The sequence below is a fragment of the Phaseolus vulgaris genome, chromosome 8 (assembly GCF_000499845.2).
Source record: "Phaseolus vulgaris cultivar G19833 chromosome 8, P. vulgaris v2.0, whole genome shotgun sequence".
Classification (NCBI taxonomy): Eukaryota; Viridiplantae; Streptophyta; class Magnoliopsida; order Fabales; family Fabaceae; genus Phaseolus; species Phaseolus vulgaris.
This window is the reverse complement of record NC_023752.2, coordinates 48846807-48918895: the sequence shown is the minus strand read 5'-3', so window position 1 is coordinate 48918895 and position 72089 is coordinate 48846807. Positions and strand designations below refer to the sequence as shown.

The 72089-nt window shown below is 40.1% G+C and overlaps 4 protein-coding genes across 8 annotated transcripts; 3 read left to right on the top strand and 1 right to left on the bottom strand.

Annotated features, from left to right (window-relative positions):
- The first annotated feature begins 13109 nt into the window (after window positions 1-13109).
- Window positions 13110-14341, top strand: LOC137825282 (receptor-like protein 9DC1). Its single transcript, XM_068630955.1, has 2 exons — window positions 13110-14001; window positions 14338-14341. Exons 1-2 carry the CDS (start codon window positions 13160-13162, stop codon window positions 14339-14341), a joined length of 846 nt encoding a protein of 281 aa, XP_068487056.1. The 5' UTR covers window positions 13110-13159.
- On the top strand, window positions 14268-17051 carry LOC137826908 (receptor-like protein 53). The gene is made up of 2 exons (XM_068633065.1): window positions 14268-16658; window positions 16825-17051. The coding sequence occupies exon 1, from the start codon at window positions 14370-14372 to the stop codon at window positions 16632-16634; it is 2265 nt and encodes a 754-aa protein (XP_068489166.1). The 5' UTR covers window positions 14268-14369; the 3' UTR covers window positions 16635-16658; window positions 16825-17051.
- A 26055-nt stretch (window positions 17052-43106) lies between these two features.
- Window positions 43107-53384, top strand: LOC137826562 (synaptonemal complex protein 1-like). 5 transcript variants are annotated; one of them, XM_068632567.1, is made up of 19 exons: window positions 43107-43374; window positions 43502-43551; window positions 43689-43896; window positions 43987-44112; window positions 44210-44308; window positions 46671-47347; window positions 47430-47678; window positions 47762-47890; window positions 47976-48044; window positions 48118-48228; window positions 48797-48904; window positions 48980-49090; window positions 49166-49252; window positions 50139-50207; window positions 50321-50428; window positions 50599-50685; window positions 50814-50873; window positions 52259-52322; window positions 53161-53384. In XM_068632567.1, exons 1-19 carry the CDS (start codon window positions 43221-43223, stop codon window positions 53205-53207), a joined length of 2613 nt encoding a protein of 870 aa, XP_068488668.1. In that variant the 5' UTR covers window positions 43107-43220; the 3' UTR covers window positions 53208-53384. The 5 variants fall into 5 exon arrangements, with proteins under 5 accessions (XP_068488668.1, XP_068488670.1, XP_068488667.1 ...); XM_068632569.1 differs by having other exon boundaries at window positions 52219-52322; XM_068632566.1 differs by having other exon boundaries at window positions 50596-50685.
- A 13944-nt stretch (window positions 53385-67328) lies between these two features.
- On the bottom strand, window positions 67329-68635 carry LOC137826342 (uncharacterized). Its single transcript, XM_068632275.1, has 2 exons — window positions 68141-68635; window positions 67329-67884 (listed from the first exon to the last, which is right to left on the bottom strand). Exons 1-2 carry the CDS (start codon window positions 68363-68365, stop codon window positions 67444-67446), a joined length of 666 nt encoding a protein of 221 aa, XP_068488376.1. The 5' UTR covers window positions 68366-68635; the 3' UTR covers window positions 67329-67443.
- Between the last annotated feature and the right edge of the window lie 3454 nt (window positions 68636-72089).

Here is a 72089-nt window from a genome sequence, read left to right as displayed (position 1 = left end):
GTGATCAGAGATCGCCGAAACGAGGACATCGCCGAAGATGAAGTCGTCAGATAGTCATTTCCTTGCTGGCCAGAGGTTGAGGTCGGGGAACAGCTTACCTGGATATGCACGGTGAAGCAAGTGAAGTAGATCATGAAGGCGGCCGGCGAGACCACAGGGAAGGTGTGTATGAAGGCACCCGTACTCGCCACGCATAAGAGATCACGCTCCAAGACAACTATGCGCTGAGTTGTTTCATGCGTAAGTAACTTAGCCAAAAGCCTGAAGAGTAAGAAGTGGCGCCCAAGTCAAGGATGCTCCAGATGGTGACACGTGTACAGCTGGATGCGAGCCACGTGTCCAGATGTGTAACTGTCAGGAGAGAGAAAGTGCGCAGGTATATAAGAGATTCTAACGAACTTCTGAGGTACGCACATTTAGATTACTTCTTTACGCTTGCGAGAACTTGAGTACGCTGAGAGAGAATTTTGCACGGTTCCTTAGAGTTCTTGGATTTCTCTTAGTATTTGGTGGTTCAGTCGCTGACTTGGGCGTCGGAGCGTGATCGGTCGCAACAGCGTCGTTCTGTCTTTTGCAGGTTCTTGAGGTGAATCAAAGCGAAGGACCGAAGCTAACACGGCGCAGAAGTCGATCCAGATTTGACGAGGCAAGGCTCCAGCGTCTTGGTCAACAGGCAGGATCATCAAGCGCCCACCGTGGGGCCGTGTAAAACTTGTTCCCATCCACAGCGTGAGTTCTTGGAGGTTTCTGCGGTTGTGTGCTGGTGCAACCATTTTCCGCCGTTCATTCAAGCTTTGTTCGGTAAATTCGCGTTTTCCACCGTTCGTCTGAGGTTCTTGTTCGGTGAGAAGAGGTTTATCGCTGCTTACGCGAGTTTTAATCGGTGAGATCTGAGCTTCGCCGCTCGTTTGGGTTTTCGTGGAAGAAGCGGTGGTTTGTGGTGAAGCTGTAAGTTTCTGCGAAGGTTTCTGCTGATTGAGATTGTGTTCTAGAAGTTCTCTGGAGTTTGCGAGGTTCTGACCGATTGATTGCTGGATCGATCGTTGCTGAAGGAGATTTTGTTCGTCGCTCCTTGTGATCTGTTAAGTTTTCATGAGAAAGATGAGAAGCAACCGTTCAAGTCCAGTTGCGCCCGTTGCTGCTGAAGGCGCCATGACTATGGCTCAGATGGTGGAGATTATGCGTGCGTTGCAGGCGAATGTGGAAGCCTCGCGCATAGAGCAGGCAAGGATGCATGAGGACCTGGTCGCCTCTCAGGCCAGGAATGAAGAGCTCAGCAAAGTGACTGAGCAATTGCGCCAAGCTCTTCAGGAGCAGAGAGGGCGCCCAGTCGTTGAAGAGGTCGTCGCCGCCTCGCGGTTTCCCCATGCCTTTTGCTCAGGCGATTACAGACACGCCTATCCCTGCGAGTATGGTACCCGTGAAGGCTGTTTTCACCGGCGTGGAGGATCCTGAGGCACATCTCACCACGTTCCACACGCAGATGATGCTGTCAGGAGGTTCGGATGCTGTGTATTGCAAGATGTTTGTGAGCACGCTCCAGGGAACAGCGCTGGAATGGTTTGTGAGCCTGCCTACTGGCCACATAACCAATTTCCAGCAGTTTTCGAAGCTTTTCGTCGAGCAGTACATAGTGAACAAGGCGCCGCCTCGGGTGTCTTATGACCTGTTCGACATAAGGCAGTACCAGGGAGAGTCCCTCAGGGACTACTTAAACCGTTTTGGGGCGCAGATGGTCCGCTCGCTAACCAAGGACGAAGAGATGTTGGTCTACGCCTTCAAAAAGGGCGTGCTGCCGGGACCTTTCTGCGAGGCACTGATCAGGGCTCACCCCGCCACGTTTGCTGAGGTTAGGCGACTTGCGGTGGCCCACATCGCCGATAGAGCGAGGTCGCCGAGAAGAGAGGGAGCGTGGCCCCGGCTAGGCCACGCGCCCAGACCAGGATCCAGCCACAGAAGGTGCTGGAGACAGCGGCGGCCAAGAGGGATCAAAGGGCCCGCCATCCTTACGATCCAAGAAAAAACAAGGGCAGGGGCCCAGGGCGCCCCAGGGAGTACAATCGCCCGCCAAAGCATAAGTTTGTCATGGGGCTGGCGGACCTGATCGCCATCCCCAACATAGCAGCCAGGCTAAAGGCGCCCGAGAAGGTGGGTGACAAGGTGTTGGGACCAAAGCCAGACGCCTGGTGCGAATTCCACCAGGGCTTTGGCCACACCGTGGACTCATGTTTGGCGTTAGGATACCAGCTCGACGACCTGGTCAAGAGCGGGTTCCTAAATGACTACCTGTTGGACAGAAGGACGGGGGGCGCGTCGAGCTCCCAGCCGGTGGGTGGTGAGGCTCAGCAGCACGAGATGCCCACTCACGGAGAGATCCACACCATCGCGGGAGGTTTCTCGGGTGGTGGATGCACTGCGTCGCAGAGGAAGAAATATGCGAGGTCCGTGATGACAGTGGACATGTTCGAGGACCACTCGCCAGATGTGGACATCACGTTCACAAGGGAAGATCTCAGGGACGTTGTGCCTCATGACAACGATCCAATAGTCATCTCGCTTGTTACGGCGGGAAATAAGGTCCACAGGGTTTTGGTGGACCAAGGAAGCTCGGCAGATGTGATGTTCTGGCCGACTTTCACACAGTTGCAGTTGCCCCTTGACCAGCTGAGGCCCTATGGAGGGTGCTTGTATGGTTTCGCTGGCGATCAGGTGGAGGTCAGGGGGTATATAGAGTTAAGAACTACATTCACGGATGAGGCGGGCTCGAGGACGGAGAAAATCAAGTACCTCGTCGTGAATGCTCCCTCAGCATATAACATTCTGTTGGGAAGGCCAACACTCAACAGAATAGGAGCTGTGCCTTCGACCAGGCATATGAAGGTGAAGTTGCCATCGATGGAAGGGGTGGTGATCACCATCAAATCTGACCAGAAGGAAGCGAAGAAGTGCTATGAGAATAGCCTGAAAAACAAGAGGTAAGTAAGTTACATCACAACGACGCCGCCTCCCGGTGTGAAGCCCAAGCCAACAGAGTGGCGAGTTGTTGGTGCGGCGATGGAGGTGGTCGCCGGGAGCGACGTCGCAATGATGGATGTTGAGGCTGTGGGAGAGAACGTCGAGCGGGAAGAAGAGGCGAGGAACCGCCCAGAGGAAGCGAGGGAGCTGGGAATCGCCAGGGAAGCTAGACCCAAACCCGTCAAGGAATGGCTCGAGAGGGAGATCGGGGGAAAGGTCTTCAAGTTGGGAAGATCCTTGGAGGCTGAGCTCCAAGACCAGATCGGCAAGGTGATAGAACGGCATCTGGATGCTTTCGCATGGTCTGCTTCAGACATGCCCGGAATTGACCCCGATTTCTTGTGCCACCATCTAGCAATGGACAACCAGGTCAGACCAGTGCGAAAGAGAAGAAGGAAGTTCAACGAAGAGAGAAGACAGGCGATCAGGGATGAAACCCAGAAGCTCCTCGCTGCAGGCCATATCAGGGAAGTCCAGTACCCTGAGTGGCTGGCCAATGTCGTGCTGGTGAAGAAAAGCAATGGGAAGTGGCGCATGTGCGTCGATTTCACTGACCTGAACAAGGCTTGCCCAAAGGATTCGTATCCTTTGCCAAGCATAGACGCCCTGGTGGACAGTGCTGCAGGGTGTAAGTTGTTGAGTTTCTTGGATGCCTTCTCGGGGTACAACCAGATAAAGATGCATCCCATGGATGAAGAGAAGACCGCCTTCATGACCGAGAGATCGTGCTACTGCTACAAGGTGATGCCCTTTGGGCTGAAGAACGTGGGGGCCACGTACCAGAGGTTGATGGATCAGGTACTTGCACCGATGCTGGGGAGGAATGTGCAAGTGTACGTAGATGACATGGTCGTGACCTCGCCGGAGAAGAGCAAGCACGTCACGGACTTGGAGGAGTTGTTCACCACAATCGCCAAGTTCAGATTAAAGCTGAACCCCGAGAAGTGCATTTTTGGCGTAGAGGCGTGGAAGTTCCTGGGATTTCTCTTAACTGAAAGAGGAATAGAAGCCAATCCTGATAAGTGTGCTGCCATCTTGGCGATGAGGAGCCCGGCTACCGTGAAGGAAGTGCAGCAACTTACAGGTCGGATGGCCGCCCTGTCTCGTTTCGTATCAGCTAGTGGGGAGAAGGGCCATCCGTACTTTCAATGTTTAAGGCGAAACAACAAGTTTGCCTGGACGAAGGAGTGTGAAGAGGCCTTCGTCAAGCTTAAAGAGTACCTGGCGAGCCCGTCGGTTTTGTGCAAACCATTGGTGGGGACCCCTCTCAGGTTGTATTTTGCTGTGACTGAGAGGGCGGTGAGTGCGGTGCTCGCCCAAGACCAGGACCAGGCTCAAAAGTCTATTTATTTCGTCAGCAAAGTGATGCAGGGCCCGAAGGTGAGGTATCAGGCCTTGGAGAAAGCCGCGCTGGCTGTGGTATTTTCGGCGAGGAGGTTACGCCACTATTTTCACAGTTTTACAATACTGGTGATGACCGACTTGCCCATCCAGAAGGTTCTGAAGAAGCCCGATGTAGCTGGGAGGATGGTGAAGTGGGCGGTGGAGCTGTCGGAGTTCGATATCTAGTATGAGCCCCGAGGTCCGATCAAGGGGCAGATTTTCGCTGATTTCGTGGTCGAACTCTCTTCAGAAGCAGCACGAGTTGAGGGGGATGATTTCCGTTGGGTGCTCTCGGTGACGGATCATCGAACCAGCAGGGTAGCGGTGCTGGAGTCATCTTGGAAGGGCCCAACGGTGTGCTGATCGAGCAATCCCTGAGGTTTGCCTTCAAAGCCAGCAACAATCAAGCAGAGTATGAGGCGCTGATCGCCGGAATCTTGCTGGCCAAGGAGATGGGAGCTAGGGTGCTGATGGCTAAAAGTGACTCACTGCTGGTCACGGGACAAGTAACAGGCGAGTTCCAGGCCAAGGATCTACAAATGGCGGCTTACCTGGAGTATGTGCAGGAGTTGAAGAGTTCCTTTGTCTCCTTTGAAGTGGTGCATGTGCCCAGAGAGCAGAATGCCCGAGCTGACTTGCTAGCTAAGCTCGCCAGTTCGGGCAAGGGGGTAGGCAGAGGACGGTGATCCAAGAAACTCTGAAGACGCCTAGAGCATTTGTGGAAGATCACCTGGTTCTTCAAATAAGCAAGTCGACGGAGAAAGCGGCGAGGAGTCACAGGTCTCTGATTCAGGAGACCTTGAGATCGCCGAGAATAAGAGCATGTCGGGGAGAGAGGGTGAACATGACGCAGGTCTGCGCTACGCATGAGCCAGACACGTGGATAACACAGTACCAGCGATGCCTGGCAGATGGCCTTCTCCCGCTAGATCCGACGGAGGCTAGGAAGATAAAGAAGAATTCTAGCAAGTTCACAATGATTGATGGCGAGTTGTATAGGTTTGGGTTCACACACCCACTCCTGGAATGTGTGCACGGAGAGAAATGTACTAGAATCATGGCCGAGCTCCATGAAGGGATATGTGGAAGCCACGTCAGGGGTCGAGCTCTGGTCGCAAGAACCCTCCGTGCAGGTTACTATTGGCCTACAATGAGAGAGGACTGCAAGAAGTACGCACAGTGTTGCAAGCAATGTCAGCAGCACGCCGATTGGCACAAGGCGCCTCCCGAGGAGTTGAAGTCGATTTACAGCCCTTGGCCGTTTCATACATGGGGGATCGACATTCTGGGACCTTTTCCATTGGCGATCAGGCAGATGAAGTACTTGGTGGTGGCAATTGAATATTTCACCAAGTGGATCGAAGCAGAACCAGTGGCCCAGATCACCGCACACAAGATCGAGAGCTTCGTGTGGAAGAACATCGTGTGCCGGTTTGGTGTGCCTAAGCGCCTGGTGTCGGACAACGGGACTCAGTTTGCAAGTCACCTGTTGAAGAAGCTGTGCGAAGGGGTGGGAATTCAACAAGTATTTGCATCCGTCGAGCACCCTCAGACAAATGGCCAAGTAGAGTCCGCCAATCGGGTATTGCTAAGAGGCTTGAAGAGAAGGCTAGAGAAAGCCAAGGGATCGTGGGCTGAGGAAGTACCCCGTATAGTTTGGGCGTACCACACCACCGAGCAGTCAGGAACCCATGAGACCCCGTTTAGCTTGGTCTATGAATGCGACGCAATGATTCCAGTAGAAATCCAGGAGAGCTCGCCGAGATTCCAGAACTTTGTAACGGAAGACTCGAATGAGGAAAGAAGGCTGAATCTGGATTTGCTGGATGAGGTCAGGGAGGAGGCGAGAGTAAAAGCTGAGGCAGTGAAAAGAAGGATTGAACGAAGGTATAACTCGAAGGTGATGCCAAGGCAGTTTAAAGAAGGCGACCTGGTGATGAGGAAGGCCCACCAGTACGAGATGGAGAACAAGTTGTCGCCTAAGTGGACGGGACCGTTCAGGATAACCGAGGCGCTCGGGAACGGCGCCTACCGCTTAGAAACGTTGGAAAGAGGGGCGATTCCTCGCACTTGGAACACCACGCACCTCAAGTTATATTACAGTTAAAAGCTTTGTAAGTGAAAACAAATACGAAGAGTTAGCAAGCTTTCTGTTAAAACAGTTTGAAGGGGGCACTCTTTTTTCCCTAAGGAGGGTTTTTAATGAGGTCACCCAATAAAGAAGAGTTTTTCAAAGTTCAAAGTGTTTTAGATTGCATGCTTATCGTTATTACGAAAGTTTTTAGAAAAAAGACCTTGTCACTCGTATGTGATTTAAGGCGAGTTGAAGTTATGTTGCATGCTTTCTAAAAGTTAAAAGACCCCATCGCTTTTCGGTGATTGGCGACATCAGTTAAAGTTAAAAGTCCTCATCGTCTTTCGGCGATCGGAGGCACCAGCAACGTTTTAAAGACCTCAACGCCCTCGCGCGTCTTGAGGCGAGAAAGAGAAAAAGTCTTCAGTGCCTCCAGGGGAGAGAAGATGTAGCCCCTGGGGCAATGTAGAGGCACCAGTAAAAAGTCCTCAGTGCCTCCAGGGGAGAGAAGATGTAGCCCCTGGGGTAATGTAGAGGCACCAGTAAAAAGTCCTCAGTGCCTCCAGGGGAGAGAAGATGTAGCCTCTGGGGCAATGTAGAGGCACGAGATAAAAGACCTTCTCGCCGTTGAGCGAGTTCAGGCGAGTTAAAGACCTTCTCGCCGTCGAGCGAGTTCAGGCGAGTTAAAGACCTTCTCGCCGTCGAGCGAGTTCAGGTACGGTGTGAAGGGTGGAAGAAGTTTAAAGGATAGCTAAGGTAGGTTCGAAGAGAACGCCTAGCAATCCGGCTTACTGTTCTGAAACTTAGGGAAGGTAGAGAAGGATCCGAAAGGCGCCTCTACCCCCAGATGAGGGAACAATGGCCAAGTCATGAAGGCAAGAGGAAGCTAGTATCGCCAAGACTCTTTGCCGATCAGAAGAAATTCAAGCGATGGCAAGAGTAAGGGCCCGATTTGATGGAGCAGATCAGGTGAACTATGTCTTAAACTATCAGTTGGATTGAAGCTTGCTGTTTAGTAAGTAGTTTCACGTTGAAGTTCATTGCCTTAAGTTCACAAGTTATTAGAATGCTATCGTTCGAAAGTTGATAGTTTGAAGCAGTAAGTGAACTGTTGCGCTCGCAGAATTGCTAAGTCAATTTCGTTAAGCGATTTTTACAAGAAAAAGCAAGGCAAACAGAGAGATCATATGAAGAAGTAGAAAGATTTATGATAAAGTTGCATCAGTTCAAATATAAAGAAAGGAAGATTACAAGTAAAGTTTGTGCAAAGAAAATAGACAAATAAGTGATGGAGGGAAGCAGCTAATCTTCAGAAGGAACGATCTTCCCATCTACCACTTCGTTGCATATTGATATCATGGAGAGGTCGAGCTTGGGGTATTGGCAGGCAAATTGCTCCAGGGCGGCGTCAAACCCAGCAGCGAGGACTTGGGCGGAGCTCAGCTCAAGATCTTCATTTTGTTGCTTGAGCCCCTCGGTTTGCTGCTTCAGCTCGCCAGCTCGCTTCTTTAATTCTTCAGCTTCCCTGCGAGTCTAAGCAAGGTCTTCAGCAACCTTCTTGTTTTCCTCCCGCGCCTGGGCCAGCTCTGCAGCGATCTTTGCATTCTCCTCCCTGGCTTCGACGAGCTCAGCCACAGCGTCATCCCTCTCCTTCTTAACTTTTCCTAAGAGAACCTCCCGATCAACCGACCTCTTCTCAAGGTTCTCTACCTTGGCTGCATCCGCTTTGATTGATGCCTCCAGGTCAGCCACCTTGAGACGGTAGGGAACCATCTTGCTCTCGGTGCAACTTCTGGTGCAGATCGGTGGCCTCCTTACGCGCCACCCTCAGCTCGGTGCTCATGGCGTCCTCCACCCTTGAGTGTTCGATTTCCGCCATTATAAGGTTGCAAGACAACTTCTTCGCCTTGATTCTTATCAGGCGATTCTCCTTTTCGAGTGTGGAGATATCGTCCTGAAGTTTCTTGCTGGAGCTATCCACAGCCTTTGATATGATAGAGGGGAGGTCCTCTGCCATCATTTTAAGCCTAGCTGTGAAGGGCCCCCAAATACCTTTGACTGCGAGGGGAAGGTTCGCAACCACTGTTGGTGGAGGCGCTGAAGGAGCCTGGTGTTGTTCTCACCGCCGCCCTCTTGGATTGGTTGTTGAGTTTGGGCTTCTTGGCGTGGTGGTGACGTGGGGGACTCGGTGATGATTATTGGCGAGTTATGAGCACCTTCATCCCCACCTGGCGCAACTTCGGCGATTGAGGCAGTTGAAGGAGGACCCTCTCCAGCGGATACGAACGGCGTGGAGGCGCTCGGAGGGTTCTCCATGAAGTTGGGCTCGTTAGCCTCAACCGCAGGAAGTGCAGCCGCCAAAGCTACTGCTTGGACTGGCGGTGTTGGGGCTGGGGGAGAAGGCGGTGTTGGTGTTGGAACTGGGGGAGAAGGCGGTGTTGGTGTTGGAAGGGAAGGTGGAGCAGGTGGTGAAGAAGGTGCCACCCTTCTTCTTTTGGTGATGAGGCCATCCTCAGTTGCCTCATCGTCCTCTTCTTCATCTTCTTGGACTACTTGAGGAGTTTTCCTCTTTGGTTTCCTCAAGATGAGTTTCTTTCGTTGAGGAGCAGGCGGTGCCTCTGGAGGAGTTGGGCCCTGAGGGGGCGACCTGCCCTGAGCGGCGGCGATCTCCACCACCGAGTTTGGCACGGTTTGAGAACCCGATGCCAATTTATGGGTTCGGGCGAGCGCCCTCAATTCAGCTAGCTTGCCTTTGCCCAGCATGAGATCTGCACAGTGCAAAAGTATACAAGTAAGCTCAAAGACAAAAGTAAAGTATATGAGTACATGTGCAAATGAGACAAGTAAATGGTACAGGAAATAAAAACCAGGTCTAGTGTGCAACCAGTAGGACGCCCAATAACAGGTAACAGAGATGCAGCACAAGATAAAACCTAAAGGTTGAAGTAAGTGCTAACCTATGTGAGCTTCGAGTTGACTCTCGAGGAACTCGAAGGTGATTATTGCAGAGGTGGGAAAGGTAATATTAGCGGCTGCTACGCTCTTCCAGAAGAGGCATAGATCCTTGTCCAGCTCGCCCATGTTGTCAAGACTTCTAAGCCTTTTGAAGCTTCCCTTGGAGTCCTTATTTCCCTTGTTTACCCAGTACAAGGGAAAACCGTCGAGCAGCGAAGGGTCTTGGTCATTGTGGCACACTTGGACAAACTTTCCCTTCCAATCTTTGTAAGATTGCTGGAAGATAGAAAGGATCAACCTCCCAGCAATTCCGTTCAGGCTCACCCAAAGGCGATCTCCAGGATTCTTGGCCTCGAACAGGAAAAGGAATACATCTCCCGAGGCCGGTAGTCCCAAGTGCGCGCACATAATTTGAAACGCCCGCACGAATGCCCAGCTGTTGGGATGGAGCTGGGCGGCGGCGATGTCGAGCTCGGTTAAGAGTTCCCGTTCAAAACGGCTGAGGGGAAACCTGAGTTTTACCTTCTTGAAGAGGGTAGTATACACGAAGCAAAACAACTCGCCGTTGTTCCCCTTGTCATCCGCGCAAATCGACACGTCAGGGGGGCAAGGCAGCACCATCAGTTTGTCATCGTGCTCCTTGTGAAACGAGAGGTTGGGTTCGTCCCCTTTCTTCAACCGAAGCACCGCCAGAGCAGAGTTTACTGAGGAAGTCTCCTTCAGCAAAGTTGAGGTGGCCCATGGGTATAGTTTCTTGTAGTCTGGAGAGGGGATGGAGGCTCCTTCGGCAACTGGTGGAGTTGCCTGAGCAAGGTTGGGGCGAGAGGTTGCAGGCCTCTCAGCCTGGGAAGAGGGAGCACCAGGTGCTCACGGTAGGTTATGCGCTTGGGATGGAGGGTTTCGCGACGAAGGAGGAGGATTCGCGGTGGTCTTTGTACAAGCCATCGCGGGAACTGCAAAGGAAAAAGGAAAAGAAAGATGAGTGAAGGTCGTAGGGGTCGACTCGATTGTGAACGAAGGATGAAAAACGAACGAACGAAAGTTCGTTGCGATGAAAGTAAGGGAAGACGAAGCCCTAAGTTACGAAAAGGGAGAAGAAGAAGAAACAACCCACATCGTATGCACCAGACAGTTAATGGATGATGCAAATCGGTTAAAATGCAGCAAATATCAACAGAAGAAGTAAAAGAGGTACCTTTCGATGATCAGATAAACGTTGAAGGGAGTTGGGGATTGAGAGAGTCGAAGAGCGTCGTGGGTTTGCAGAAGAAGACTCAGAGCGTTTCGAAGGCAGGAAGATGATGAAACAGTAAAAATGAAATGGGTTTAAGGGTTTTTCAAACGATTTTTGGAAGCGTAAACGACAGCTAAAGATGACCATTGAAGAAGCCACGTGTCGAGCGATTGGAAAGGTGTTTGGTGAAGCGTCAGAAAAGCAGAAGGTATGAACGTTTGGAATTCTGCGCCAGCGCCATGTAGATCGGTAGTTACGTGACTTCTTTAGTCTTTTCGCTGGACAAGTCTTCGCTTAAGATTGGGGGGCTTGTGTACCGCCCTGGTAGTCGGAAGTGATGACGTGGCAGCAAGCTATTATGTAGGCGTGTTGAGCAGGGCCCATGGCTGGCGGAAGGAAAAGAAATCGGGGGGCTCGTGTAGTCGCCCGTCCTTAAGTTGGCATGCTCCGATCTCCAGCATACCTAAACCGGTGGTCACCGGGTTTGAGATGAAATCGCCGGATGCGAACCCAGACGACCAAGTGATCAGAGATCGCCGAAACGAGGACATCGCCGAAGATGAAGTCGTCAGATAGTCATTTCCTTGCTGGCCAAAGGTTGAGGTCGGGGAACAGCTTACCTGGATATGCACGGTGAAGCAAGTGAAGTAGATCATGAAGGCGGCCGGCGAGACCACAGGGAAGGTGTGTATGAAGGCACCCGTACTCGCCACGCAGAAGAGATCACGCTCCAAGACAGCTATGCGCTGAGTTGTTTCATGCGTAAGTAACTTAGCCAAAAGCCTGAAGAGTAAGAAGTGGCGCCCAAGTCAAGGATGCTCTAGATGGTGACACTTGTACAGCTGGATGCGAGCCACGTGTCCAGATGTGTAACTGTCAGGAGAGAGAAAGTGCGCAGGTATATAAGAGATTCTAACGAACTTCTGAGGTACGCACATTTAGATTACTTCTTTACGCTTGCGAGAACTTGAGTATGCTGAGAGAGAATTTTGCACGGTTCCTTAGAGTTCTTGGATTTCTCTTAGTATTTGGTGGTTCAGTCGCTGACTTGGGCGTCGGAGCGTGATCGGCCGCAGCGGCGCCGTTCTGTTTTTTGCAGGTTCTTGAGGTGAATCAAAGCGAAGGACCGAAGCTAACACGACGCAGAAGTCGATCCAGATTTGACGAGGCAAGGCTCCAGCGTCTTGGTCAACAGGCAGGATCAATATTAGAAAGTCACTTTTTGAATACATGTTTACATTGTTTGGGACTGAAATTTGTTGGAAAGTCAATCTGCAATTTGTGGTGGCTTTATCTACTACTTGAGTTATTGTCTTTCGTATGAATTTTGAATACTTCTAGGTTGTTTGCATCTTTAATCACACAAAGTTTGTCTTTAAATGACACCTTATAACCTTTGTCTAAGAGTTGTGCAACATTTAACAAATTTTGATTAATCTTAGAAACATATAAGACATAAAAAATTAATTTGAGATCGGAAGGAATTTTAATTGCAAATGTACCTATACCTTCACAATAAATTATTCTCCATTTCCAATTCTTATTTTAGGAATATCAAATTTGTTGAGCTCTGTGAAAAATTCTTGATCATGAGTCACGTGGTTTGTACAACCACTATTTATAATCCAAATTTTGGTATAATTGTTAGTTGTAAAACACGATGTTACAAGAAATAGTTTCTTTTCTAATTCGTCTTCAACAATCTTGACATCTTATGGAGATGTTGGGATTTGCATATCTTTTCTACATGTCACAATTAACCACATTTAGGGTACTTTGCATTTGACTTCCATCAACATTTGTTGTCTTGGTGATTATTTTTCTTACAACAGGGACAAGACAAAAAAAATATGTTTGTTGTTGTTTTGGTTGTATTTGCTCATTTTATAGTTTTTGACTTTGAAAACACCTTCAACGGTACGGAATAAAGTACTTTCAACGACACAATCTTCTCATTAATCTTCATTGCTCTTGTCTTGTGCTTACAAGACGTGTACCACTTCTATCAAAGTAATTACAGAAAAATCCGTATAATATTTGTTTCGTATCTCTCATTAGAATTTTTTCAACTAAGAAATAAGAAACTTCTTATTTAATAATTTTATCTTGTTAGCAATACCAACCATCAACAATGTCTATGAGAATTCCTTAATTATCTCAAACTTTTTCATCCTTTGCATCTCAAATTCTCTTATCAAATTTAAGAGTTTAGTACCTCAAATATTTTTGTTTCCTTGATTGGACGAAGCTTTTACCGGGTTTTACTAGTAATCAATGTGATTTTGGTTTTTGTTTTTAAACTTGAGTGTTTTACCTCTGTAGTTTCTATGAGAAGTGTGTTTTGATAAGTCAAGAGCTTATAATCCGGACATGGACTCCCATCCCTTGCGGCTAATTTATCGTTATCACGCATTGATTGCATATACGTTCCAGAATCATAATATACTTTTCGTTTTACAACTCCTAAAGTGCGAAAACAAATATTCGAAATTCCGAATATGTGGAGTTCAAAGTTTCTGTTTGTGGTACTAAGTTGCTTGGTTTTTCACTTTCCTTCAGACACGTCTTCATTGGTGCAAATGCCATTATGCAATCATCATGATGCCTCCGCCTTGCTCAGCTTCAAAAGCCTCTTTACCCTTACTCCACCTGGCCCTGGTTGGTGTGCGGCTAGAACGGGAGTGTTGTGCCATCCAAAGACTGAATCGTGGAGGAATGTCACGGATTGCTGCATGTGGGAAGGGGTGAGTTGTGACACAAAATCAGGCCACGTCATTGGGTTAGACCTTAGCTGCAGTTGCATTAGTGGTGAACTTCATCCCAACAGCACTCTCTTCCAACTCACTCACCTTCAAACACTCAACCTAGTTCTCAACGACTTTTACGATTCTCCAATGCCTTCGGGATTTGGTCATCTTCTGGCTCTTACTCATCTAAACTTATCTCTCGCTTGGTTTACTGGAGTTATTCCTTCCAAATTCTGTCACCTCTCAAAATTAGTCTCGCTTGGTCTCGGTACCAATAATGGATTGACAATTGAACAATCAACCCTGGAAAAACTCATTGTAAATGCCACTGATTTAAGGGAGCTCAATTTTGACTACCTAGATATGTCTTTGATTAAACCGAGCTCTCTATCTTTGTTACTCAACCTTTCTGTCTCCTTGGTCTCTCTTAGGCTTCAAAATTCAAGTTTGCGAGGGAAATTAGACAATGCTATACTCTGTTTGCCTAATCTTCAATACCTTCATCTGTCTAAAAATCCTGATCTCGAAGTTGAACTTCCAAAGTTCAATTCGAGCACTCCTCTTAGATATTTGGACCTTGGTGATATTACGAAGTGGACTTTAAGCCTAACTCAACCCCATAAAACCGGCTCATATATTTTGGGTGGTCCGATAGCGGCCCGATAGCGGGTGGCACGAAAGGCCCAACAAATACTCGCTAGGATAGGCTCGAAATGGCTCTGATACCATATTACGAAGTGGACTTTAAGCCTAACTCAACCCCATAAAACCGGCTCATAGGGTTAAGGTTTGCACCCACTTATATACAATGAATGAAAGGCTCTAATCTCTAGTCGATGTGGGATCTCCAACAGGTGATACCAAATTCAGTGGCCAGATTCCATTCTCACTTCCAAATCTTCACCATCTCACTTACATTGATCTTTCAGGTGACAATTTCACAGGACCCATTCCTCAATGCATGGGCAACATGTCACAATTAAACTATCTCATCCTCCGTTCGAATAAATTCCGTGGTGAGATTCCATCATCTCTTTTCAACCTTCACCATCTTATTCACTTAGATCTTTCACAAAATAATTTTGGTGGTGAGATTCCATCATCTCTTTTCAACCTTCACCATCTTATTCACTTAGATCTTTCACAAAATAATTTTGGTGGTGAGATTCCATCATCTCTTTTCAACCTTCACCATCTTATTCACTTAGATCTTTCACATAATAATTTTGGTGGTGAGATCCCCAATTTGTTTGGCAAGCTTAGGAAATTAGAAGTTTTAGATTTTTCTGTAAACAACCTAGTGGGCCAATTGCCTCCATCGTTGTTTGGCCTGACTCAGCTTAGTTATTTAAGCATTTCAGAGAATAAATTAGTTGGAAAAATACCTGATAAAACCAGTGGACTTTCTAATTTATTTGATCTGGATATGTCCGATAACTCGTTGAACGGAACAATTCCGCCTTGGTGTTTTTCTTTGTCATTATTATTTTCCTTAAAGCTTAGTGGGAACCAGCTTACCGGGCCAATTGGTGAATTTTCTGCCTTTTCATTGTACTATTGTGACCTCTCTTATAACAGGCTAGAAGGTGATATCCCCAAGTCAATGTTTCTTCTCCAAGATCTCTCTGAATTGACACTATCCTCAAATAACTTGAGTGGCCTTGTAGATCTTAACAATTTTTCAAATCTTCAAAACCTACAATATCTGGATCTTTCTCACAACAATTTTCAATCTCTTGATTTTAGTGGTGACAATGTTAAAAGTTTCCCAAAATCCGCTGCCCAACTTTATCATTTAGATCTTTCCAATAACCATTTTCATGGAAGGATTCCAGAAGGATTTAATCGTATGGCGGATACTGTGACTTTTTTTTATCTTTCTCATAACCTTCTAACATCGGTTGGGAATCTGTCACTCTTGTGGAAGAATATAGGTTACCTTGACCTAAGCTTCAATATGTTGGAAGGAGATATTCCTGTTCTCTCATCTACCGTTGATTTCTTTTCTATCTCAAACAACAAATTGACTGGAGACATCTCTTCAGCTCTTTGCAATGCAAGCTCCATCGAGATACTCAACTTGTCTCACAACAACTTGGCAGGCAAACTTCCACAATGCGTTGGAACCTTCGGTAAGCTTTTAGTTTTGGATTTGCAAAGGAACCATCTTTGTGGGATCATACCCAGAAGCTATCTTGAGATAGAAACATTGGAAACTATGAATCTTAGTGGCAATCAACTCGAGGGACCATTACCTAGGCCTGAGGTCAAATGGCAACAATTAAGAGTTCTGGACCTTGGAGAGAATAACATACAAGATACATTTCCAAGTTGGTTAGAGTCACTTCAAGAGCTGCAAGTCCTTGTTTTACGTGCTAATAGGTTCAATGGTACCATCAATCGTTTCCAATCCAAGAACAATACCTTTTCCAAGCTGACGGTTTTTGACATCTCCAACAATAATTTTCGAGGCAACTTGCCAATAGCTTTCATAAAAAATTTCAAGGGAATGATGATCAATGTCAATAATGGCTTGCAGTATATAAATGCTTCTCAATTGTACAATGATTCGGTGAAGGTCACAATGAAAGACAGCGACATGGAGCTAGAGAGGATCTTAACTACTTTCACAATTGTTGATTTAGCAAATAACAGATTTGAAGGAGCAATTCCAGCAATCATTGGAGAGTTAAAGTCACTAGTAGGCCTTAACCTTTCTACCAACAGAATCACTGGTTTTATTCCACCAAACCTCGGTGGTTTGGAAAATTTGGAATGGTTAGACCTCTCCTCAAACATGCTCATGGGTGAGATTCCAACTGCATTGACCAATCTTCACTTTCTCTCTATCTTGAACCTTTCACTAAACCAGCTGGTAGGGAAGATACCAACAGGTAAACAATTCGACACATTCCAAAATGATTCCTACAAGGAAAATCCTGGGCTATGTGGTTTGCCTTTGTCAAAATCATGCCCCAAGGACGAAAAGCAGGAGAAAGATTCAGAAACCTTTCACCATGATGAACAATTTGGGTTTGGTTGGAAACCCGTAGCTATAGGATTTGCATTTGGAATGGTCTTTGGAACGTTGTCGGGATATATTGTCTTCTTTGTTTGGAAACCACAATGGTCAATCTATTTTGTTGATGGCATTCTTAATCAAAGATCGAGAAAGAAGAGTCACCGAACTAATGCAAATACAAGACAACACAATGAGGGTCGTTGAAGAATCTCAGAATCAGTATAACAGGTAAGTGAAATTATGTGTTAAATTTTGCAAGTTTGGTGTTACTTCATATAAACTTGCGCCATGCATATATATATATATATATATATATATATATATATATATATATATATATATATATATTATGATCCTTAAACTGATAGGCCTAATCGGATATTTATGACCACAGGTGTGAAGTTCTAGTTCCATAGCGAACAAACACCATTTCACTCAAGGCCATTCTTCTGTCCCATTCCTTTTTTTTGTCTCTTTTGAAAGATGTGTTCTTAGGCTGAAAATGTTGAAGCAATTTGTTGTAATAAAGTACTCTCAGTGGTGTGTTTTTCTTTTAAACTTAATCTTCTTGTATCTTTGTGTATTGAATAACAAAATTTATTTTCCTATATTATTAGTGTACACAGTTTGCAATACTCAAATATACAACTAACACTTATATACAAATTAGTTTCCCTCGAACACTCACATGATCAACATGACAAGACAAATTTATAAATGTATAAATGATTAAAATTTGTAATAATTTTAATTACTAATTTAACCCCATTATTCTCAATTTAAAAAATGAATTATAGCAATTTTTCAAAGTTTAAATTTAACAATTATAAAACCTTTTAATCTGTGAAAAAATAATTTTCAATTTAATTACTTAATTACAACTCTTCTTTGATGATATTTTTTTTTGCTATAAAAAAAACTTTTACTTTAAGCGAAAATATTGAATTTATTTTATTGAAAGAATGTCCAAATTAAATATTCCACTGCCATGGATTTATTTCTTCTAAACCAACGTGTTAATTATAAATTTAATTATTTTATACTAAAATTTAAGTTTGTCCATAATCCTAAACAAAGAAGAAATAAAAGACCAAAAAGAATCTTCACAAAGGCTTTGCTATGTTTAACATATTATTTAACTTTTTTTTACTAGGTAAAAAATTTATATAACTTAATTAGTAATATTTTTAAACATTTTTTACTAATTTTTATTTTTTAAATGTAATAAAAAATATTTAAAATACAAATTTCTAATTTTTTATATATTCTATTTTTATTTTAAAACTATTTATTAAATTTTCTTTAAAAGATAATATTGTATTATATATTTTTAATATTTTCTTCCGTTCATGCATGGCATTTAATTAATTTTTTATAAAATAAAATATTCTTATTTTTATCTTTTTATTAAATTGATAATGAAGATAATTATTTTTTTGCAAAAAATTTGTATATTTATATTATACTATTTATTTTAGTCATTATATTATATACACTACTTAGACTTTACACTTCAAGATATTTCACTTGAAATTGATAGATGATTTTTTTAATATTACATTATTTTAACCATTATACTAATTAACATGATAAAAATGTAATATCAACTTAAAAATATGATACTTTTAATTTACTTTAAATTTGATTACAAATATTTTTAAACTATAGTTTAACATGAAATATAGGATATACAATAAAATATTAAAAAAAACTGATTAAAATGATTGATAGGTGAATAAAGATTACAAAAGAATAAAAGTAATTAAAAAAATAAATTGTAAATATTTCAAGAGATATTTTTGTCCATCAAATTAAATTAAAAATTATATAAATATATTATTAACTTTCTATTCGTATTATTTTATATTTATTAGCTACTTGAATGGCTTTTAGTTATAACTTAATAAGTGGATTTACTAACTAGTTATTACGATAATTTTCTCAGTTTTCAGTAAAAACTCATTTTTTAAGCTATTAAAATATAATAATACAATATGATATTAAAATTATTCGTATAATCCTATTTTAAATAGAAATTATGAATACAAGTTTTTTCGTCCCACATTAACTTTATAAATAAATAGTTTATCTCAATCTTAAAGTTGGATATGAACTAAGAAAAATTATTTTTAAAAAATTATATTTAATATGTTTTTGTGATTTTAACTCCCATAAAGTGTTATTCGAAATTATATTTAATATCTAACTTTCTTAGTGAATTATAATTACTTGTAGAAGATTTTCAAACTCCCATTATTTTAAAAAATTCTTCAAAATCCTTTTTTTATCGACAAAAAAGAAATTAATAAATGAAGGTATTTCAGGGTACCTCAACCATTATACAAGATCACCTAAACCCAGCGATAAAAATTTAGCATTATCCGAGTACATATCACCTAATATTTTCTAATAGATTTTATACACATAAAAGGTTCAAGACACCAATCAGAATACTAAAAAAATACTTCATTAACTTTGAAAGTTATCCATGACCAAAATCTTCAGTTGTACCATAGTCAAAATTTCAAAAACCTCGTTACACTTCTAGGAGTTTTCCAAAGCTCCATTACTTCCAGAAATTTTTCAAAACTCCGATAAGGATTTTCCAAACCCCCGTTATTTTTAAAGGTTTTCCAAACTTCCATTACTTTTAAGGATTGTACAAACACTCACTAAATTCATTTGTTGTATTTTTTTAAATAAGTTACATTTTTTTAAATGAATTATTTTTTTTAATACACTTATTTCCTTAAACAACTGAGAAATAATGAAAGGCAAAGATTTTAAATTTTTGAAATTTATACTTGAATGTAACATTGATAAAGGAAACAAAGAACAAATTCTACCAGGTAAAGGTAAACTAATGTAAACAAAAAAATATCATTTGCTAGAGAACAGAACATAATAAAAAAACTATACAAGATTCTTCAGCTGAATATTATATAATTAAAGTTTTCACTTGTTAGGGTAAAATTGAATTTATCTTATTGAACAATTTGGTGGATTAATAGTTCCCTATTCAAGGTTTCCGTGCCTAATACAAGTCAATTAGAAATAATTTTTTTGATTTAACATGTGATATTTAGACATTGCAATAATGATTAAAATGCATTATTTTGTTATCAATGAAATAGTAAAAACATAGAAATTAAAAAATACGGTAAAATATGAGGGAAAAGAATTAGATTATAAAATATAAAAAAATAAAAAAGTTGAAGGTAAGCCAATATGCTTGCATCAGTTTGTATATCTCAGCAAAATTACATTCGTAATCAATAAACAAATGTTATGCATATTTAACTTCACTCCATCTACTTCACATATGAAGCCAAGTAAGCATGGAGCTCATTGTAGAAATTGAAAACCTTCTTTCCATGACAATATCTGGTTGATTTCCTTGGACACCTGGCGACTGCACTCGAGAGGTGAAGGAAGTGTCCTAATGCTTCGTGCCACTTGTTGTTATAGAAACTAATTGAAGAAATAATAGAACACAAAAGGTTAAAAGGTTATAGAAAGTAATGGTACAAAATTGTTGCTAAAATCATTCATATTGATTTACTTTAATAAAAAATATATATATATATAATAAAATTAAATTATAATTACTGAAAACTATAAAATAAAAATACTAATAACCCATCATTAATAATAATATAATAGTTTAAAAATAATAAAATTAAAATTAATAATAATAAAATCAGAATTGATAACCAACCTACTCCAATAACCCACGCATGTCATACATTAACATTTTTGCCCATTAGCAGAGGAACCAGAGTCAATTCAGGAACTTAATAGTAATAGTTATAGTTTTATTGTATCCTAATATGCCATTCAAATCTCTCACTATCATATGTACATTTCAAGAAGTAAAACTGTACATTTCAAGAACTAAAACTGTGTAAGATTTAGAAGTAAAATATAAAAAAATAAAATAAAATATTATTTTTCATACCATACAGTTAACTTATAGATAAATTAAATAGAAATTTTTCCATAATTTTTATGAAACCATGGTTAGTGAATTTTTTTCAGAAAAATAGTTAGGAGAGAGAAATAAAATAAACTTGTCTGCAAATTAAAATGAATTTATAAATAAAATAAAAAAAATTAGAAAAACTATATTAAGAAAATTTAAAAAATGAATTTGTACATAATTCTAGCTTTTGATGAAATTCTTTCATATTTACCCAGTGGATAAAATTATCTAAATATTTTTATTAGCAAAAAGAAATTATTTATTAAGAAGGTACAAGTATGCACACTAAGATACAAATTTTCAAAATTGTTAAAATAACTCTCAGCCTTTCTACTGCTACAAATCAAAATTTGCTCTATATAGAAACACCATACTATTGTTGTTCTACTATAGAAGCACACTGACACTAGACTATTTGAACCAACCTATATGTACTACTATTTTATTTATAACAACCCCATGTATTATAAATTTGAGGTAAGGGTAGGAAAAAAATCCAAATTACAAAATCCAATGCATAAGTATCCAAATCCATATTAGTTTTGATCCATTTAAATGGATTTATTTCAAATTCAAATCCATATTTTTGGATTTTAAATCCAATCCATTTAATTGGATATGGATTAGATATGAATTGGATACATTTTTGGATTATCCAAATTGTATTTTGGGTTGGATTTTGACTTGGCCCGATCCAGGTTGAGCCAAGACAATTCAGGCGCAGGTTGAGCAAAGTTGACCCAAGTCCACGTCGAGCCGAATGAGCCCGGGCCGATGTCAAGCCGAGCGGGCCCGGACTGATGACGAGTCAAGCGGGTCCAAGCTGATGTCGAGCCGAGAGGGCCAGGGCTGATATCTAGTCATTCGAGCTTGGGCCAATGTTGAGTCGTGTGGGCCGAGGCCGATGTCGAGTCGTGCGGGCCCGGGCCGATGTCTAGTCGTGCAGGCTCGTGCCGATTTTGAATCGTTCAGGCTCGGGCTGGTGTTGAGCCGAGCAATCCAAATAGATGTCAAAGCGAGCGGGTCTGATCGATGTCGAGACGATCGGGCCCGGACCGATGTCGAGGCAAGCGGGCCCGAACCGATTTTGAGGTGAGCGGGCCTGGGCAGATGTCGAGCCGACCGGGCTTGGGTCGATGTCGAGCCGACCGGGCCCGGGCCGATGTCGAGGAAACTAGGCTCGGGCAGATGTTGAGTCGAGCGGGCCCGGGCAGATGTCAATGCGACCGGGCCTGGGTCGTTGTCGAGTCAAGCGGGCCTGGGCAGATTTTGAGGCGAGCGGGCCCGGGCCGATGTCGAGCCGAGCAGGCCCGGTCGATATCGAGCCGAGCGGGCCCGGGCCGATAACGAGCTGAGCGGGCCCGGGCCGACGTCAAAGCGAGCGGGCCCAAGCCGATGTCGAGTCTGGCGGGCCCGGGCCAATGTCGAAGCGAGCGGGCCCGGTCGATGTTGAGACGATCGGGCCCCAACCCGATGTCGAGGCGAGCTGGCTCAAGCTGATGTCGAGTCGAACAGGCCCAAGCCGATGTCGAGCCGAATGGGCCCGGGCAGATGTCGATGCGACCGGGCCTCAGCCGTTGTCGAGTCGAGCGGGCCTGGGCCGATTTCGAGGCGAGCGGGCCCGGGCCGATGTCGAGCCAAGCGGGCCCGTGTTGATGTCGAGTCGAGCGGGCCCGGGCCGATGTCGAGTTGAGCGGGCCTGGCCGATATCGAGTCGAGCGGGCCCAGGCCGATGTCGAGCCTGTTGAAGATGGTTGATGCCCCTTCAAGATTGTGTTTGATGAAGACTTCTATGTACATTTCATTTGTATTTTGCTTTGCTTTAAGTGTGTCTTAGGTAGTGCTTAGAGGTTGTCTAAGAGTGGACTTTTTGCTGAGTAACTCACCTCATAACCACTGGCCATGTGATAAGAATAAGCATAAGTTTTCTTAAACTGTTTTTCACATGTTTTACAAAAAACACGTTTACTGTATAAAAATAAATCTGTTCTTTTCTAAATAAACAGATTCATTTTTAAACTGATGCCTTGGCTAAGTCTTGTGAAAATTAGATTTTGTGCATCAGGTATTTTGACTAAGTCTTCTTCTTTTCAAAACGACTGAGTTTTAAATAGTTAAACTTTCTCTGTTTTCGTTTTGAAAAATAAATCTGTTCATCTGTAAATGAATAGATTCCTTTTGTCTCTGGTGCCATGTCAAGCTTAAACGTTTTTCAGTTTTATCTCAGCACTAGAAGAGTTGACTAAGTCTCCTCACTTAACAAATTCTCTAACAACTTTTGAAAATAAATCTGTTCATTTTATTTTCAATCTGTTCATTTTATAACAGCTTTAACTGTTTTTCAAAATTCTGTTATAAGTTGGTTTTCTATAAAATGAAAACTTGTTTATGAGTTTAAGAATCGTTCATACATTTGCAAAAACAAGTTTTGACAGCAGAGAATTAAGAGTTTACAAAGGATTAGCATTTGTTCTTCAAAGATTTCAAAAATCACAAAGTGCTTGTTCTTGGTTTGGTTCCAAAAGCTTGGTGTGAGGTGCTGCTACTGTTCTAGAAATCTTGCCTACTGGTTTAAGGCAGATCTTTGTATCCTCAATCAAGTGTAGTCGTTTCACTTCTCATTTCTTGTAATAGTTTGGTTGAACACTCTTCTTGATAGGTTTTCTTGGAGAGTGTGTGTGAGCTGAAATAGGTTTTTTCAGCAAGAGTACCTAAGTTCTTGTAGGTTTCAAGAACAGTGGGAATTGTACTTGGTTGTACTGTGTTTTAGTGATTTCCACCTGGTGTTGGTGAAGACTGGATGTAGCTCAGTTGAGTGAACTAGTATAACTGCTTGTGTTCATTCTCTCTCACTCTCTGCAATTAAGTTTCTGCATAATTGTTAAAACAACAAAGAAATAAATCTGTTCAATCAATAATAAATCTGTTCTTTCTGGGCTCAGTTCATACTGTTCTTAATTTCTGAAAAAGTTGTTTGATTCTGATAAGAACATATAAAGTGTGTTAAAAGCCACTGAAACAGATTGACTGTGATAGGTTGCTCAAGAAATTGTCAAAGCTATTAATTGAACCTTAAACAATTGCTTAAAATTGAAGCTTGCTGTTCTGTGATTCATTGTTCTTAATTTTTGAAAAACTGTTTGATATCAAGAAGAACACTCATAGCTTGTTAAAAGCCACTGGAACAGGTTGTTTGTAAAGGTTACTCAATTAATTGGTATGCTATCAATTGAACCTTAATCACTTGCTTGAAATTGAAATTTGTTGTTTTGTGGTTCACTGGTTTTCGTTCTAAATATCAGCGTGTGTGCATCTGAAAATTTATCTGCATAATCTTGTGATTAACCTTGCTGTATAAACGCTTTTCAAACAAAAACAGTGCTGAAATAAATCTGTTCATTTTCACATAAATCGATTTATTTTCTGTAAAACTGTGTTAAACACTGTTTCTGCGAGAAAGTTTTAAAATGTCAATTCACCCCCCCTCTTGAACTTTGGCACTATTAAACCCAACAATTGGTATCAAGAGCTAGGACTTGTATTTTAATCAAGTTTGTTTGTAATAATGTCTGAGTTTAATGTTCTTTTTGCTGAAGGATCTGCTGTTAATAGACCACCTATGTTCAATGGAATGAATTATGCATTTTGGAAAGTTAGAATGAGAATTTTCATGGAATCCATTGATGCATTAATTTGGGAAGCTGTGGTCAATGGACCTTATGTGCCAATGCAGGTTGTCAAGGATGAAGAAGTGGTAAAGCCAAGATCAGAATGGAATGAGACCGAAAGGAGGAAGGCTAAACATGATCTTGTGGCCAAGAACATCATAACCTCTGCATTGACTATGGATGAGTTCTTCAGGATATCCCAATGTAAGTCAGCTAAGGAGATGTGGGAAGTCTTAGAAGTGACTCATGAGGGTACTGAAGATGTGAAGAGGTCAAGGAAATATGCTCTCATCCAAGAATATGAACTGTTCAGAATGCAACCCGAGGAGAGCATTGCTGATGTGCAGAAAAGATTCACCCATATTGTGAATCACCTCACTGGCTTGGGAAAAGAATTTGACAGAGAGGAACTCAACATAAAGATATTGAAGTGCCTCGACAGAAGCTGGCAACCAAAGGTGACTGCCATAACTGAAAGTCGTGATCTGTCAAAGTTGGGAACTGCTGCACTGTTTGGAAAGCTGATGGAGCATGAGCTAGAGCTCAAAAGACTTAAAGAGCAGGAAACAACAGAGAGAAAACCCAAAGGTCTTGCACTGAAAGCAACTGAACTGGATGAGATCAAGGAGGAAAAAGAAGATGCTGAAGATGATGACACAATCAGCCTTCTTACAAAAAGATTCAACAAATTCCTAAGGAAGAAAAGCAGAAATAGGAACTAGCAGAAAAGAAGGTATCCTAAACCCAATGATTCAAATTCCTCTAAATATACTTGCTTTGGATGTGGGAAAACAGGGCATATCAAAACAGATTGTCCAGACAATCAAACTAAGGACAAATCTGCCAGCAAGAAATTTGAAAGGAACAAAGGAAGAAGAGCCTACATCTCATGGGAGGAAAATGAAGCATCCTCAACCAGCAGCTCTTCAACAGAAGATGAGGAGAACAATTTGTGCTTCATGATGAAGGATGAGGAGTCAAGCTCTGATTCAGTAAGTAATTTTTCTGCTGATTCTGATATCTATGATGATTTGCTTGCTGCCTTCAAGGAAACACATGATGAAGCAAATAGGCTAGCTGTAATATGCAATAAGCTGCAAAAGGTAAATAATGTGTTGGCACCTAAAGTAAAAACACTTGAAGAAGAATTGCATAAGGCCAAAAAAGATTTGGTAAGCCTTGAACTAACTTGCTTGCATGCCTCTATTAAAACCTGTGAAAACTGCAAAAAAATTGGACAAACAAGTGGAGTATTTGCTGAAAACCCTTTCCAATTTCACCAAGGGAAGAGAAAACCTTGAGTCTCTCCTTGGATCACAGAATGCTGTTTTCAATAAGAATGGACTTGGTTATACCCCTGGAAATGTAACCAATGTCAAAAAGCTTTCAAGTTTTTTTGTTCCAGCAAAATCAGTTTTTTCAGCTTTTAACAGTGGCAAAAAGGCATCTCATGTAACCTGTTTTTACTGCATGAAATCTGGTCATACATCTAGATCTTGCATTGCTAGAAAACATCTTGTTCCTAAGAACTTAGAAAAATGGCTACCAAAGAGAAGGTTTTAATCTGTGTTGGACCCTATACTAAAAAGGGTACCATTTGTATCATTTTTATTCTGTTTTGCAGATTGGCAGCAAGAAAAATCAGTGGTACTTGGACAGTGGCTGTTCCAAGCATATGACTGGGGATATTACAAATTTTACTAGCTTGAAGCTCAAAGCAGAAGGACATGTAACCTATGGTGATAATAACCGAGGGAGGATTTTGGGCAGAGGAACTGTTGGAACAGGGAATTCAACAACCATTGAGAATGTGCTCTATGTATAAGGACTCAAGCATAGTCTTCTCAGCATAAGTCAGCTTTGTGACAAAGGATACAAAGTGAATTTTGAGTCAAAAGGCTGCACAATATCAAGTAATTCATCTAGTAAGGTACTGTTTACTGGTAAGAGAGTGAATAACATATATCTGCTGAATATCATGGAAACTAACTCTTCAAATGAGTGTTTGCTGTCCAGAAGTGATGAGTCTTGGTTGTGGCACAGGAGGTTGGCTCACATACACACAAATCACTTGAATAAATTGAAATCTAAAGATTTAGTTTCTGGTTTACCTAACATTAAATTTCAGGACAACAGGCTTTGTGATGCTTGTGTGAAAGGTAAACAAATCAAATCCTCTTTCAAGTTAAAGGATATTGTCTCTACAAAAAATCCATTGGATGTGTTACATATGGACTTATTTGGTCCATCTAGAGTTGCTAGCTTGGCTGGAAATTTGTATGCTTTAGTTGTTGTGGATGATTACTCTAGATTTACATGGACTCTATTTCTTGCACATAAACATGATGCTTATTTTGCCTTTAAGAAATTAGCAAAGATTCTGCAAAATGAAAATGGTTGCTGCATAAAATCAATTCGAAGTGATCATGGGGGAGAGTTTCAAAATGCTAAGTTTGAGAGGTTCTGTGAGAAGCATGAGATAGCACATACCTTTTCAGCCCCTAGGACACCCCAACAAAATGGTGTAGTTGAAAGGAAAAATAGATCATTAGAGAAACTAGCTAGAACTATGTTAAATGAATCTAAGCTTCCTAAGTATTTTTGGGCTGATGCAGTTTATACTGCAGCTTATGTGTTAAATAGGACCTTAATAAGACCAATTCTTAAGAAAACCCCATATGAATTGTATAAGGGCAGAAAACCTAGTGTAAGCCACCTTAGAGTATTTGGGTGTAAATGCTTTGTATTGAATAATGGCAAAGAAAATCTTGGTAAGTTTGATGCTAAATTTGATGAAGGTGTGCACATTGGTTATGCTTTGAATGGTCATGCATATAGAGTCTTCAATAAAAGGTTGCTTATAGTAGAAGAATCAATGCATGTTGTTTTTGATGAAACTGATCATAGCATATCTAAAACTGCTGCTGATGACCCTGACAGTAATGAATTTAAATATGTTTTAAATCAAAAAGAATCAATTCATTTTGATACTGCTGATACACATGCTATACAAGAATCTACTGCAGCTGCAGGTTTGCCAAAAGAGTGGAAAACCCCAAGAGATTTAACCCTTGATAATGTCATTGGGAACATTGAGAAAGGAGTATCAACTAGAAAATCCTTGAACAATTTCTGTGAAGCAATGGCCTTTGTATCTCAAATTGAACCCAAGAATCTGAACGAAGCTCTCAAGGACAGCAACTGGATTTTAGCTATGCAAGAGGAACTGAATCAATTTGCTCTTAATGAGGTCTGGACTCTTGTTCCTAGAATACCTGAGATGAATGTAATTGGAACAAAATGGGTATTTAGAAACAAGATGGATGAGCATGGAGTGATCACCAGAAACAAGGCTAGGCTTGTAGCTAAAGGGTACAATCAAGAAGAAGGAATAGACTATGATGAGACATATGCACCAGTGGCTCGGTTAGAAGCTGTTAGACTGCTGCTTGCCTTCTCCTGCATCAAAGGGTTCAAGCTATTTCAAATGGATGTGAAAAGTGCCTTTCTAAATGGCTATATAAATGAAGAAGTATTTGTTTCACAACCACCAGGTTTTGAAGACCATCAACATCCAGAATATGTGTTCAAACTCCAAAAGGCTCTCTATGGACTCAAGCAAGCTCCTAGGCAATGGTATGAGAGGCTAAGTGATTTTCTCACCTCACAAGGCTATGACAGAGGCACATCAGATAAGACCTTGTTCATTAAGAAGAAAGGAGATGACTCAATTCTAGTACAAGTATATGTGGATGATATCATTTTTGGATCAAACAATGGAGAATTGTGTGAAGCTTTCGTGAAAGTCATGAAGAGTGAGTTTGAAATGTCAATGATGGGTGAGTTGAACTATTTTCTAGGCTTGCAGGTCAAACAACTCAAGGATTGCATTTTCTTAAGTCAAGCTAAGTATTGCAAGGATCTGCTGAAGAAATTTGAAATGGACAAGTGTAAACCAATCAGCACACCCTTCTCAACAAGCTGTCATTTGGATCATGATGAAGCTGGAATTTCTGTTGATGAAACCAAATACAGAGGACTCATAGGATCACTACTGTATCTCACTGCCAGCAGGCCAGATATAATGTTTGCAGTGTGCATGTGTGCAAGGTTTCAATCTGCTCCTAAAGAATCACACTACAATGCTGTCAAAAGGATTTTGAAGTATTTGCAAGGAACTAAAGAAGTTGGCTTGTGGTATCCAGGTAATATTTCATTAAGCTTAACTGGATATTCTGGTTCAGATTTTGCAGGTTGCAAAATTGATAGGAAGAGCACAAGTGGAACCTGTCATTTGCTTGGATCAAGCTTGATCTCATGGCAATGCAAAAAGCAGGCTTGTGTAGCTCTTTCCACTGCTGAAGCAGAATACATTGCAGCAGGGAGTTGCTGTGCTCAAACTATATGGCTAAGACAACAATTGAATGATTTTGGTATCTTACTTAACCATATACCTCTGCTGTGTGATAATACAAGTGCAATCAACTTAACCAAAAATCCTGTCATGCATTCAAGAACCAAACACATTGAAATTAGGGAACACATATCTAATGGAACATGTGATATTAAGTTCATTGGTACTGATTTACAACTTGCTGATTTGTTCACAAAACCATTAGCCAAAGATAGGTTTAATTTTCTGCTTAATGAATTGGGTATTATAAATGTCAATTGTGCCTAGCAGTGAAAAAATTAAATCTATTTATTCGTAATTGAATGTGTTTATTTTCTGCACTGATATGCATTGATGACTAGGAAAGAGAATTTCTGATCTTTGACTGCTTGACTGACCTAGTGGGCATTAACCTCTGTACCCTTGACGGTTTTGGTCATGGTTATGTAACCAATTTGATGGTTTGGGTGCTCAATAATGGCATGAGTATGTGCATCGTGACCCTAAATATTTGCTGCATATTTTCAAAGATTCTCTGCACAAATTCAAAGCATAAAATCTTCATGCATATCCACTCATAACTGCCATATCAACCCATTCATTTCTATATAAATTTGTGTGAATACTTGCTACCCACATTGGCTATTCCTTTTCTGTTCTCACCATTTGAAACCAAGAAAAGAATCCAGGTTCAACCATGGCTTCTTCTTCCAAGAAACAGAAAAATAAGGGGAAGCAAACCACCTTTCAAGGTGTGCTAGAAGGTTGGTTCGCTGGAAATGAAGAAGGCATCAATGCCTACATTCACGAGACAAGCAGAAAACAGATTAACATACCCAAAGTGTTGGATTTCAACTGGTTGAAATCTGAAAAACTGGTAGAAACAAGGGCTGTGTTGAAGCACCAGAAACTGAAAAAGATGCTGGAATTAACGGGTAATGTATATCCTGACTTGGTTAAGGTGTTTTACACTAACCTCACATTGGATGGGAAGAATGTTGTCTCTTATGTGAAAGGAATTAAGATGAAGATCACAAGTGAGGTGTGGAATTCTGTGGCTGGAATAAAATATGCTGGATTGAAACTAGGAAAGGGAAACACCAGTGGAATCCAAGAATTCAACAAGCTGCAATATTATAAGAGTTGCATGAGGAATCCTACAGAGAGTATAAACAGGTTCCATGCAGGGCATTTGAACCTCACTCCACGCCTAGTTGCATACATCATAGCATGGCAAATGATTCCAAGAGGGACAAACCATGCTGTCTTACATGAAGAGGATCTCATTCTCCTATATTGCATCATGAACCAGATTAAGGTAAACTGGGTGTTCATTGTTAATGAACACATGCTCAAGTAAAAAAGGTTGGCCGATTACCGCTTTCCCTATGCTATTCTTGTTTCCAAATTAATTGATTACTTTGGTGTTGATGTTACAAATGAGAGAAACGACCCTATCAAAGCTGTAAGTGAGATTGATAATTCAACTCTCACTAAAATGGGTTTTCACAAAATTGAGGACAAGTGGGTGGTTCTCAAGGAGAAGGACCCTCAAGCAGAACATGAGGATGATGATGAAGCTGTTCCTATGGATGATGACTCACCTGCTACCCCATCTGTACATGAAGAAGTTGCTGCAAATGCCATAGTTGCCTATCAAGCTCCAGAATACCGAGGAGAACCAATGTCTATGTTTGAGAGGCAAGTGCTGTATCGTCTTGATGTAATGTCAGCAGAACAAAGGGCATACTTTGAGACTACTCATGCAACGTTTCAACACCTTGATGATCAGATTGAAGGGGTTCAGGCACAGCTTGCAGAGCTTTACTACAAGGATCAGTAGTCTTCTGTTTTTAATGCTGTCTTTATCATCTTTCAAATGTCTGTAATGCTGCACAATATGGTTTATTTTCTGAACTATTACGGTTATGGTTTCTGTTTCATATCTTGTTTTTTTCCCTATGCTTATATGATGTTTGATGAATCCAAAGGGGGAGAAAAATAGCTGAAAAATAGCTCACCATGCTAGGTGAAGCTAGCTGAAACAGGGAGTTTATTCTGCACCTTAAAACCATGTCTTATGCTATGCAATACTGCTGTTGTTTTTCTGGTTTAAAATCTGGTGCAGTGCAAGTGCTTAAAGCAACAAAGCTATGAGGTTAGCTATGGGGATTTGTCTCCATCAAACAGGGGGAGATTGTTGAAGATGGTTGCTGCCCCTTCAAGATTGTGTTTGATGAAGACTTCTATGTACATTTCATTTGTATTTTGCTTTGCTTTAAGTGTGTCTTAGGTAGTGCTTAGAGGTTGTCTAAGAGTGGGCTTTTTGCTGAGTAACTCACCTCATAACCACTGATCATGTGATAAGAACAAGCATAAGTTTTCTTAAACTGTTTTTCACATGTTTTACAAAAAACACGTTTACTGTATAAAAATAAATCTGTTCTTTTCTAAATAAACAGATTCATTTTTAAACTGATGTCTTGGCTAAGTCTTGTGAAAATTAGATTTTGTGCATCAGGTATTTTGACTAAGTCTTCTTCTTTTCAAAACGACTGAGTTTTAAATAGTAAAACTTTCTCTGTTTTCGTTTTGAAAAATAAATCTGTTCATCTGTAAATGAATAGATTCCTTTTGTCTCTGGTGCCATGTCAAGCTTAAACGTTTTTCAGTTTTATCACAGCACCAGAAGGGTTGACTAAGTCTCCTCACTTAACAAATTCTCTAACTGCTTTTGAAAATAAATCTGTTCATTTTATTTTCAATCTGTTCATTTTATAACAGCTTTAACTGTTTTTCAAAATTCTGTTATAAGTTGGTTTTCTATAAAATGAAAACTTGTTTATGAGTTTAAGAATCGTTCATACATTTGCAAAAACAAGTTTTGACAGCAGAGAATTAAGAGTTTACAAAGGATTAGCATTTGTTCTTCAAAGATTTCAAAAATCACAAAGTGCTTGTTCTTGGTTTGGTTCCAAAAGCTTGGTGTGAGGTGCTGCTACTGTTTTAGAAATCTTGCCTACTGGTTTAAGGCAGATCTTTGTATCCTCAATCAGGTGTAGTCGTTTCACTTCTCATTTCTTGTAATAGTTTGGTTGAACACTCTTCTTGATAGGTTTTCTTGGAGAGTGTGTGTGAGCTGAAATAGGTTTTTTCAGCAAGAGTACCTAAGTTCTTGTAGGTTTCAAGAACAGTGGGAATTGTACTTGGTTGTACTGTGTTTTAGTGATTTTCACCTGGTGTTGGTGAAGACTGGATGTAGCTCAGTTGAGTGAACCAGTATAACTGCTTGTGTTCATTCTCTCTCACTCTCTGCAGTTAAGTTTCTGCATAATTGTTAAAACAGCAAAGAAATAAATCTGTTCAATCAATAATAAATCTATTCTTTCTAGGCTCAGTTCATACTGTTCTTAATTTCTGAAAAAGTTGTTTGATTTTGATAAGAACATATAAAGTGTGTTAAAAGCCACTGAAACAGATTGACTGTGATAGGTTGCTCAAGAAATTGTCAAAGCTATTAATTGAACCTTAAACAATTGCTTAAAATTGAAGCTTGCTATTCTGTGATTCATTGTTCTTAATTTTTGAAAAACTGTATGATATCAAGAAGAACACTCATAGCTTGTTAAAAGCCACTGGAACAGGTTGTTTGTAAAGGTTACTCAATTAATTGATATGCTATCAATTGAACCTTAATCACTTGCTTGAAATTGAAATTTGCTATTTTGTGGTTCACTGGTTTTCGTTCTAAATATCAGTGTGTGTGCATCTGAAAATTTATCTGCATAATCTTGTGATTAACCTTGCTGTATAAACGCTTTTCAAACAAAAATAGTGCTGAAATAAATCTGTTCATTTTCACATAAATCGATTTATTTTCTGTAAACTGTGTTAAACACTGTTTCTGCGAGAAAGTTTTAAAAGGTCAATTCACCCCACTTCTTGAACTTTGGCACTATTAAACCCAACAGAGCCGAGCGGGCCCGGGCCAATGTCTAGTCTAGCGGGCCCGGGCCGATGTCGAGTCGTTCGGCCCAGGCTGATGTCGAGTCGTTTGGGCCCAGGCCGATCTCGAGCCGAGCGAACCCAAATCGATGTCGAAGCGAGCGGGCCCGGTCAATGTGGAGACGATCGGGCCCCAATCGATGTCGAGGCGAGCGGGCCCGGGCCGATGTCAAGCCGAGCGGGCTCAAGCTGATGTCGAGCCGAACAGGCCCGGGCCGATGTCGACGGGCCCGAGCCAATGTCGAGTCGTTCGGGCCAAGGCCGATGTCGAGTCGTTCGGGCCCGAGCCGATGTATAGTCGTTCGGGCCGAGACCAATGTCGAGTCGTCTGGGTCGAGGCCAATGTAGAGCCGAGTTGTTCTGCGTCCAGGTTGAGTCGACTTAGGCCCAGTTCGAGCCAAGTTAGTATCTGTCCATATCAATATGGATTTAATGTAATTGACAAAATGAATTTAATATAATTAATAAAGTGGATTTATTCTGGATTCAATCCACTTTAAATGGATTTTAAAAAAATCCAAATATATTTGATCTAGTTAAAGTGGATATGGATTTTAAATCCAATCCATTTATTTGGATTTGGATTGGATCTAGATTGGATTTTGGAAAATTCAATCCATGCCCACCCCTAATTTGAGGAAGTAGGTAACACCCCAGATCCAACAACTCAAGATACCAGAAGAACCTTGCAGCAAGGGAAAATGTAGAACTAGAATGTCAATCTCAAGCTATAACTCTTCTTATACAAACATTTAACACCTGCCATCCCCTCTTTACAAGAACTCGTATAGAACTCAGCCCTCGTATAGAACTCAGCCCCTATGCATACATATGCTGGAGCATTGCAGTAATGAGAAAAGGAAGCACATCATAAGATTTCTAACTGTGAATCAAAAACTAATTTCAAAAAATTTGACTCTTCATTTACTCCTACTTATATATATAGTGTGCGTGTAAATTAGTCTTGTTTGTATTCTGTACCGGGATGACCGACCGGTCTATTGACCCGGTCAACCCATGCGTCAAGACCATACTTTAAGGTACGAGGTCGACCACGTGTCATATGTGGCCGACCGACATAAGGTGCTCAAGTCAAACCGTTGACCCAATTAGCAAAGGTCAACCCACGGTTAGGGAACGACCTAATCCAACCCTAATCGCTAAACAACCCCCTAATCCGGCCCAACAGCAAGGGCCCATCAAGGTAATATAAATATCACGCATTCCAAGGAAGAAGGTACGTCATTATCTACAGTATTCTAACCAGCCGAATACGATACCCCACTGACTTGAGCGTTGGAGTGCCATCTGCAGGTACCCCACCAGCCTGAGGAGTCGTTCAGCAAGAAGGACCGGAGGAGGAAGTGAGACACGACCGACCGAGTGACATCCGAAGACAATAGTTCTCCCAGTCCCCAACCTAATTCGAGAACAATTGGCGCCCACCGTGGGGCCTTGAGCCCAGAAAATGCCGACCGCAGCAAAAGATGCCGGTACCATAAGAATATCGGCCACTCTACCGAAGAGTGCCAAGCCCTGAAGGACAAAATCGAAGAACTCATTCAAGCCGGGCACCTCAGACGCTTTGTGCGCGGGACCCGGGAGACGCGTCGCTCCCCATGGAAGGAGCAAACGTCTAGAAGAAGAGACCGAACCCCCCCCCAGGCCCACGAGAAGGTGACAGGCGGGGAGACCGACGGGGACGAAGAGACGACCCCCCACAAACCGACACTCGCAGAGGCCGAGAGGTGATTAACACCATAGCCGGAGGGTTCGGTGGCGGAGGCAATACCAACAGCGCACGCAAGAAGCACCTTCGCGCCGTCCACCAAGTAAACCTCGTCTCCGCCCGGCCAAGGATGCCACCAATCACGTTCACAGACGAAGATTTCAAAGGGATAGACCAGACCCAGGATGACCCCATGGTGATATCGGTCGATATCGATAACTTTACGATCAAGAAGACCCTTGTGGATCAAGGGAGCTCGGTCGACATATTGTATTGGAAGACCTTCAAAGCCATGAGAATACCGGAGGAGGAAATGATGCCCTACAACGACCACGTGGTCGGCTTCTCGGGGGAACGCGTAGGGACAAGGGGTTACATAGAGTTGTACACAACGTTCGGCCTGGAAGGGGCCAGCAAAACCCTCAAGATCAGATACCTGGTCATAAACGCCAACACGTCCTACAACATCCTCCTCGGCAGGTCGTCCCTTAACAAGCTTGGAGCGATCGTCTCCACACCCTACCTAGCAATGAAGTTCCCTTCCCTCTCAGGCGACATCCTGACGATACATGTAGATCAAAAGGTCGCCCGAGAGTGCTACGCCGAAAGCCTGCGGGTCGAACCTACACAACAGGGGCCTAACGGCAGCCGTTCACCCAAACGAAAGATCGCCGGCCGTGGGAGAAGCCCCCGCCGGCACTCACCCCAACCAAAGAAGGGCATCACCATGGCAGATCTGGATCCCAGGGAAGTCGAGCCAAGACTTGAAGCCAAGGACGAGCTACGCCAAGCTGAACTCGACGGGGAGGACCGGTATACGAGCATAGGCACGGCAATGGCCACCGCCGATGCGGACTTCGTTCACCAAACTCTCAAAAGGAACGTAGACCTCTTTGCCTGGACGACGGCCGACGTACCAGGCGTCCATCCGAACATCATCACCCATCGCCTCTCGGTGTATAAAGAAGCCCGCCCAGTAGCACAAAAGAAAAGAAACCATGGAGAGGACAAGCGGCTGGCCGCCAGAAGTGAGGCCGAGAAGCTCCTAAAAGCCGGCTTTATAGCCGAGGCACGATACTCCACTTGGCTGGCCAACGTCGTGATGGTCAAAAAGTCAAGCGGCAAATGGCGGATGTGCGTAGATTACAAAGATCTCAACAAGGCGTGCCCTAAGGACTCATATCCCCTTCCCAACATTGACCGGCTCGTAGACGGAGCGGCCGGTCACAAAATATTGAGCTTCTTAGACGCCTACTCCGGCTACAACCAAATCAGCATGCACCATAGCGATAGAGGTAAAACGGCTTTCACGACGGACGACGCAAACTACTTCTACAAGGTAATGTCGTTCGGCCTAAAGAACACCGGGGCTACCTACCAGAGGCTCATGGACAAGATTTTCAAAGGGATGATCGGCAAAAGCGTAGAGGTGTACGTGGACGACATCGTGGTGAAGTCCGACTCGTGCGACCAACACATAAAAGACCTACAAGAAGTTTTCAACGCCCTAAGAAGGGTCAACATGCGCCTTAACCCCGAGAAGTGTGCGTTAGGCGTTGAAGGTGGCAAGTTCCTCGGCTTTATGCTGACCCACAGAGGGATCGAGGCGAACCCTGACAAGTGCAAAGCCATAACAGAAGTGAGGAGCCCGAAAAACTTGAAAGAAATTCAACAGCTGCTCGGCCGGCTAACAGCACTCTCCAGATTCGTACCCCGCCTCGCCGAACGGATCAGGCCGATAGCCACAATGCTCCGCAAAACTTCGAAATTCAGCTGGAACGAGGAGTGCGAACAAATCTTCGGTCAGCTCAAAGAATTCTTGTCTTCGCCGGCCGTCATCAAAAAACCCCGCTTAGACCTACCTATAGTAGTCTACCTAGCGGTATCAGAGGAAGCGGTCAGCGCCGCCCTCGTCCAAGAAGTGGACCGCGAAGAACACCCGGTGTACTTTGTCAGCCGAACGCTCCATGCAGCCGAGACCAGGTACCAAATGATAGAGAAGGTGGCACTAGCCCTGGTGCTGAAAGCGAGGAGAATGCGCCCATACTTCTAGAACCACGAAATCAGGGTAAGGACCAACTATCCTATATACAAAATTTTGTCTAAACCCGACCTTGAAGGACGGATGATAGGGTGGTCGGTCGAGCTTTCAGAGTTCGACATCAAGTACGAACCGAGGGGTGCCATTAAATCCCAATGCCTGGCGGATTTCGCAGCCGAGCTCCCCAGAAACACAGAAACCTCAGCCAAATGGGTCCTCTACGTGGACGGCTCCTCCAACAAAACGGCTTGCGGAGCCGGAGTCATCCTCGAGGGGCCTGTGGACTTGCTAATCGAACAAGCCCTCCAGTTCTCCTTCAAAGCAACGAAAAACCAAGCGGAATACGAGGCCATACTGGCCGGCCTCAACTTAGCAAATGACCTAGGCGCGCGGGAGGTCACATGCAAGAGCGACTCCCAGTTGGTCGTCGGTCAAATCAAAGGAGAATTCGAGGTCAAGGAGCCCCTCCTCCAACGGTATTACCACACCGTCCATAACATCATGGCCAAATTCGACACGGTGGCGGTCCAGCACATACCACGGGAGGAAAACGAGCGCGCCGATGCACTCTCACGCCTGACATCTTCGAAAAAACAAAGCCACCACCGATCGGTCGTCCAGGTGCGACTAGCACAGCCGAGCGTAGGTGACGCCGAATGCATGACAATCACTGAGACCCACACATGGATGACCCCGATCACCCAGTACTTGGAGCACGGAACATGCCAACCGGGGGAAGAGAAGAACATCAGACGGTAGTGCGCCCGGTACACCATGATTGGCCAAGACCTATACCGAAGGGGGTACTCAACGCCACTCCTAAAGTGCCTCACCAAGGAACAATCCCAATACGTGCTACAAGAAATCCACGAAGGGGCGTGCGGGAGCCACTCCGGAGCCCGAACGATGGCGGCCAAGATAATCCGCGCAGGGTACTACTGGCCGACCGTCCATGGAGATAGCGCTAATTACGTCAAGAAATTTCAAAAATGCCAAGAGTTTGGCCCCCTCCACCACCGAAAACCAGAAGAACTGCACAGCATGACATCACCATGGCCGTTCACCATGTGGGGAATGGACATCATCGGTCCATTCTCACCAGGCAAAGGCCAGACGAAGCATCTGCTAGTCGCGGTAGATTACTTCACCAAGTGGATCGAGGCCGAACCACTAGCCACAATCACCGCCCGAAACATCCAAAATTTCGTGTGGAAAAACATAGTATGCCGATTCGGCATACCACACTCGATAATATCCGATAACGGCCGGCAGTTCATCGACCAAGGCCTCATGACTTTCTACAACGACCTCGACGTCAAATCCCTCACAAGCTCCGTTGAGCACCCACAGACGAACGGGCAAGCCGAAGCGGCCAACAGGGTTTTATTGAACGAACTAAGGAAGAGGCTCGGCACGGCCAAGGGAAGATGGACGGAGGAGCTGCCCGAGGTCTTGTGGGCATACCGATGCACCCCGCAATCCACCACACAAGAAACCTCCTACAGCCTCACGTACGGCACTGAGGCCATGATACCAGTAGAAGTCGGGGAGCCATCCATCCGACGCCAACTCTTCGATGTATCCCTCAACAAGGAAAGTCTGGCGGTCGGCCTCGACCTCTTGAACGAGCTCCGAGATAAAAGCAAGATACGCGAAGCAGCATGCAAGCTCCGAGCGGCAAGGAGGTACAACTCAAAGGTCCAGCCCAGAAGCTTTCAACAAGGCGACCTCGTCTGGAGAATGCGCAACAACGCTAGGAAGTGGGACGGCAAGTTCTCATCAAATTGGGAAGGACCATTCCAAATCCGAGAAGTAGGAGAAGGGGGAGCTTATCACTTGGAACATCTATCGGGAAAAGTTGTACCTAGGACGTGGATTGCCACGCACCTAAAGTTTTATTTCAGCTAAACATGAATAAAATATACGCACTCTTTCCTCGCCCGGCCGATCCATCGGTCGGAGAGGTTTTAACGAGGCGTTTCGTACATAAGTGTATACAACAAACGACACGAACGATTCGGCCAGGATGTAGCCCTAACCGGCATACCCTCCCGTCACCCACACGGTTCGGCTAGGATGTAGCCTCAACCGGCATACCCTCCCGAACCCATACCCATTTCGGCCAGGATGTAGCCTTAACCGGCATACCCTCCCGTAACACACACAGTTCGGCCAGGATGTAGCCCCAAACGGCATACCCTCCCGAACCCACTCGGCCAAAGCGCAGCCTTAACCGGCATACCCTCCCGGCACACACATAATGTTCGGCAAGAACCAAAGTTTGCCCAAACAGTAAAACTCGTCTAAATCGAATTTGCTAAAGAACGACCGACTGATCGAAGTCCGTTACATTCACTTGGTTGGTTTTAATTATCACAAGTCAATCAGTTGATCTCATCCGCCGACCGGTTGCTTAGTTCTTTTTACTTTGTTAATTCTACCGCGATTTAAGTTTAACTATTCCAGCCCACTCGGCTCGTAAAGGCTCGTTCTTCTAGAAAATGCAGAAACAATTGAAGGAAAAACAACTCATATTAAATGCAAAGAAGTGGGGGCCACACCCCGACCCCAGGGGTTGAAAAGAAAAAGCTGACCGCCTAATCTATAACATTCAAAACCTCGTGAGAGGAATCAGCTTCTTCACCGGGAGGGCCGACCGCTGCAGGGACCAAACGGCCATCCACAACCTCCATATCTTGGTCAAATTGACCAGAAGGAGGTGGACTGCCGCAGAGCACCTCGGCCTGTCGGACGGCAAGGTCGAAGCTCTGACCTATCAGCACCATGGTGTCCTCCATGGTCTTCAAAACTTCAGCCTCCGCCGCCCTCTTAGCCTCGCGCTCGGCCGCAGCTTCTTCCTCCATCAAGGTGGCCCGACGGTCGGCCGCCTCCAACGCCTTACGAAGGAGAATAACCTCCGCGGCTTTGTCGGCGTCGGCCTTCTCCAGCTCGGCCAACCTGTTCTGGCGCAGCTCCAGCTCGGCCGCTTGCGCACACAACTTCTTTTCGTAAGTTGTGTTGGCCTCCACGGCCTGCTTCAGGTTGTGCCTGGCCTCCTGGAGATCGTGCTCGAGGCGCGATATGTCCTCGACCCGGCTCCTCCGGGCATCGGCCCCCCGGCGTGCCAAAAATAGACCCCGGCAGATCATCTCGATGCCGCCGTCAAGAAGGTCGTCATCGGGGACCGACCGAATCTCCCCCTCGATATGGGAGGGCAGCTTGAAGCTCACGGCCTGTGAGAAGGACCGGTCGTCTCCCACCAACGCAAGCGTTGATCCGCCCGAAGTGGCCAAGGGCACCGCCACCCCCGTCGGAATAGGACGGTTGAACTCGTCGGTAGGGGGGAAGTCGGCCTGGCTGACCGCGCTGGAGGAGGAGTTGGCATCTGCCCCGCCGCCCGAACGGTTCGGGCGATATTGCCGCCCTCGCGGCCACGTTTCTTGGAGGGGCCCGCCCGAGCACCCTCTTCCGCCCGGGGCTTGGCACTGGTGGCCCCCCTCTTCTCGTTCAGGTTGTTCTTGAACGAGTGCAACATCCCAACAGCTTGGGGGATTTCTCTCTTCGCGATTTCTACAAATCAAACAATAAGAAACGATCAGTCAGACCAAAACGCAACATGATAATGACTAAGCGCATGAAAAAAAGCATACCCTCGAAAGCCTCCGCGCGATCGGTCGCATTGTACAGCGACATGAGCGGTCGGGCGGGAAGCTTCCTGGGAAGGCTATCAAATAAAGCAAAAATGAGCCGCTCATGCTCGCTCGGATGTGCCGGCCTCGGCCAATCCGTTATCTTCGTCGGACTCCTCGACCAAAAAAGAGGGAAACAAGAATGGCCGACCTCTTCAAAAAAGTAGCGTGTCCCCGTCGGCTCCACGTACACTTTAAAGAACTTCTCTTTGAAGTTCTTGTAAGAGGCCGTGAAGGGTTTGAACAACACACTACCCGCCCGGCTGACTAGCGATTGCCAACTGGCAAGCTTGGCCGGGTATGAGGAATAGAAGTGAAGAAAACAAGAAGGGAGAGGACGCAACCCAAACGTCCGGCAAACGATGCGAAACGCTTGCATGGACGCCCACGAGTTGGGATGAAGCTGAGTCGGAGCCACATTCAGCTCCTTCAAAACCCCGGCCGTGAAGGCGTCGAAGGGAAGGGACACATGCAGGTCCGCAAAAAGACAACTATACATAAAGAAAAAGGGGGGCTCGGTAGATGACCGCTCCCTGTACACACGGTCCCCCAAAGAACAGGGGCCGAACGCCAACAGAGATTCCTCGACCGAAGCCTTCAAAACGGGAACCTCATCCAAGAACTCGGCGACAGAGGCATCGGTAAGAAAAGAGGACGACACCTCACACACTCGGGGATCTACCCAAGCCGGCCCCACATGGGGTCGCGGCCCCTCAAAAGGGGCCGAACGGTCCAACGCGTTTCCAGCGTCTTCCCTTACCAACCCTGGAGAAGGGACCCTCTCCACGTCCCCGACCGGGGAGGCCTGTCCCGAGGAAGAAGAAGAAGAGGAAGAAGACGAAGAAGAAGACGAACAAGCAGGGGGAGACTCGGCAAGAGCAGACATGACTAACCTTGAGACGAACGAGGAAAGCAACAAAGAGCGGTCGGATTAATTCGAGGTGTCGGAGCTCAAACGAAGATAACGCGTGAAACACCACTATTCCCAGCCTCTATTTATAGCCCGGGAGGACCTCGGAATCCCAAACGTCGCAAGAACCTCAACCGTTGGATTCGCTTGATCCAACGGTTCGCATCGCTTGGCACCCAGAAAAACCCCTCATTAATGCGCGTCACGTAAATCTCTCAGACGCCCCCAAACATCACTTCACTCATCATTACACAATCCGTCCGAGACCCATTCTTCAGACTCTTCGGCTGTACCATCTCTCGAGCCTGGGAGGCAACTGTACCGGGATGACCGACCGGTCTATTGACCCGGTCAACCCATGCGTCAAGACCATACTTTAAGGTACGAGGTCGACCACGTGTCATATGTGGCCGACCGACATAAGGTGCTCAAGTCAAACCGTTGACCCAATTAGCAAAGGTCAACCCACGGTTAGGGAACGACCTAATCCAACCCTAATCGCTAAACAACCCCCTAATCCGGCCCAACAGCAAGGGCCCATCAAGGTAATATAAATATCACGCATTCCAAGGAAGATGGTACGTCATTATCTACAGTATTCTAACCAGCCGAATACGATACCCCACTGGGAGTGCCATCTGCAGGTACCCCACCAGCCTGAGGAGTCGTTCAGCAAGAAGGACCGGAGGAGAAAGTGAGACACGACCGACCGAGTGACATCCGAAGACAATAGTTCTCCCAGTCCCCAACCTAGTTCGAGAACATATTCTATTTATGATTTTCAACGTACTACCTGCTAAAAACACAACCCATATTTACATTGAAAATATGGAAACATGTTGAAGTATTTGACTCTATGAATTTGTTCAAGTGTAGTTTTGAAGGATGGTGCAGTGAGATAAGTGCAGAGAAAATAGAAAGTGATTATGCTATGACTGTTACTAATGAATCTGCAGTCATGCATTAAATGTTACCTAAGGAATGGTTTATCTGCGCAGAATTTTGGAAGAATTCTCTGTATTTTCGTTTTAGAAATTGTGACAACTTTTTTCTTAAAATTTAGTTTGATCATTAATATTTGATTAGTTAATACATGTGCAAACGAGTTTGGCATGAAAGCAAAAATGGAGATGAACGCACTTAACGGATGGTGACATGAATTTCAAAGTTTCTCATATCTGTAGAGAAAATGTGAATGTTTATAATAAGTTATTATTTTTTTGGTATTATCTAGTGTCTCCTTTCTTGTATTAGGTTGGACTTTTTTTATTACATGTTTCAATATTTCTCATTCTCATAAGGCGTTTTTTTTTATATGAGATGGTTCCTATGTTGTAAACTTTGGTTTTTCTTTTTCATGATATGTTTCATTCTAGGACATGTTAAAATCTATTTTTTTTTATAAAAAGTTTTTATATTAGGTATCATTACGTAACTAAAGTAACAACAATCATTTATATGAAAAATATTATTAAAATAAGAAAAAAATACAAAAATATGGAAGGACTAGACCAAAACTCATATGTTAACAAAAACGATATATATATATATATATATAAACTATACCTATTAATAAAGAATTTAAGAACAGACTAGATAGAAACCTATTATACTAATGAAAGGATTCTTTATGAATAAATCTTAAATTAGTGAGTAACTCCAAACCTGATTTTTCCACAGTAATCAAGACAAATATTCCATCGATTACGAAACATCCAAGAAACATTTGTCTTAATAGTAAACGCAACACAAACCAAGACAGAGTCACATTCCAGCCAGACATTAGTAAGTTTCAACTTTTGACCTTCCTCCAAAGTATATATAACTCCATGAAATTCAACAACCAAAACAGTCTGAACGTCAAGAAACGCATAGAAAACTCTAATAAACTCTCCCATACTTCCACGTAAATACCTCCACTAATATGAGTTTTTCAAAAATAAAACTATATTTTAACCACAATTTTATTGTAAAAGTTTTTAATCGTGATTTCATTAAATTAAAATTAAGAAATTGTGTATTTTAAATAGAACTATTTTTTTTGTGTCATTTTTGGAAAATATCCTCTTTTGATATTTTAAAAAAAAGTCTCCTTTCCTCAAAGTAGTTTTTTTCAACAAATTATAAGAATAACAAATATTTAATTTAATATAGTAAAAAAAAAAAGAAGTTTCTGTCTAAAAGGAAGTTAACGGTCTACACGAGTACGAACCCCGCTCACGCGAGAGTATAAATATTGCGTCACCATGGCGCCTAACTAAATTTCAATTTCACACTCAACTGGAACGTCACTTGCAGAGCGTAGTGTGGAAGAGAAGAGAAACGCTCGAACACTTCACTGACATTTTCTAGGGTTCCATTTCGATCTTCGCTATGCAGAAGAAGCTAGGATTCCCAATCTCCAAGAGTCTGGACCAATTCAAATCGTTGTACGGTTCCATTTCGGGAACTTCAAAGCCATTATCTGCGCGTCCTTCTGTGGATTCCATTTCATCGGGAAGTTTTGCAAACCTGAAGCTCACCGCAGGTTTTGAACGCAATTTCACTTTAATTATGTGATTTTTGATATATTTTCCTCCTTATTCGGGAACGAAGATTATGTCCGAAATTCTTATGGTAACGTAGCCATGCATCTTCGAGTTCTTCATTTGCAGAGAAATTGGTGAAAGAGCAAGCTTCGGTGAAGACTGATCTTGAAAATGCGGTATGATGATACTTCCTTTGTGATTGAGCTTCTGTGAGGCGAAGATTGCGCGCACGTTAATTAAAGTGTATTATGGTTAGGGTTTCGTATTCGATGTTTTATTGAAATGTTGTTACTTAATTGCTGTTCCTCGGCAGAATGCTAAGCTTAAGAAGTCGCAGGAGTGTATGAATACATTGGAAGAAAAATTGCAGAATGCTTTAAACGAAAATGCCAAGCTCAAGGTCAAGCAGAAGGAAGAGGAGAAACTGTGGAAGGGATTGGAGTCTAAGTTCTCTTCTACTAAGACTTTCTGTGATCAACTTACTGAGACTTTACAGAAGTTGGCTGGTCTAGTTCAGGATGGTATGAATATTCAAGTTCCCTATGTTTACTATTTTTTTTTCCATTTGATTTTTCTTTTAATTAGTCTATCGGTTCATCTTGCTGATATAGCCGAAAAAGATAAGGAGACATTGGAAAATAAACTGTCAGCAAGTTCAGAAGCTCTTGATAGCTTGAATAAACAAATGGATGGTTTGTCTTTGAAGCTAGATTCTGCACAGGAAACAATTAGAACCCGTAAGTTCTTTTAAGTTTAAAACTTCCGTAAAAAAATTGAATTGAAACATAACTTGGTTCGATTTGTTACCGTAACATATGGTTATCCCTATTATAGGTGATAACGAGCTAGAGAAGCTCAAACTTGCTTCAGAAGAAAAAGAGAAATTTCACAGAGATGATCTTTGCAGAGTTGCCAATGTTGTACAAGAGAAAGGTGAGGATTATGTTGCAAATTGCAATTGCTTAGAATATAATCGGCTATGTTTAATGTTATATCTCTTGGGATGTAGGATTCATGAATTATATTGAAACGATTTCAGATGAGGTTGGTCATTACTAAACGTATTTTGGTTCTCCATGGTCATGAGTTCAGTTTATGTATCTATTTTTGTTTGTTGTGTACTGTTTAGGTCATATTTGAAATTGGAAAGTTGCATACTGCAAAGTATCAATAAATTAGTCTTCCTGGTTTGCATGTTTTGTGCTTAATGATCTTATTTGGTACTTGTACTTAGCTCTCAGTCTTCAATGTTCTTGATTTCTTGGAATTGGTACTGTCACTTATGTAGCTAACCTAAGGTTCCATTGCCACCTTTTGGTAATCAGTACACGAATTGGCAGAAGTTGTAATAATCTTCCATTTGACTACCATTTCAAACCAAGGTGTGTCGGTATGTCAGGGGAATAAAGAAACATTTGGCCTTGCTTATTTAAGGTAAGGGTAATTGCACTTGGAGCTAGTAATAAGTTAAGAGGTATAAATCAAATCTATGGCTAGACTTCTACTTTTGTACTAAAAGGAAGACTAGACTTCTATTCTGTTTGTCTTGCTATATCCTTTTTTTTATATATATTATAAACTTAACAACTAATTCAATTATTAGCCGGACCTTTCAGCTTCCTGTCTATTGCTATTGAGAAAAACTTAAGTCCAACATTGACTAGAGATAGTACTAAGATACACTACATAAGTGAGACAATCTTTATCTTATAAGCTAGTTTTGTTAAGTTGGGTTATACCTAAACAATTATGCAAGATAATATCCGAGCTTATCCTGAATCCACTAAAAGGATCATTCATCATTTTATATACGTAACTCAATAGTGATGTATATAAGTGGGGGAATCCTTACCTTACAAGCCAATTTGGCTTGTAAGGTTGAGTCAATTTTAAATCACTTTGTAAGAATTGCATAGATTTTGAACAAAGATACTATAATAATGATTTGTAATGTATACTATTATATGAAGTAACACATTTCATGGATGTTGAAGAATGGAAATCATTACAAAGTAACGCACTTCGTAATAATTGCACAGATTTTTAACAAAAATACTAGAATAATGATTTTTAATGTGTACTATTATATGCAGAAACACATTTATTGATGTTGAAGAATCGAAATCATTACATATTTGAGACAGAAAAAGCCATACAATACCTCTCTTTAAATGATTATAACAATGATTTAAAACCATACATGCTCTTACTGTGGGTGAACCACGGGCATAGGCAGATGTAGGAAGGGGTGAGTGTGAGCCTCAGTTGCTGCCTCTTAAATTTTTTGCTAAATGTGTGATTGTATGTGTGTATTTTATCCAAAAAAAAAAAAACACACTATTGTAATTATTATAATGAGGAGCTCAAAAGGGTAAATACTTCAGGATAGAAATCTTGTGGTAGTGACAGATAAGTTTAGATACATACATATACATATATATATATACATATATATATATACATATACATATATATATATACATATACATATATATATATATATACATATACATATATATATATATATACATATACATATATATATATACATATATATATATATATATATATTCATGTTGGACACTATACAAGTGCTTTGAATATTTTAAATGCATTTTTGTCACTATCATGTCTACAATAACTGATACTTGTTTTTTAAAATATGAATTGTCTATTGTGAAATCAATTCGTATATTATGTTAATTTTAGTGTAATTTTATATGTTGCATTATAGTCATGTCCAATGATTTTTAACCTTTGTCATTTCTTTATCTCCAAGTCGTATCTTAACCATATTTTGTGTTGCATCCATAATTATTGGTCAAAGTTTATTTACTTTCTACCCCTACCTTTGTCTTTCTCTGGATCTACCACTGGCCACAAGTAACTAATTGCTTAATGCACAAAGTCTACTCAACAGCTTCTATATTATATATCTTGATAGTCCGTCAAGGTAGAACCTTCCTATGCTTTCCAAACGAAAATGATTAAAAGAGATATTAAAGTAAGTTCTATTTCTGTTTGACTGAGAAGATACTGATAATATTTAACATAACATTATTTGATTTTTCATGGAAGATTGTCTTTGAGATACTAAATAGCTTTATTCTCACCTTATACATGGGCTAGTAATTTGTCTTTAGTATCACATCAAATTCATGCAATTTCAGGTTATTAGGTCTCACTTTTTTTTCTTTTCCTAGCTAAATCCTTATAATTCTCAACAGAGTAGATGTCCTGTATCTTAACTTGCTACTAATTTGAATTGTTGTATGGAAATTCACTTTGTTTGCAGATAATATGATAAGGAATTTAGAAGAAATGTTAACATCTAGTAGATTGGCTACAGAGAATTTGAACTCAAATTTGGAAGATGTTCACCTTCAGTTAAAAGTTAAAGAAGATGAAATTATGCATCACATAACCAGTCAAGAGAAATTGGAGAAGGAAAAGAGTGATCTTCAATTGTTGAATGCTGGGCTTGAAGAAAAGCATGACATGTCACTTCAGGAAATTGAAAATCTTAAAGAAACACTTCAGTCATTGGCTGCACATTTGTCAAATTTAGACAAAGAAAGCCTGAATCTTTTGAGCAAGTTTGATGAAATGAATTTACTCTATGCTTCTTGCTTCCAGTTGGTTCAGAAGGAGAGAGAAACTTTCTCAAAACATGCTCAATACCTGTATAGTGAGCTTAATAATAAATTTGTGGTCTTGGAATTAGAAAAGAATGCAACTCAAATGAAAAATCTTGAGTTAAGCAAAACTGTGGATGAACTTCAGAAAGTTCAAGAATCTACTGTAGCCCAACTTACGGAGGACTCTCGATTAGCTGCTGAGAGAATTCAAAGTTTGGTGTCAGAAACTGAGACTTTAATCTCAAAAAAGAAAGAAGCAGAGGTATTAATTTCCAAATTAGAAGAGAAAGCTGAATGTCTGTTAGAAAGTTCTAGATCATCAGACAACCACGTGGTATGAAAGTTAATCTGCTTTAATTAATTTCCTATTGACATACACTGTCGAGTTCTTTATTGAGGTATCTAATGCTTTGCAGCAAGACTTGCTGCTGAAGGTTTCAGCATTAGAGACTGAAAGCAAAGAAAACACAGGAAGACTGCAGGCAGAGATATTGAAGAAATCAGAGGAAATAGATACTTTGCAAAAGGAGAGAATAAAACTAGAGCAGCATGCCGATTCTCTTGATCAAGAAGTAATCCAGCTTCATAGTGTCCTGGAGGAAAAGGAACAGCGTGTTTTACAGCATAAGGAACAGGAAAAGAAGCTAGAAGATCAAATCACAGAGGTTTTGGAGCAAACATATAGTGCAAATTGCCTGTTCCTAACGGGTTTTTGTGTATTATTTAAGTTTTTTGGATGACTTTGCAGAACATATCATTATTGAATGCTGTTGAAAGCAAACTTTCAGAAGCTAGAAAGCAATATGATCAAATGGTAGAGAATAAACAGTTAGAACTATCAAGGCATTTGAAAGAAATATCTCAGAGAAATGATCAGGTCTTGTACATATAGCTGGCTAGCTACTATTGGTTCTTGACGTATAGTGCCCTAACTTCAGATGAAATCTTCATTATCTGAACAGGCTATCAATGAAATTAAGAGGAAGTATGAATTGGAGAAGATGGAAATTGTCAATATGGAAAAAGACAAGGTTTGATATGATATCCTGGCATCTGTAACATTTTATTTCCATTAACTTGTTTCTAACCAATTTTAACCTTCAGACAGACAAAACTATTGCCGAAATTGAGGGAAGGTGTGATAAAAAACTTGCAGAATGCAACGAAGAATCAAAGCAGCAGTTGATGCGCATTCAGGAGGAACACACGGTGCTGGTAAGCATAGAAAAGTGTTATTGGTTACTTAGAAGTAATCTGGCATAGCATTTTCTATTAGATGAGATTATAAGTGGTCTGATTTGCCTTTGGTTACACTTTTAATTACTTTATGATCTGATTAGTTAAAAATCCACTTTTAAAATAAAGTTATTGCTGAGTAAAATAATAATTTAACAACTTTTCAAGTGACAACATAAGGACCTTTTTTTTTTACTTCCAAAGAGTAATGGGACAACTTTGGATGGATGACCAATTTGGATATTCACTCAAAAAAACAAATCATTCATGTATCTTGAACATTGCTTTTTAAATAATCGGTCCATGATAGTAACATGAAATCTGTTAAGCAAAAGTATCAAAGTTTTTCAAGTGATAATTTAAATTGGTCTAAGTAGGTTAGTTTTTTACTATTACAGCCCTATACCTTTCTTTAAACGGGTATGTACCTCTTGTGAGTTGTGGGAATGTAATTGTATCATTACTTTTCTTTTTTATGAAATTTGATTAATTTAAAGTTGAAAAAATTCCAGGCAACCGGTCACTTGATTTCCTGCTCAATTTACAGGTTACTCAAATGCGGGAGGAGCATGACAAGAGGCAACTAAGTCTCATAGCTGAACACGATGTACAGCTACAGCGTACCCAACTGCAGGCCGAAAAAGAACTGAGAGAGGTGCGACACACCCACACACGTTTGACAAATCAGATTTGTATACAAAATTCTTCACCTATTGATACTTTAATGTAGAAAACAATGTTTATGAGGAATGATCATGAAGCTCAGATTAAAGCATTGAGGTGTGAACTTGAAGATGAGTGTCGGAAGCTGGAAGAGGAGTTGCATCTTCAAAAATCCAAAGTATGGAATACCTGATATAATAAATTTATTTCATCTCATAATTTTATAATTAATATTTTTTGGGGTATATGGTAGGAAGACAGGCAAAGGGCTTTGTTGCAGTTGCAGTGGAAAGTGATGAGTGACAAACCCAAAGAGGACCAAGAAGTGAATTCAAAACAGGTTGATTTATGATTCAGTCTTTTTGTCTGTGTCGCTGCCAAATAGATGTCATATTTGTTAGTTTTCAAGTTTTGGATGCCTTTGGTTTGACATTAGATTTATCCTTTGGTAAGCATAATTGGGGAAGTGAGAGGACATTGCTCGTATAACATTTTAACCTAAAATTTCTTCTTTAATATTCTTTCAACCCAAGCATATGAATTGTGAACCTAAATACACCGCAGGTTGATGCAAATAAACACCCACTGGTTCACATGCATTTTCTTCGTGGTAATATTATCACTTATGAAATAGGCATAATCTTGTTACGGAAAGCATAACTAATTTGTAACGACTCTTACTGACATGCTTTTAGATAGATTTAATTGGCACAGTTCCATGTAGGATAGCTGTTTTAAAATTGAAGTTAGAAAACATTTTAATGACGATTTTGCTCTTCACAAAGGGAAGGGAAGACAGAGGCTTCATGTAGTTGGAGCAGAAATAATGTGTGGATGCTTTTAAATTATAGACATTGGTTTGGTTGTGATTTGGTATATTTTACTGAAATCATGAGTCATTTCAAGCTCCTTACTCTCTTAAAGATGAACGTTATAGAAAGTATCAATACACTTACTATTTAGTGGTTTCATGAGTATAAGGGTATTCCAATTGCAATTTCTTTTTACTCTGATATCGTATGTTCTTAAAAGTTCTCCTGAAAGGTGGTTTACGAGTGATTAAGATACCTAAGCAATTCTATTCGTGTGAAATGTCATGAACGTATGAATATGATGATAATCTGGTAGATAAGTGTTAGAATACATTAGCCTAGTGAATGTAATCAACCTTTATAATTAATTTCAGTTGAATTTGAAAAATTAAAATAATTCTTTTTACATGATAGGATTACTCCATTTCATCAATTAAGAGAAGGAGTTCTTGTGGTGGCAAAAGAAATCTGCAGCATGACGTAGTAAGAACGAAATTCTAGAAAAGAAATTTTACTTTTTCCTTCCTTCATAACAGGTTATTGTTATGTTCTCACCAAGTCACCTGATATTCTTGGTCTTTCCTCTCTTTTCACAGGACTCTCCTTACTTTGAAGCAGCACAAACACCAGTACCAAAGTTGTTGAAAAAAGTGGACAACATTAAAACAGGAAGTGCAGTGAATATTCCTAAGAGTCATAGAAAGGTGACTTTCTTTACTATGAATTAACGGCCAAGAGGAGGCTTATATTGCAGCAATTACATAGCAAACGATTAGTATTTCAGGGATCTTAATTCGTGACCTGGAAAGATAGTAGAAGTAAATAACTTATGATATGTGGCAATTACCTTGGCTACTTAACTGAATTATAGCAGGTAACTCGCCATGAATATGAAGTTGAGACTTCTAATGGAAGAAAAATCACAAAGAAAAGAAAAACAAGAAGTACTGTCATGTTTGAGGCATGTATTTATTTTCCTCTAAATTCTATTAACCATATATAGTCGTGTGTCTGTGAATATGATTACACGCATCAATGTGTGTAGATTTCTTACATCTCTGTTAATATGGAATCTCTTGTTATTGTCAGGATTCTAGAAATCGAAAGATAAATACACCAAAAGTAAATACTCCTCGAAGTGTTGTTAAGGTAACCAACTCAGATAAAACTTCTTTTTTACTTGAATGTCATGCATAGTTTGTACTTCGCATTATTTCTTTAAAATATAAAGGAGCAAAGTTATCAAACTTCAACATTTTATTACATGTTTGATTTTGTGGTAAGCTCATGGTGAATCACCTTCCTTTTATAGAAAGCGTGTTGATCCAAATTTGTAATATTTCATCACTTGATAAAAACCATGTTAGGGTTGAAAGGGTTGAAGCAACAGGTAGGCTGTTCTAGTTTCATCCAGAGTCATATTTACCTTAACGATGGTTGCATTTTCTGTAATTTTCCCTCCTTATCTACTTTGTGCGTGTTGCGTCTCTTCTTGGCTCCCTCTCCTGGATGGTCATATTCTTGCTGTAGTATCTTTTAAACCTTTCTTTTATGTTTTGACCTCGGATTTCTAGCCAAAAATTATTTTATGCGGAGGAAGTGATATCTACATATCCCTTATCTTTTCGTCCTTCACTTTTTGTTGGCGTGGTTAAAAAATTCTCTAGGTAGCTTGTGGAGATGCATTTCTTGGAGTGGCTGAAAAAAATCTCTTTGCTGATAACTTATTAATTTAGTTTTTTAAAATATTATGAATATATTTTATGTTTAATTTTAATAATTAACATGAAGTGAGAAAATACTACGGTAAAAGTTAAATATTTTAATGTATATGTCAAAGTAGCTAATTATATTTGAATATATACGTGAACTTTTAAATCCATTTTGGTAATTACATATTCAAAATCAATTTTTAGTGAAAGTACTTAAACAATATTCTTTGCAAAAATCGGTCTTCTAATGCACGTTGTTATCCAAACAAAAATCAGGTTATTTCAAACTCAATTTTAACCTCAATTAGCTTTTGCAAAACCCCATTCATAAATGCACTTAATCTTCATTATTACACTATCCTTATGATACCAGAAATGATAATGGTAGGAGCTAATATGATCTTATTACTTTAAAGATTTTTTTTATAATCTAGTTACTATTATTTAATTGAGTGCTTTCCGTGGTGATTACCTAATGTTGAAACTATTTATCTTTTCTCAGTAAATTGCTAGATTTGTAATTGGTTATGTAAGAATCTTTTGCTATTTATTGAGTTATTTCATCAAATTCTACTGATATAGTATAATTAAAAGCGAGGAAGGGTTTGTGCTGAAAGATTATTTTTCCCCTTTTGTTTCTAAAAGAATATAAGACAAACTGATGGGATAATAATCCTTGTACAATTGTTTGTGGGGACAAGTTTTTGCATGTGGTATGTGCTCTTTCCTGGTGTGCTATAGTAATACTCTATGATTTTTCCTTTAACATTTCATTAATGCAGAGTATCAAAGGAGTAGGACATACTAATCCTTCAAATATAGGTGATTTGTTTTCAGAAGGGTCTCTTAATCCTTATGCAGATGATCCCTATGCATTTGATTAGAGGTATTTACAATCAGTTACTGACTTACTGGAATCCTAATTTTATTTCCTTTGAAAATATGATGCTTCCTCCTACTAAAAGCTATGAAAGAAGTACTGAAGCCTTTTCGGATCTTCCTAATTCTGTCTCGGTGATGCGGTGCTTTTACATAGATAAATTTAAGATAGAGTCCTTGCTATTGCTTACTAAAAACTGTTTCTGAAATTTTTATAATTTGTTGTCTCAGACTCAGCTATAGCCTCTGCCAGGGAATAAATACCTCCTTGAATTCGAGTAATAACAACCCATTGTTACTTGGTTGGGTCCCTTTTGTTCTTTATCTGTTACACTTTCCGTCTCCCAGAAACCTAGAACGATATTGGATATTTGATGGCAGTATATCTGCGGAAACATGTGCATTCTATGTCCTATGATGTTGAATAACCACACGATGAATTAGTCATTGATGAACAAGAAATTTTTTATAAGACTGATGTTCTAGGAGCAACTGCATATTTGTGTTACATTATGCAAATCACATCTTCCTGAAATGTCGATTTCCGGAAAATTAGCTAATGCATTAAGATACTAGGCTTTCTTTTGGTTCATACAAATATAGTGTTCTTCAGTGACCGTCCCTGTTTACTTGATGATTGCGTTATGATTTTCAGTTGGGCATGGACTGCTATTTTCTTAAATGCCATTGTGCCATATAAGTTATAGATGAAGATACAATTTTATTGAACCTGAAAAATAGACAAGATGGGTTGAAATTTAGCAATGCTATCATAGTTTCTTAGTATTGTTGAGGTTGACAGATCTGATGTCTTACCGGTTATTTCTGCTGGTTTGAATCTACAGCTGCCGATGATAGAATAATAGATAGCTGGTCAACACAAGTTATTTGACAAGATTTAGTTTCCCATGTAATTTGTTAATTCAAAGAATTATAGCTGTTTGCTGGTTTGCTGTATATACCTTCGGTCTGTATTGAAAAGGCCTGTAGATGGTTTTGTAATTGGAAATGAAAAACGTCACTTCAAGAACATTTTCATGATATGGAACATGACTGTATTGCACTGGCAGGGGTTGTAAATATTATTTTTTTTACGTGAAAAAAGAGAGAGGATGACATTCTGTTCGGCAATAAGGAGTTTACTGGGTAATTGAGTTTTTTTACCCATTTAGGGTTTTTCAGCCACTTCTTATCTTTTCTACAACTATGCTTTTTTATTTATTTATCTTTTAAACTCTTTTTTCCAACTTATTAAAGTTTGAGCTAAAGTGAAAGATGTTAGAATGTCAATTAATAAAGTGAAAATTGTAACAGATCAAGTAAACTTCTCAGACTTTAACATCTTTCTAGTTTAATCTAAACTTCAAAGAATTTAGAGATAAAAAACAACTTAATAAAAATACAATGATAGTTTAAAGAATTATGTACCATCATTTCCTCATAGATTATTGTATAGAGTAACATTGTTGATTTCTAATTAGATGAGAATATAAACACATCAAAAGTAAAACAATGCTGGGAGGAGAGTTGGGGGGAATGAGATACTGGGTTGAAACTGGACATGCGCTTTCGCTGGGCCATCTTTGGACGGTGTGTGGATGGAGGCAGTTTGTAGTACTGGGTGGTTTCGCTGATATTGCCAACACTGCTCTTTAGTATGGTGAATGGAACTATTGCAATAATGGTTTATGTGTAATTCTGGTTTGTTGGGTTAGTTGGATGGCTGGTTCATTGCTTGCTATGCATACCAGCCCTTATGCAGGTGGCCCCTCTGGCTACGTGCTGGAGGTTGCTTATAGTGGAATGGGGGTGTAGGATGTCTCTCTATGTAATGTGTGTGTTCTGAGTCGAATTGTATAAGGGTTGGGACACCCCTGAAGTGTCCCTTTTAATTTTATTTAATTATTTGCTGATAAAAAAAAAAAATCAAAAGTAAAACAAAATTACTATATAGACACAATTTAATTTATATTTATCATCGATGTAAAATAACATTCGTAAATGTTGACTTGTCTCACGTTATTACCAATTAATTTCATGAAATTGTAAAATAACATTCAGTTTTCCCCCTATAGATATCTTTTAATTCAATGGGGTATTATGATTCTTGCTGGATTACATGTTATTTCTGACTGCAAGAATCAAACAAAAAAAAAACTAAATAGATCATTTTCACAATATATAGATACAGAGGTTCTTGTAGCATATGTATAAAAGTATTTTACACTTACATATAAATTAAATTCTTGTAGCATCTTCCAAATTATATAAGAAATTATCTCATAACTCTTTTAACATAGTTGGGTTTTGATGTTTTTGTAAGCTAAGGTTGTCTGTTTAACAAAACATTGTGTAATCGAGGGTTATATAAGCCTAGTTGTTGCTTTAGTAGGGTTACTGAGAAAAATAATTCTATTCAGTTTAGTGCGTGTACTTTCGTGTGCGAGTGGCCACCAGTGTTGGGTTCGCAGAAGCGCTGGTGCGTTGCTGAGAGTGAGAGGAGTAGAACGAGAAGTGCTGGACCAGAGAACTTCTAGGTTTAACAAATTGCTATCTGAGCCTAGATGGTGACCAATAAAGAATTGGAGACACACATGGATTCTTTGGAGAGATCTTTGGCTAATTTTTGGGAGTTCACTCAACATGCTTTATAAGCCTTACAAAATCCATAGACAACTTGGTTTGTTCTATATAACTGTATCAAAATTTGAGACTCAGTGCTATCAATCTTAATAATCAAGATTCTCCAAATTCTTATATTGAGATTCTTGATTGGGGTCATTTATAGTTTCCATTTTTTGATGGGACTAATTTTCGGGAATGGAGGGCTAAAGCTCAATAGTTTTTTTGAGTTGGAAGGTGCTCTATGCAACAAAAGGCTACATAGTTGTTGTTCATGGATAGAAATGTTGAATAAACTTTAAATCATAGTTTGTGGGTTTTAAAATTAGATGTTACTAGAAAATAATAAAATTTCATTATGGTTTTAAAATCCCACTAACAACATAATAAAATCCCATTCATAACTTTTGACCTTCCATTCTATCAAAACTCTTATTTTTTTTATTTTCTAGTAATTTCTAATTTTAAAACCCAAATCTAGCATTTAAAGTTTATTCAACAAAACTCCCCCATAAACTTAAATGTTTCTACCATCCATCATGTCAATGTTGTAATTTAGCCTTTCAATATCCTCTCGATGATTTGATCATTACCCCAAGGTCCTTATTTATAGATTTTAGAATTGAGATTCAAGGGGCTTCAAGGAGATTAGTGCTTCGCTCAACACAGGCCAATCCACTCAGCGGATTGGATTTCTTCATCCTTAAACATTCTTTTTTGGCTTCTATCTTTAATTCTTGGACTTCATGAGATTTCAAAGTCAGGGATTTGCCAGAGGTTGACTCAAGATCATACTTATCCCTTCCAAAATTAGCTAAGAAGTCTAAGGATCACTTAGAAAGTAAAAAAAAAAAAACTAACTGGGTGGGAACATGGAACAAAATTGGGAAACTAACTACTCACCGATGCATGCTTTAGAGATCTAATATTGTTTTAATTGTATATGTAATTCTAACTTAGTATGCTAAGACTTGTGCTAGAATCACAAGTCTGAAAGTTGACAATTGTGAATGCATAACTTTGCTTGAGGGAATCAAAGAGTTAAGTTGGGGGGAATTGATAAGTGTATAATTGTAACAAAATTCATAGGCAAAAAGACATGTAAAATAGGATAAAATTGTACAGTTATCAACAAGGAGCATGCCAAATCAGTCTAACTAAAGTTGCACATGAAGAACATGAAGGGAACAAGGAAACTGAGATAATTGTGCAGAAAAATAAGCAAACAAGGATGACAATTTAGAGTCAATTCGCCCAACACATGGAGAATGGCTCAACAAATGGACATTTTCCAAAATGTTAAGCGCACCTACATCCATTGAGAGAATTGAGGCCAAAACATCCAAGAAATCCTTGGGAAAAGGGGTTTAGCAGAATCAAAAGCACTAAGCGCATAAGATTCCTTCACCATGAAGAAAACCCAAATTCGCTTAGAAAGGGCTCAAGCCAAAATGAACAAAAGGAGATCAAGAGGATTTCGCTTGGAACCTAAGCATAGCCAAATCTACCTATGGTCTTTTTAACTGTCGTTAAAACACTTTTATGTAGTAGTGTAACCACTAGCTACCAAGGTTTACACTACTAACTACTTTATATTCTAAATTAGTCTCTATTAGTCTTTTAGAGACTAATTTAGAATCTAAAATATTAGTAGTTAAAATCTTGGTAGCTAATTTAGACACTAATTTAGAAACTATTTTTATAATTTTTTATTAATAATAGAAATCACTTTAGATAAAAATAATTTTTTAGTCTCTAAAATAATATTTAATTTATTCAATATAGTGACTCGTTATTTTTTTTTTCTAAATTTGGTTGTTATTTAATGATTTTCTTGTAGTGTAGGTCCAGTCAAAGGCATACTAGACAAATTGTTAAACTTAATCCAATTGAGAAAATCATTACAAGATACCTTGTTAATACTATAATAAAAATAATAATAAATAATACTAAAATCTATTTTTGATTGGCTAAAATATTAAAAATTAAAAATAATATTAAAATTATGTATTTTTCCATCTCCTTTTTTTCGTTCCTATTAAAACATTTAGCATCGTGCCTTGTAACATGAATCATCAATTACTTTGCTTCTTTGTACCGATTTTGCTTTCTTTTGTTTCTTTGTACTTAAGTGTGAGTGTTAATAGTCTACATTTGCATCATTATCTGTTGTTCTCATGATTCCACCATGGCTTCTTCCTTAACTCTCCTAAAAAGGGAATGAAGAGTTGTGGTTTATCTAAACCTTGAGAAAATTTTCTATATAAATTTAAAATTTGAAGGTGTTGTTATTAAGTCAAAGGAATAGAGGTATACAAAGGGAACTTTAATTTTGTTATTGGTTTTGATAAGGTTAAGATGTATAAAAGTTGTTTGAGGGACAAAACACCAAGATAAAAAGTTTTCATACAAAAGGTATGTAATTGGAGGACACAATTTTAGCTTTCATTATTGCATTGCAACTTATTCCTAAGAGGAGTAGTCCTCACATTTTTATTTTTGAAGAGGATCCAATGCTACAAGTTTTGTTTTTGTGTATGTTTTATGAGTTTACGGAATAAAAATCGTGTACTGATAAACTTATATTGAAAATCACTATTCTTTCTTTTCTTCTTAATTTGAGCTAAAATTTGTTTAGGTGATCTTGTTCCATAAACTTTTTCTTTTCTCAGTTGCTTTATTATTGATTAGGATTGTAAGAGATATTGTAGGACTCAAGATCAAACAAAAGTTAATCACAAATCAATGAAATCACATTATTCAACTAATTACACCTTATTCACTCCAAGAATTGTTGGTATAGAAGCCTTAGCTCCATGACATCAGTGTAATTCAGTACAATCAAATAAAACAAAATCTATCTAATTCATTTCAAAATAGTTAGCTTATAACAAATCTCAACTCTAATCGATACAAAATAACAAAAAACTCCTTTTGTAAGAATTGTGTTAAACATGTCCCACTAAAGTACTAACGTTTAACTCTTTTTTTTTTTTTGATCAGCAATGAATAAATAAAATTAAAGGGGATACTTCAGGGGTATCCCAACCCATATACAGTAACCAGAAGTGGACTTCCTATATCATCCACAAGCGAAACTCTCCTTTATGGTTGGAGCAGAACAACCTTAAAGTGAGAAAACCCTACCCAAAAAAGAACCAACATCGGCGACCACCGATTACACATATGGTGAACGCCGCTTCATCGATCGGCGATCATGTTGACATATGGAGAACGTCGCTTCATCAACCGGCAATCATGTTGATCTTTGCATACCTACGGCGACCACCGACTACGCACGTGGAGATCGCCGTTTCATCGACCGACGATCATGTTGTCCTTGTATAACTTCAGCAACCTCCGACTACACACATATGGAGAACGCCGCTTCTTCGATTCGGCGATCATGTTGACAGAACGCCGCTTCATCAACCGGCGATCATGTTGACCTTTGCATACCTTCGGCAGCCACCGACTACGCACGCATGGAGATCGCCGTTTCATCGACCGGCGATCATGTTGACCCTTGCATACCTTCGACGACCACCGACTACGCCCGCGTGGAGATCGCCGTTTCATCGACCGGCGATCATGTTGACCTTGTATAACTCCGGCGAACATGGCGGAATTTGCCTCATACAAACCTTGCTGGATTTGAATCTGCACACATCAGTGAATACCTACAGCATATCATGGCCCCTTCTTGCAACCGGCTAGACATCCATACTTGTCATCCATGTGGTACGTAGCCACAACCCATAAAAAATCTGCCACAAAACAGGATACATCCAAGCTTCGGGTCTAAAGGAACCTCTAGGATATCCTCTTCCATTCATTGCATGTGAGACCTGCAGCAAATTACTTATAACTACTGATATCACCCAGTCAGAGAAGGAATAACAGAAGTTATGTCCCTTATGTTTTAGCCACAACCAAGATTTAAGTTGGGCCTTATGCAACACCTCTTCTTCGTCCACTACACATTGATTGAAGACCACGTCATTTCTATGCTCCCACAGGCTCCGTACTATAGCTGCCCAAACCCCTCTCCATACCATATTTTGTATTTTACTGCCATGAGACAAGGAAAAGCCTTCAAAGTGGATCGCAATGTCATTATGTTGGACAGACAGAATACCAATCCATTTAAAGCACTTATTCCATACTCTACGTGCACATTTACATTCCACAAAGAGGTGTTGACAAGACTCCTCCTCTACCAAACAAAGAGCACACCTTGTGGTATTGAGCACAATCCCTCTCCTACTCAAGCCCAACCTTGTTGGGAGTCTCCCCAGCAACGCCCTCCAAGCCGTAATCAACACATTAGGGAAAGTCTTCGTCTTCCATAGGATACTAAACACCTCTTTTTGAGGGCCCCTTTCAGACTTGGTTAAGAATTCGTAAGCTGATTTTACCGAGAAGCGACCAGATTCATCGCTTTTCCATACCTGGGTATCCTCCATATCCTTCCTGAGATTAACCCTGGAGATATGATTAACAAGCTCCGATTCCAAGAGCGATTCCCACTCGAATCTGCTTCTTCTCCATGTTAAAGACCACCTCCACACCAAGTCATCCCACTCGCCTACCTCCTCCACTTTCTGTCCTTGGTTCAACGAAAGAGAAAATAATCTTGGATACAGGGTTTTCAAGTTCGATTTACCAGCCCATGCGTCCTCCCAGAACCTTGCTTTATCCCCACCACCTATTTTCCATCCAACTTGTTCCTGGAACCACCCATCTCCTCCTCCTTCTCTACACACCTTCATCAAGTCTCTCCACCACCAAGACTGGTATTTCACAGGGACGCGGGCACTGCTTGGGTCCGTGCCGTACTTAGAATCCAGAACTTCCTTCCATCTTCCTTTATCATTAGATATGCACCTCCATTTCCATTTAGCCAACATCGCATGGTTGAACTTTCTAATATCTCTGATGCCCAGCCCACCTTCCCCTTTCGACTTGCATATGTCTTCCCACTTAATCCAGACAACAGGCCTGCTCTCCTTACCCCATCCCCACAAGAATCTCCTCTGGATACTAATAATGCTCTTGCAGACCACCTCCGGAGCTTTGAACAGGGACAGATAATAGAGAGGAATGGCAGACAGAACAGAATTAATAAGACATAGCCTACATGCCATGGACAGGAATCTCCCTTTCCATACACTAAGCCTTGATTTTAGCTTTCTCAGGACCGGCTCCCAAAACTTCTTCTTCCTCGGATTACCCCCCACTTCAATACCCAAATAGATAAAAGGAACCTCCAGCTGTAAACAATTCAAAGTCTTCGTATAACAATCCATATTGCTTTTACAGACGTTTATGCCAGCTAGCTTAGACTTATGGAAATTGATCTTCAGGCCAGATGCTACCTCAAACCCCCGGAGGATCGCCTTTAAGGTGAAGACATTGGAAAATGCATCCTGGCATAGAAACAGCGTGTCATCAGCAAACTGTAGCATACAAAGATCTACCTCACTTCTACCAACATGGAGACCAGCATAAAGATTGGCCTTCACGGCTTGCCTAACTAGTCCTGCAAGCCCTTCAGCTACCACCAAGAAGAGGAAAGGGGCGAGGGGGTCTCCCTGCCTTAATCCCCTTGATGGGTGGAATTCCTCTGTGGGACTTCCATTGACCAGAACTGACACAGATGCGCTGGACAGACATCCTTTAATCCACATGATCCATCTACTATGGAATCCCAGTCTTTGTAACATGTCATAAAGGAAATCCCAGCTAACTGAGTCGTAAGCTTTCTCAAAATCTACCTTAAAACACAACCCACTCATACGGCGCCTCCTTAGATCCTCAATGACCTCGTTGGCCGTTAGGACACTGTCAAGAATACCTCTGTCCTTAAGGAAAGCTTATTGACACTCATCAATAACAAAGGGTAACACTTTCTTTATCCTCTCTGCCAGCACCTTGGAGATTACTTTGTACATAACACCCACCAAAGAGATAGGTCTATATTGCTCGAGCTTAGCCGGGTCCCTGACTTTTGGAATAAGTGCAACAAAAGAAGCGTTACAACCCTTGGGGATGCACCCCGTCTCATGGAAGAGAGTCATCGCCTCTACTAACGCGTCTTTGAAAACCTCCCAACACTCTTTAACAAAAAGCAAGTTGAATCCGTCTGGTCCAGGGCTCTTAGACCCATCACAGAGCCACACAGTGTCCCTTATTTCATCCACTGAGAAGACCTTAATCAGACTGAGATTGTCCTCATAAGACAGAGACTTAAAATCGACCTTGTCTAGTCTTACACCAAGATCTTTCGTAGCCTTAAACCTACTATCGAAGAGCTTCTTCGCTTCTAAGCGGACAGTACTAGGTTCCTCAATCCACTGGCCCACTACCTCCACGCCTTTTACTTCATTTCTAAGCCTTCTCCATCTCAAAGACGAATGGTAGAATTTAGTACAAGAGTCCCCGTTTTTGAGCCAGCTAGCTCTAGCCTTTTGACAGAAAAGGGACTCCAGCTTCTTATCTATAACCATCAACCGACTCCCCAGTTCGCCTCTTTTCAAACTATCATCTTCCCCCAGTCCGTCCAGACAATCTTTACAATCCAACTCCTCTATTTCCTGCAGAATCAAGCTTTTTTGAGTTTGAATGTTACCAAACACTTCCTTGTTCCAAATTTTGAGATCTCCCTTCAACCTCTTCAGCTTCTCCTTGAAAGACACAAAAGCATTCCCCTCGGCGGGGTAAGAGGACCATTTCTCCTTCACCATTTCACGGAAACCCCTCTCCAAGAACCAAGCATCAACAGAGCGAAACAGTTTAGGCCCCCAATCCTTCTCCACTGACTTCACCACAATTGCACAGTGATCAGAAACTTCTCTTCGCTTCACATATTGTTTACTCATGGGCCAGCTAGCCAGCCAGTCCTCCGAGACTAACACTCTGTCAATTCTACTTTTTGAGATCTCCCTTCAACCTCTTCAGCTTCTCCTTGAAAGACACAAAAGCATTCCCCTCGGCGGGGTAAGAGGACCATTTCTCCTTCACCATTTCACGGAAACCCCTCTCCAAGAACCAAGCATCAACAGAGCGAAACAGTTTAGGCCCCCAATCCTTCTCCACTGACTTCACCACAATTGCACAGTGATCAGAAACTTCTCTTCGCTTCACATATTGTTTACTCATGGGCCAGCTAGCCAGCCAGTCCTCCGAGACTAACACTCTGTCAATTCTACTTTTTGCCGACCCAATAGACTTAAACCATGTATACTTCTTACCCACAATAGGCAGATCCAGCAGAAGGTTGGTATCTATGAACCTATTGAAGCCTACAATCTCACTGGAATGGTCAGCCCCCTCCCTGATGCCCTTCCTTTCAGAACAACTTCTAACCGCGTTGAAATCACCACAAAAACACCATACCTTCTCCTGTGATGCCAATTTAATGTTAGATAGATCCTCCCAGAGGATCTTTTTGTCATTCAAAGAGCAGGCCGCATAAACGTTCACAAGAACACAGCTAGCATTAGATTTAAGGTGGCTTCCGAAAACAGCTATGAAACCTTTTCCCATCACATGACTGCTATACCGAAACGCGTCCTCGTTCCACATGGAGAGCAGACTACCACTACCGTTTTCCCCTACATTATGCAACCATCCAAATCTATTGTTTCCCCATAATGAGAAACATTTTGCCTCCGTAATAACCTTTGACTTTGTCTCTTGTAAGCACACAAAATCTGCCCCTTCACTTGCTATGATATGACTGAGGTACCGAGATTTAATGGTCCCCCCATGCCCCTGATATTCAAATTGACAACTATCATAAGGAGACTTTTTTACCTCCCATCTTAGGACACACCAATACCTCAGAATCTCGTACCTCCATATTCCCATATTCCGCGACGACCTCCTCCTCTTCCCCTCTACACAATAAACCAACTTTCTTACCGACTGCCCACAGCCTATCAGGTTCCCCTTCATCAACAGAATCACTCTGGCGAATATTGCAATTTCTGATGGTCGTGTCTGTGATTGAGATAGATGATGAACTTACTCGGTACGCCGGCAGCGACCCACCTTGAGGGTGTTTAGCACTTAATCTTGCCGATCTCCTTAGCTGTGGGCATGAGTCACCCAATTCCGCCAGCCCTTTCTGCTTGCGTCTACGCGGCGGGGAGTTTGATCTACTTTTCTCCCTGGTCCCGTCGACATCACAAAACAGAGGAGACTCCCCCCCTTCAATGTCGTCGTCAGCAAAAGAGAGGCCAGCACTCCGATGACGTTGGTTCACGTGCACCATCTTCTTAGGGACCACGCCCTTACTTGACGAACTGATTCCGTCAAGGCTATTATCTTGTGGGACAGCTACGACTTTGTTTCTCACACTCCTCAGCATAACTGCACAGGCCTTCGTTCCACTCGAAGGTAGTACATTACTAATAACACCCCGCGGCCCAGCTACTTCTTGCACTGAAAAGTCCAAACACCCCACGCACGCTACTTCCTGCTGGGTAGGACAAGGAGGTCCACCCGTGCTAGACAGGGCCTCTTCATTAACCTGGCCCAATGCCTTGGATGGAAACTCTTGGTTACTAATACACTCAACCTCAATAACTGTTCTAGCCACCTCGTGCAGAAAAGGTTTACTATAAACATCACCTCCACAGACCTGATCAGGATATATGACAGACAGACTACCATCTTGTCCCTTATGTCCCTGTCCAGCACCAGACGGAACTGATAACCAGCCTTTCCCCAAATCGCCTTTTCCAAGTTCCATAAACGGCAAGGTTGACTTTAGCCATGGGCGTTCGCCTTCTCCGTCCTTGTCTCCTCCGCCTTCATCCCTTACTGTCCCTCGGCCTTCATCGCACCATTGACGAGGATACTTCACACCACGGGAACACTTCCCGCCGCTCCTTTCAGAAAAGGCGGTCTCTTCGACGTACGTTTCTGAGGAAGAAACGCTGTCGGATGAGAGAGCCCAAGAAAGATTTTCTTTACATCCCCATCCAAGGCAATCGATTGGTTCCCCCTCAACTAGAACGCTACACCTATGGCCATTGATATAGATTCTTCTCGCCCATCTGACGGAACCAATGTTCTGAACTCTAATTTTCACCCTGGCAAATTCCAACACCTTCCAAGAGAGGGTAGCTTCGTCTATAGCCACCACCTCTGCCTCCCTTGCCAATTCTTCGAACAGTTTCGTGAAGCACTCCTTGTTCCATACAGGTAGAGGCACCCCAAAACACCTCACCCAAACACATCTATGGCTTGCGCCACTGTTGAACGACCACGGACTGACACTATAGAATACACTATCAAACCACCCTTTGTTTTGCTTCATGAGGTTCGCCAGATCCTCCCCATCTCTCGGGGTCAGCAAAACCAGGTTGTCGCCCATGAACCTGGCCGTGACCATTGACATACCTCCTTTGATGATTTCCTCCTTCAGCTTTTCGAAATCCATACCTGCATTGAGTTTCCCTACGAAGCTGTTTATCATCCACTGTGGCACATTTTGTGTTGTATTGATAGCTAGGCCCTTCCATTCTTCCTGAGCTGTACCTAGAACGACTTCAGCGAAGGACCTGTTCCTATTCTTCTCCACCCAGATCCCCTCCCTTCTTTGTGTGCCTTTAGCTACATCAGCCACTAGAGGTTGAGTTTTTACTTCCTTTTGACTCTCCCTGTGCCGCGACCTAGGGGTTCGCCGCTCCCCCCGATTTGTTTCAGCCTGGAACCTCTAATACTTCGAGATATTCACGTGCAGCTTCCGGTTGCCAATAAAAATATGATCCAGTTCACCTTCCAGCCTCCTCACGTTTTTTACGTCCAGAAATCTCACAAAACAAAACCTCCTCCCCCACTTATTAAGCCTCCGAGATATGAAAATCTCCTTCACCCTTGTCCATTTCTGGAAGATCTTAACCATGTCTGACTCTCCGTAACCATGGGGAAAGTTTGAGAAAAAGAAAGTGAAGAAATCGTTGTCATTCCTTCTTGCATTATTCCTTCCGTACCCCTGACCTCCGTTCCTACCATGCCTTAGCCCGTCGTTCCAGCCATCGCGTCTTCCAGCCCTCGCGTACCCCTTACCTCCGTTCCTACCATGCCCTAGCCCGTCGTTCCAGCCATCGCGTCTTCCAGCCGTTGACATCACAATCCCTGGCATGAGCTCTCACTCTTCACTAACGTTTAACTCATTCTAAACACTTTTGATCTACATACGAACCTTGATTTCATAATCATAATAAGTCTTTTTCGTACATATATCCATAAATATTCAAAATTATATATAGATCATATGGTTCAAATATAACATATTGTCTTAAAAGAGAGCGAATTCTTTGGACAAAATATAATTTTTTCAATAAGAAATTAGTTCCTCATTCCCAAATTAAAATTTTGAGGAGCAAATCCTAATATGTTGGGCAAATTATGAAAAAAAAAAACACTACAAAAATAGTTGATTTCACAATATCTCAAAAAAAACATAATAGCTATAAATGTAACATTTTTAAAATGTTTAACCAATAAGAACATTTAACCATAAATATATGATCACAGATATTAATTTCAAACTTAAAGGTCGCACACTCTCCAACTTAACCGAATACACAATTAAATATAAACAAAATAATCAAACACATCATAATTATAGGTTGTTAGAGTTCTCAGTCTCTCGATCTTATTTAACTATATATCATCTGAAAAATGACTTAAGACAATTATAGATATTAGAAAAAGAGTAAAAAGACAATTATAGATATTAGAAAAAGAGTAAAGTAAAGAGAGAAAAAAAATTAAAGAAAAAAAACAAAGAAAATTAGAGAAAAAAAAAGATATATAAGACCTATTCCTCTTGGCCTTCCACGTGCATATTTACTCGCCGTTATCTCTTGTTCCTAAATGTAACATAGAAAGTGGATTAATAAATTAGGGTTATTTAATGTGGAATGTGTAAATATTAACTACTATTTATTAGCTTCACTATCTTGAATTTATGGAGCAAAAGAAACGTAGATGAGCATGACGCTACACATTAACGCCCAATAGTGCATTTAATGGGAATGGAAAATGTACTATAACTGACGTAAGCAAATTAATGCAATTGCTATATTTCAGATATTCATTTGCCCTCATTAATTTTAGTCTTTTCTCCATTTTGGATGAAATGATCATCTTAATACTATCACAGTTTTATTATCTAGTTTTAGATGAAAGGAACCACCATAATGTCTCTCAACACATTTTCCAGTTACAATAACTTTTAGTATCTTAGTTTGCCCTTCCAATGTTTAAAGTTAATTGAGTACCTGAAATAAAAATATTTACTAATTTTTTTTATTAGATTTTGAATTTCAAAATACAAAGAAAGAAAGTTACCAACAGATAAAAGGAAGTAGTATATATATGATATGTTTGTATAGGTTTTGCCTAACAAAAAGAGATATTAGAAGAAAAAAATATTGGGGTTGGATTGAGGTTATTGTGTGAGAGAGGAATAGAAAAAATGTGTATTTAGTTTCTGTGCTTTTTAATATGGATGAAATTAATTTTTAAATGTTAAAATTATGTAAATTTAGTCTCTTCAAACTTTAAAAACGTAATAAATTCTTTTAAAAAATTAAATCCATATATGGAATTAATAAAAGATATATTTAGAAAAAAATTTAAAAAATTATTATAATTCTTTACATAAAATAATCAAGATTATTTTTTTCAACAATTGGCAGATAACTTTTTTTCTTGCAGGATATATATCTCCTTTTTGTGAAACGTATATCCTTATTTCTTCTTGATATTCAATTTACTTTTATGCTTTCAATTCATTGAACACACAGGGAACAAAAAGAATAATAAGAATTTATCTTAATATAATCGTTCTATAAGTGTGCTTCAATAAAATAGCCATCATTCTCTAAGGCCAAATTAGTGAAAAGAAAAATAAGAAGAAACCCTTCATTTTCAGTATCTAATTTTTTCAATCTCATGAACTGTCATGAAATCAATGGAGAGTGAAGACTATGCAATGGAAATAGTTACATAATTTAGCACATAATACAAACATAGTTTCCCATGCAACATATAAAAAACTCTGTTCTCGTTACTTGAGAAGAAAATGAACCATGCTGCTGTGAAAGCCTAGTAGCCCTTGAGAGAAAATGGTCTTGCTTAATTTGAAATCCTAAAAGAACCTACCTAAATTCTACTATTATATATATATAACATCTTACATAAATTTTGGATGATGAAGGACAGTCTTGTATGTACATAGATATGATTATAATACACTAGGTTAGTTCTTATCAATCTCCCATTAGTCATCCTAGCAGTTAAGCCACCACTACGTAGATGTAGGTAGGTTAAATACCACCTTGTTTTTAACACATAGTTAGACAAACTATAAAGAAACCTGGACCATATATTCAAAGGGGTAATTAAAAGATACAACTTGGCCATGCTTTCCACATATATCTGAGAATTTTCAACCAAACACTTATTTGTACGTTCTTAATTAATTAGCATGAGAGAGGCTCCACCTTCTTCCTCTTCAGGAATTTGGAAGGGTTCTGATCTGGTGGGTGCATGAATTTGCAGTTTGGACAAGTAGGGGACGACTTGCACAGCATTACCAACATGTGACACCTCATACAAACCGTTGCAATCATCTCCTTGTGATCTACCTCTGATGATAGCCACGATGGAGGTCCACTTAGAGCACATGAATCATCCATTTTACACTTGCTTGATTCATTCAACAGATCATGCTCACCAAAAGTGCTCCTGGTGGAACCATAGTTCTTCTCATTTATATCATAGCTTTCTTCTTTTTTCTTCAGTGACAGCTCCAGGTCTAGGCTCATTTGACCAAGTAATGGTGTTTTAGGATCAGAGTTTCTCTCCGAATCTGGTGTTTTCATCATACTCATCCCTGCGTTGCTCAAGTGTATGTGCCCTGACTGCATGAAAATAGTCAAACTCCAGATTAACTCATTGCAACCAAAATGAGTAGACAAAGCAAGATAGCTTTGTATTAACATTAATTTATATGAATGAAAGATAATGATCATACATATCCTTTAACATATACTTAAGAGCTCGATCCACATGTTTGTGTATAGATTCATCAGTAGAAATTAATCTTCAGAAGAAATACCCCAGTAGAAAAAGTTTGACATATAATATGAATATTATATATATATATATATAGTATACCTGAATAGTGAGGTATTGTCGCAATTTATGAGAAGGTAATGGTGTGTCGAGGTGAAGCTCTATACCGAAGATGGAATTTCGTTTCTCTGCATGAGTTGGATGAATCTTGAAGAATTCTTCAGTGAGTGTCTCCTCTTGCCACTTTCTCTTCCTTGGTGGAGGTTGAAATTCTGCAGGAACTTCTGTTATGGGGGTCTCGGAGAGTACTTTGTGAAAGGAGACCATAGTAGCCAGAAGAATGAAGAGTGAGCGCAATGTGCAATGTGCAATGGGTTGAGGTGGTTATATAGTAGGTGGCAGAACTTAAAGGTAGAAGTGTCAAAATTGGTGGTCTTTACCTATGTACGTGTGAACTGTGACATGCTTTCCAACTTGGCTAACCTTTCATAGTACACATTTTCACAACTTAAGTAACAAGTTATTTATTATAGATCAAAACGCTACGAGTTCGGTTTTACCACCATACCTCATTCTTGCGTAGCAAAAAAATGGGTTCATGCATTTTCCTGCTTCCAAACTACTCTTGTGAAGACTTGGGCTGAAGATCATATGTAATAAATGAATCTTCATTTCACCTTTACACGTAATTCCACGCCCACTATTTCAAACTTCATTTTATTAGATTGTCACATATTTCAAGCTTTAACCAAAATGCTTACTATGTCAAAGCCAAAATATCCCTCAATCCATTAAAGATACACTTTAATACTCCTCTTACGTCTATTAAAAATAATTTAACTATTCATTTAATATTTTTAATTTCATGCAATAAAGAAGTATATTTTATAAATTATACCGTGACTCATATATTTAATGGAGATCATTTCTAGGATTAAATAGAGTTTTAAAGTTAAAGTTTGTTTATATTTAAGTTCATTAAATATGATTTTATATATATGTATGGAAGTTCAGACAAAAATATATATTATCAATATCTATCAGTTTTTTTTTTTCTTTTTTTCTCTCTCGTCATATTATTATCTAAATTGTTTTCTTCCCAAGTATTATTTAGCATTTCAGATTTATTTTATCTGATGAATTATAGAGTGGTGATAAACATCGACCTGTGTGAGTTTTATTTATTATTTCTTAAAACTTTTTTTGTTTGTGTTCCTTTTGTTATTACGATGGTTAATTAGTAGGATTTTTAATAATGAAAAAGTAAAATTGATTGTTTAATTAAGTACTGAAATTGTTAGTGAAATAGTAGTAAATGGGTTTTAGAACAGTAGCTATATGAGTATAAAATAAAAGTAGAAGAGTAGTGAATTATAATGTGATCGTAAATTGAATTGAATTAAATGAAATTTGGTCTTGAATGACATGACTGGCTATAAATTAATTTGGTACTTATGATTATGAAAGTCGGTGGGAAAGGAGAAGGAGGATATGCATAGCACGGGTCATTAATGTTGGGAGTCTATACAGTTGAAGGGAAGGTCTCCAATCGCAATGCTTCTTTAATGTCGATAATAACTCCAACTTCCCCAATTAGTTCATTATAAGAACAACAAAAAACACAGCAAAATCAGCTTCTCACAATCATAAAACTCTTCACACTTTACCATAACAAATCTAGGTTACATTTATACTCAAGCACCAAATCACCCTTTTTTTCCTTCAATTTTTTAAAACAAAAATGTTTCTAGTCGTAACTATTTATTGTTATCAAAATTAAAGATATTATTTTTTTTCATCTGATAATTAATTCATTTTCATATTTACCATAAAAGTAGAAAAATAAAAATATGAAAATTTATAAATATTTTATTATAAGCGAAAATAATTAATGTATCTTTTTAATTTCTATGTAAGAAAATTAAAGAAAAATAAAAGTAACTTTTCTAATCTTGGATCTGATAGTTTTTTAAATTCTCCAGATACATCATAATAAAATTTAAGAGAATCAGTAATGAAAAATATTTATGTAATAAAATTTTGATCAAGTAAATGGTCTCAATTTCAAATTCAACATTAAATGTGTAATAGAGTTAAATATTTAGAATAAAAAAGGTGTGGTTTACAATTATGCTAATTAATTTATACAATATTAAGATTGTGTATATTGAAAATACTCCTTTCATTTCTATAATAACTGCACTTTAATGTTCTCTCGTGCAAATTAAGAATTACAATGAATATTTCATTTAAGAAAGATTTATTAAAATATTATCACTCTTTCTTTTAATAAATACATTATTTTTACAGAAACAAAATGATAATTAATCAGATAAGAAATAAAAGAATAATGTTTTTGAAAAGGGAAAATGTAAGTGAGTGTGAAAATTTGGTAGAAAGTTAAAACTGCAAAGTGGAGAGAATATAATATGATTTCCTTTCACAAAAGTTCACAAGACAATGTTAATCGATAGTGTTTAAAAAATTGGGAAGAATTGTAGTTTACTGAATCTAAAAACTTGAATGTGATAGACACCCTTTTCAGCCATTTATTCATGGATGACATATGCTATTTAACACATGTGAAGTAAAGACTCTCAACCCCCTCACCATTAAATCAACCAGGTCCTAAAATGAATGGAAATTTATTAACTGTTCCTTCTCTCTCCCCATTAAATGTTTAGAACAACCACTACCCTTCTCTTCTCTCATTCCTGCAGCTGTATTTCATCATCATATATTACTTCAACATATATTTTTTTCTTGTATGTATTTGTCTCCCTCAAAAACCCAAACAACCCATCTTTCAACCAAGTAAAAGACAATGAGACAAATGTCTGGTTTGTACGTGGTTCAACATAATGTACACAAAGTAATGCTTTATTGCATGCATGCTATGGCTTCAAATATAATGTAACGTGTCATATTTTACTTCAACATGCTACTCTGATTCTGAATATCATAAACCCTTCTCTTGTCTTTCACATTGTAAACCTAGTCATAACAATTCATATCAATAATATTCTTTCTGTTTTCCCTTTTCTATTTCATAAGGGCTAAATAATAAGATATGACTATGTTAAAAATATAATAAATAAATAATTATTTATGGATTAAATATGTTTTTTTTTCATCGTATCATACCACGAAATTAGTTTTCGTTTTTGGTCCAAACTTTAGACCATCAAAAAAACTTGTAGTATGGAAATACTTGTAACAAGTTATCTTGTATATGAAATCAATTCAATTTAAAATTTCAATTTATCAACCCATTAAATGTAGTTAAGGACGAATATTTAACTCTTCTTTACATGAAATTTTTATGTGAAAAAATATATATTTTTCTTCTGCCTATATCTTATTATTCAACAAGAAGATAAGTGATTACAAATTGATTTTATAACTCCTTAAGATATTAAAATCATTTTGTTAAAAGATATAGACTAAATTATAACTTTTGTCTATTTCTTGTTTTTATGCAACTTTAACCCCCCTAGTTTAAAAAATCGTCATTTTGTCCCATTCTAAATTACAATCACTTGTTTATTTATTTTTTATAAATTATTTCTTGTCAGTACCTTAAATAAATATATTAGGTTAGAGTTTAATTGTTCAAAAAGAAATGTATAAAAAATTGAAACAAAATTATAAATTTTCTAAAATCAGGAGTCTGAAATTGTAAGAAACAATACGAAAACTCAAAATTACGAATGAGAAATTGACTAAAATTATTTAACCAAATATTAAAGCTAGGTTCTTGGAAAGATGACACAAAATATGTAACATGTATTATATTATATTATAAACAAAAAAAATTAAAATATCTTGAATCATTTATAAATTTTCTCTAATATTAGAATCTGTAAAATTATTTTCCCGGTATCAAAATATGGGTATAATAAATCACAATTGCAAAACTGACGTTAAAGAATAAGCTAACTATTTAATTTAATATATACATGTTATCTAAATAAAATATAAAAGATTAACACCTGTTACATCCGAATAAAATATAAAAGATTAACACTTGTTAGGGTATTTGATTTGATTT

What these genes read in the sequence shown, in the direction of transcription:
- LOC137826342 (XM_068632275.1), bottom strand. Translation starts at nt 68,365, where the DNA reads ATGGTCTCCTTTCACAAAGTACTCTCCGAGACCCCCATAACAGAAGTT. An exon ending in GACAATACCTCACTATTCAG is followed by an intron (nt 67,885 to 68,140) that starts GTATACTATATA and finishes ATTTTCATGCAG; the next exon opens with TCAGGGCACATACACTTGAG.
- LOC137826908 (XM_068633065.1), top strand. Translation starts at nt 14,370, where the DNA reads ATGGGCAACATGTCACAATTAAACTATCTCATCCTCCGTTCGAATAAA.
- LOC137825282 (XM_068630955.1), top strand. Translation starts at nt 13,160, where the DNA reads ATGTGGAGTTCAAAGTTTCTGTTTGTGGTACTAAGTTGCTTGGTTTTT.
- LOC137826562 (XM_068632566.1), top strand. Translation starts at nt 43,221, where the DNA reads ATGCAGAAGAAGCTAGGATTCCCAATCTCCAAGAGTCTGGACCAATTC. An exon ending in AGGAGGAACACACGGTGCTG is followed by an intron (nt 48,229 to 48,796) that starts GTAAGCATAGAA and finishes CTCAATTTACAG; the next exon opens with GTTACTCAAATGCGGGAGGA. An exon ending in AAGAAGTGAATTCAAAACAG is followed by an intron (nt 49,253 to 50,138) that starts GTTGATTTATGA and finishes TTTACATGATAG; the next exon opens with GATTACTCCATTTCATCAAT.